We start from the raw sequence: 72,089 nt of genomic DNA, 5'->3' as shown, positions 1-72,089 counted from the left end.
AATGTAAATTTTAACCTGGTGCAAATAAAAAGGGTCTCTAGGCATCAGCAGGAGCAACAGTGATATCATCACACAGGGAAAGCAGCTTGGGCAATTACATTCAACTATTCCCACAGATAGAAAAGCAGAAAGTAAAACAAACTTTTTTACTCTTCATTGTTAATTAATTTTCTACAGGAGGGAACATGCAAAAGTTAAAACTGAAATATCATCAATTATGAAAAGAAATGTAGAAATACTTGAACTTTTATCAGAGTTATCATATTCACAAAATGAGTTTTTCAAGGCTAGTGAAGCTACTCTGCAGTAATTATGAATTTAGTACATTATTAATACATCATTCAACAAGCTGTAAGTTCTTTAAGGCAGGAATAATGGTGTAAAAGGCATGGTTTTGTCTGTTTAGTGATTTCTGATTGACGACAGACCTCAGGAACCTCAGTAGAGAATGGGGAAGATCAGAATCACTGAGATCAACTTCTGAATTTCCACTGTACGTATGCAGACTCCAGATGTTGCTTTCAGTTTCAAAAGGGTGATGATGGTGGATGCTGATAGTTTCACCATCATTACTATCATAAAATCCAGGCCATTGTTAATTTCAGAAATTAATATTCACTGTATTTAGGTATCATGATAACAGATGAAGCTCCCAATTCCCTTAACGTTAACAGTACAGTTCATCACTATTGCTAATCTAACATATTGTACATCTGAAATTCGTTATTCATAGTTTATGTATTGGTAGGTGGTGTTAATACCTGTTTACGTTTGGTGGTATGAAAAATAAAAAAATAGCCATGATAGATGTTCTTATTCTTCTGATGTTAGCTACATCTATTACTCTTTTATAGGTGTGTTTCAATCCTGTTGAGTATATCTCAACGGTGCCAGGTGTAATATTACTGCAGCATTTTGTATCTTGGTTAAAGCTAGTCTTGAAATTCTACCTCCAATATTCAAACACGAAAACAATCAGCCAAACTCTGGCAAAACACCAATCCTGCTACTCTTACAGAATTACTAGTGACAATGTGAGCAGCTAAGTTCCCTACATGTAGACTCCTCAAGGCCCAATGTCACAGCCTTCAACTCTTCAGCTAGGTTCAACTGAGTGTTTGGTATACCAAGGGCATGTGGAATCTGTCAGGATTTTGAAGGCTGTGGAAAACTCAATGGGCAGATGAAACATATGGATGTGATCATTCAAATCCTATTATGATTTTGTTTCGATAAATACTCGGAAGAAGTGTGCTTAAGGTTGTTAAGAAATTGTACAATCCCTTAGAATCCCTATAGTGCAGAAGGAGGTCATTCAGCCCATTGATCCTGCAGCGACAACAATTTCATCCAGGCCCTATCCCTGTAAACCCACGTATTTAACCTGCTAATCCTCCTGACCCTTAAGGAACAATTTAACATTTGACAATCAACCTGACCTGCACATCTTTGGAGTGTGGAAGGGAACCGGAGCACCCGGAGAAAACTCAGACAAACACGGGGAGAATGTGCAGACTTCATACAGTCACTCAAGGCTTAATATGAACCTGGGTCCCTTGTGCTGTGAGGCAGCAGTGTTAACCACTAAGCCACTGTGTTGCCCATGTCAAGGCAACCATGAATTGCTGCAAGAAAAGCAGCAAAATACAAACTGATCCAACATTCTAATTTTCTCACTGCTAGGAATTAGGAGGGAAATGAGAATTTTTTTTATAATGCAGGAAATTTTTCTAATCTGGGATGTATGGTCTCAAATAGGCATATTCAGTGGTGACTTTCAAAGAAAAAAATGAGTAGATACTTATAAGGGCTTTGTGCTTTGTGGGAAATTAAAAAGTTAATTGAATAGCTCTTTCAAAGAACCTGACACAGCATCATGAGCCAAATAACCTTCTGTGATGTTTGATAATTCTGAACTGGTGTATCATTCAAAGGCTGAAAGTGCTTTTACATAGGTATTTATAATTATTTTCTTGTTTTGCTAATTCCAAAGCAAAGACAGTTAACTAGCTGCATTATATTTTAATCACTTCACTCAATCCATTGTAAACCATGACATCATTTAGCAACAGAAGGCATCATCTAAATGTTGAGAAGTGGTACGCAAGTACATTTTCAGCACCAGCTTTTTCATTTACAATTGATTCTTTCATTAAATGATCCCATTTTACCATATTCTATTGATGATATTTTGATTGGCCCACTCAATTAATACATCTTGCTACCTGTTAGTTTGATTACCCGAGGGGCCAAAGACAGAGAATGAGAGTATTTCAGTTATGTGTTGTGGAATTGTTCAAAGTGGGTGTGCAATTGCAATTCCTCACATGTTTGAGTTCTGAATCCCAACTGTGGAACAAAAAGAAGCACCGAGGGTGGCACAGTGGTTACTACTGCTGCCTCACAGTGCCAGAGACTGGGTTCAATTCCTGGCTTATGTCATTGTCTATGCGGAGTTTGTATGCTCTCCCCTATGTCTGTAAAGGTTTCCTCCGGGTGCTCCAGTTTCCTCCCACAATCTGAAAGACATACTGATTAGGTGCATTGGCCATGCTAAATTCTCCCTCAGTGTACCCGAAGAGGTGCCAGATTGTGGCGACTAGTGGGATTTTCAAAGTAACTTCATTGTAGTGTTAACGTAAGCTGACTTGTGACACTGATAAATGAACTTAAACAGAACTTTAACATTTCCCCAGATCAGTGAAGGGGAATGAATGAATAAAGCACCTCACTTGACTCACACATAAATCTTCACAGACAGTTGTGAAGTGTTACCTACATACGAGTGGACATACATAGGTTTCCTACACATTTATTCACCATATCGTTCATAACCTGGAAACTATAAAAGTTAGATGATTAAGTAAAACTTGGAGGGGAAGAATTAATAACTTTGTAATGCTCAGTTGAATCAAAGGTTATATTTTCCATTTGTTGATTAAGGTGGGACTAACCCCATATTTGGATTGCACCAGGATTCAGCAGTGTGGCAATCATCAATGGGAAAAAAATTGAGAGGCTGTCAATTTAATATAATGAAAAGCATTAAGTACATCATCCTAATAGCCAGCCTACAAACGTAAATTTACTCATCAGTAATGACTTAAGTGTTTGATGCAAATGTAATAATTACTGATTAACTGTGTGAGATGAAAAATATTCATGAGCTAACCATTTGTTCTCTCGTGGACATCTTTAATTTATCAAAACAATTATCTTTCATTCCCTCAACATGTTCATCCAAGGTATTCTAAACAGTAGAAAATATGTCAATTAATTAAACTGTGCCTGACAATGAGAGGGAATTCATTCACAAATACATTGTTCTTTCATTACAGATGCCAATCCATTATAAACTAACTAAAATAATGCTGCTTAATTTTTAAGATAAAACTTTTGTAAATCATTAAAATTCTTCAGTTTTTTTGTAATCCTTGTAACATTACTCGAATAACAAACTGACCCTCATGATGTTCATTTCCTCATAAAATCCCTTCCATTTAGTTTTCCCATTCCTGGTCAACTGAAAGTAATTTTAAAGGGATTCTGCTGCAGCCAGATTACGTCTTTTTTCACTTTGTCGAAGTTTCCAAAACAAAATTGCAACCAGAATGTTTGATATATAGGGATTAGTCCTTCAATTTTTAACAATGAGAGTAGAAGTGGTTAATGGAATTTTTTCACATACCAATCATTCCTTGAACATCAGCTACAGAGCACCAAAAAAAGAAATTGAAAGATGAATACGTTCCAGCAAGATGAACCGTGAGTTGTCTATGTCCTTGCAGTTCTGAGGTTTGCCTAGATTTTGACCTTCATGCAGACATACCTAACAATGCAGTCATGTGCCACAACAGAGCTCTCCTCAAAGAAAGTTAATGGTTCATGTGGTCTAAGCTTCTCCATCTGATTTATTGTTGATACTGTTTGATTATGTAGTGCTATGTAAACGTGTAAGAATTTGAAAATAAAAACAGGAGAAGACATGCTGTTGGATCAATTCTAATCATTTAAACCAAAACATTTTTTGAAGTATTTAATCACTTCTTCTCTCTTCTGTACAAAGGTACTGGCATTCTCTGTAATATTCCCATATGACCGTCCATCGTCTGTGGGTCTGGTGGTGCAGACTTCAAAGATTTGGGGGGACAGTTCTCCAAAAAAAATTCTAAGTATGTAACAACTGGAATAAATCCTGCTGTTTTTTCCAGCGGAAGTTTCAAAAATAATCTCTCACACTCTGTGCACTGCAGAGTGCACTAGCATAAATCTCGCTAAAAACCCATGGATGGAGCCTATTCCTGCCGAAAAAGCCAGCAGCATTGCACTGAGCAGGCCATTGCGCATGCACCGATCTGTTGGCACCGAGATCGATGGTGTGCTGTAGACCCTTATTGCTGATCTCCCGCTCACTGGCCAGCACAGCAACCCCCACATCGCTGCCCCTCCAATCTCCCCCCCAACCCCCATGGCCTGATCACTGCACCCCCTCCCCTCGGATATGCCTGAACCAGCCTCGATCCTCACCCCAGCATCTCCGATCTTCTGATGACCCCCTCCCCCACCAGCAGCCCCGACCTCTCCCCACGCAGCGGGCTGGGAAAATCGCCCCCATGAAGAGACGATCACAGTCAAGCTTAATTCTGCCTTTCCTTAATAAAGAAAGTTAGACTGACATACCTATAAAGAAGCTTCCACAACTCAGGACCTCCCAAAGCACTTCACAGCCAAATTGTACTTATGAAGTGTAGTCACTGCTGCAATGCAGGAAACACAGTAGTCAATTTTCACACAGCAAGGTTCCGCAAACTGCATTGTTTTTAAAGTTCAATTATTAGTGCCACAAGTAGGCTTACATTAACACTGCATTGAAGTTACTGTGAAAATCCCCTAGTGGCCACACTCCAGTGCCTGTTCGAACTGAGGGAGAATTTAGCATCACCAATGCACCTAACCAGCATGTCTTTTGGGCTGTGGGAGGAAAACCAAGCAGACATGGGGAGAACATGCAAACTCCACACAGACAGTGACCCAAGCTGAGAATCGAACCCAAGTCTCTGGCACTGTGAGGCAGCAGTGCTAACCACTCTGCCACCGTGCCGCCCCATGTGATAGTGATCAGATAATCTGTTATACTGATGTAGATTGAGGTTTAAAGATTAACCAGGATAATTCTCTTTCTCTTCAAATAAAGCCCAGAGATCTTTCCTCTCTCCTGTGAAGACGGACAGAGCCTTATTTTAACCCTTTTAAGAAGTCCAGCATCCCATTAGTGCAGCATTCACTCAGTCAGCCCACAATCTGCTGACACAAATGTAAGATTCCTACCACTGAGCTACAGTTCCTGCTCTAATTCTCGAATCCTCAAGGCAACAAAAACATCTTTGTCAGCAGAAGTAACTACAGAGCAACCAGTGGCGAGAACACAGGCTGGCATTCTCCCTCCCTCGCTTAGGAGTATTTAAGTCCAATTTTAGCACATCTACAAGCTGCAATCAACGAACTTGGTGCATTTTTGGGATTAAACAGAAGGCCTTCCTGAAATGTATAGATCAGTTGCGTATTAGGCGATGCATGTATAAACTGAACAATAAAAGGTCATGCTTTAGTCTATTATTTTAGTGGAAGCATTAACCTATTTAAAATAAATCGGTTTATAACAGCATTAAAACATACAAATATATCAATAATATGGAATATATAGCACAGAAGAAGGCCAACTGCCCCAACTAGTTTGTACAGTTGCTTATACCTCACATTAGTCTCATCCTATTCTGTCTCGCTCATCTCAACCTCTTAGCCATACCTTTCTATTTCTTTTTTTCTCATTCAGTTCCTTTTTTCAAAGCAGCCCGCTTGATTGGCACAATATCTACAAACATCCTACCACTCCCTCCACCAACTCAGTAGCAGCAGAATGTATTATCTACAAGATGCACTGTTGCAATTCACCAAAGGTCTTTAGACAGCACCTTCCAAACCCACAACCACTTCCATCGAGAAGGACAAGGGCAGCAGAAAAATGGGAACACCACCCTCTGCAAGTTCCCCTCCAAGACACTCACCATCCTGCCTTGGAAATATATCGCCATTCCTTCGCTGTCGCTGGGTCAAAATCCTGAAATTCCCTCCCTAATAGCATTGTGGGTCAACCCATAGAACATGCACTGCAGCGATTCAAGAAGGCAGCTCATCACTACCTTCTCAAGAGCAACCCGGGATGGGCAATAAATGCTGGCCAGCCAGCGACACCCATGTCCCATAAATAAAAAAAGTAAAAAGAATTTTGAAAATAGTTTCCTCAGCCATTTCCTAATGTAGTGAGCCTTACATTCTGACCTCCCCGAGTAAATAAATTTCTTCTCGTATTGCAATTAGATTTATTTTATTATTTCTTTTGTTATTTATGACCTCTGTCCAACCCATTTATAAATCCAAAGATTCCCATCAAGTCACTTCTGGGTCAGTCTTTTACGAAGAAAAAGCCCTGATCTGCTCAATCTTTCTCGATATCTACAATCTCTCAGTTCGGACACACACCTTGCAAATCTTTTTTTTGCAAGATTGGTTTCTGATGAACTGAAGTGTGATCTAAACTATTACAGGGTGTTTAAAAAGAATTATGTCACATTTATGCCTTTCATGTCTTCAAAACATCCCAACAACACTACAACCAATTAACTGCCTTCAAAAGTTACCACTTTGTGGGCAAACATGGCAGCCAATGCGCACATAGCAAGATCCCACAAACAGTGAATAAGAAAATTACCCAATTCATCCATTTGAATATTATTGATTGCAGGATTAGTTCTGGCCTGGAAATCTTCCTGTGCTTCAGGCCAAAAAGATCTCAATTCATCCAAACATCATCCTGGAATGGCCAACATAAAATTTGAAATTTATGTTTTTAACTGCTAATGTTAAAGTTGATATTCCTTTCAGTTTGAAAAGATCCTGTTAATGCCCTTTCTTAATCACTCCCAGGGCACATTCTCCCAGCAACACTAGCATCCCACACAATTGCCCTTTTTAAACAGCAGCACAGTTGTAGTATTATTGAACAAGTAATCCAGAGAGATCTCCTGATTACTTTCTGTCCTTCCTCAGCTGATGGGATTGCAGGCAGTGTCTTGAGACGGTTAGAAAGCTGGTTAGGAAGCAATTAGTTGGTGTAACTGGATCTTTTTCTGATTGGCAGGCAATGATAATGGCATAACAGGGCGATCAGTGCTAGGACCCCGACTGTTCACACTATAAATGATTTGGAGGAGGGCACTAGGGTATTATCTACAAGTTTGCAGATGATACAAAGTTGGGTGGGAGGGTGAGCTGTGAGGAGGATGCAGGGATGCTTCAGCATGAATTGGACAAACTGAGTGAGTGGGCATGTGCATGGTAGTTGCAGCCTAATGTGGATGAATGTGAGGTAATCCACTTCGGTAGCAACAGTAGGAATGCAGATTATTATTTGAATGGGTGTAAATTGAGAGACGTGGATACTTAGTGAGACTTTGATATCCTTGTGTATCAGTCAGTGAAAGTAAGCGTGCAGGTACAGCAGGCAGTATGTTGGCTTTCATAGCAAGAGGATTTGATAAAGGAATAGGGACATTTTACTGCATTTGTATAGAGCATTGTTGAGGCTACACCTGGAGTATAGTGTGCATTTTTGGTGTCCTTATCTGAGGAAAGATGTCCATGTTATAGAGGGAGTGCAACTAAGGTTTTCCAGGCTGATTCCTGGTATGGCAGATCTGTTAATTGAGGAGAGACTAAGTCATTTAGGATTATATTCATTGGCATTTGGAAGACAAAGGGGACCTCATAGAAACATATAACATTCTAATAGGATTAGACAGGGTAGGTTCAGAAAGAATGTTCCCAAATGGTGGGGGAGTCCAGAATTGAAGTCATAGTTTCAGGATGAGGGTAAATCTTTTAGGACTGAGGTGAAGAGAAATGTCTTCACCCAGAGAGTGGTGAATCTGTGGAATTCACTAACATAGAATGTAGCTGACGCCAAAACATTATCTGATTTCAAAATTAAATTAGATACAGCTCTTAGGGCTGATGGATCAAGGGATATGGGGGTGGGGGGCTGATCAGAATATTGAATTTCATGATCAGCCATGATTAAAATGAATAGTGGAGCAGACTCAAAGGGCCAAATGGTTTACTACTGCTTCTATTTCCTATGTTTCTATGAATCAGTAGTCCTCCATTTTGAACACTGTTTGGAAGTACAGAGGTAGCAAGGACACAGAGTGTAACCTATGAGGACTTCAATACCCATCACCGAGAATTGCTCTGTAACATCGCTACTGACCAGACTCGGCCAGTGGCAGGTGGTGAGGGAACCAACAAGAGGGAGAAACCTACTGGGTCTCACCCTCACCAATCTATCTATTGCATATGTTCTGGTCCATGCTGTCTTCGTTCGATGGACCATTGCAATCCTTGTGGCAATGAAACCTCATCTTCATACTGAGCATACCCTCCATAATGTATGACACTAGCACTATGCAAAATGGGATTTATTCAGAACAGGCCAAACAGCTGAAAACTAAGCATCCATGAGGCTCTGTGGACCCTGTGAAGCAGCAGAATCACATCCAACCACAATCTGTAAATTCACAGCCCCAGCATACTCCTCACTTTACCACTACCATCAAGCCAGGAGATTAACTCTGGTATGAGGATTGTAGAATACCAGAATCAGCACCAAGCATACCTAAGAAAAAGGTCAATTCAGTGGAGCTACAACAAAGGACGACTTGCATTGCAAGTAGCAGAAGTGGCATGCGATAGGACAGAGCTAACCGATCAGGTAACCAATTAATCAGATCAGAGTCCTGGAGTAATGACACATCCAATTGTAAACCATTAAAGAACTAATTGGAGAAGGAGATTCCAAGAAATGAGCACAGGCTTCAGTTGTTAAGATAAATGAGCTAAGGGTCAAAATGTGAAGCTATCCAGTACTGAACATTGACCAGACTGGCTAAAAGGTAGACTGAGCTCTGCAAAACCAGATGTCGGACAGCCCGACTTCTCTTCACCTGCCACTATTCAACCAAACATGGGCTAATCCTGTATCATTATCCCTGCACCCAAATACCGGGCTAATTCAATTCTTAATCCTATAGTCAAATGTCTTTAATGGATCTATTTAGGTTTGTGGCTTATCATTTCTTATCATTTAATAACATTAACTTCCACCATTGCATGTGCTGTAATAATATATTACTGGCTTCATTTTAAATGTCAGAGCTGCCTATATCATATATCTTTAAATCTTTAAACATATACCAGCACTTTTAGAATGAACTGTCACCAAGGGACAGCTCCAAGTTAAAGATCAAAGAAAGAATACAATGAAATATTTAATTCTGATGGGCTTATTTTTGTTAAGTGCTACTGCTAGCACAGTTTGAGGGTATAGATGGCAAACCTTTCTACTCAATATCTCCCCTGAAAAGATGATTGTGCTATCCGTGAGTACTGCGCAGTTCCAACTTATTGCAAAATATAGGCTAAACTGTACAAATCATGCTCTCGGCTCAAAATGCATACTGGAAAATTGCATGGATTTTCTGCCCATTCATTACAATGGAAAAAAAATCATATATGCAGAGAGAACAGGGAAGCTGGTGGTGAAGTGAGCAAATTGCTGTTTATATGTTCCTGGTGGGCAGAATTCCACATCAGCAAAACGAATTTACAAAGTATACCAGTGTGAAAGTAGGGCATGTATCACTGAATATGATAAGGACACATGATTTTACTTCTAAACTCGAATCCCTTCAGGGTTACAAGTCCAATCCAAAATACAATTTTGTTTATTTCTGGTAAATTGATCTCTGTCATAATTCCCACCTAGAGATTTTTTTCTAATCTGGAAGTACAACAATTGGGGTGGCACAATGGCAGAGTGGTTAGCACTGCTGCCTCACAGCACCAGGAACCCGGGTTCGATTCCTAGCTTGGGTCACTGTCCGTGTGGACTTTGTACATTCTCCCTGTATCTGTGTGGGTTTCCTCTTGGTGCTGGCTTTCTCCCACAGTCCAAAGATGTGTGGATTAGGTTGATTGGCCATGCTAAATTAACCCTAATGTCAGGCAATTAACAGGGTAAATATGAGGGGTTATGGGAATAGGGCCTGGGTGGGATTGTAGTTGGTGCAAACTCAATGGGCTGAATGGCCTCCTTCTATAGGGATTCTATTCTATGAAGAACAACTTGCATTTATTTTACATATGGGCAGCACAGTGGCAAAATGGTTAACACTACTCACAGTGCCAAAGACCTGGGTTCGATTTGTTCTCACTGTGTCTGCATGAGTTTCCCCCGGGTGCTCTGGTTCCCCTCACAGTCTGAAAGACATGCTAGTTAGATGCATTGGCTGTGCTAAATTCTCCCTCAATCTACCCAAACAGGCGGAAGAGTGTGGCGACTAGGGGATTTTCATGGTAATTTCATTGCAATGTTAATGTAAACCTACTTGTGAAACTAATGAATAAAAAAAACCCAAAGGTGCCTCACAAGAATATCATTAAACAAAATTTGACACAGCCACAGGAAGAGGTGTTAGGGCAGATGACCAAAACTGGGTCGAGAAGTTGGTTTGAGTGAGAGCCTGAAAGGAGGGGAAAGATGTCAAGAGGAGGATCGATTTTGGGAGGAAGCTCCAAAGCTGAGAGTTTAGGCATCCAAATTCACAGCCAGCTTTGGTTGTGCAAGCAAAACAACAGAGGTGTCCAAAAGGCCAGAATTGGAGGATCGCTGGGATCTTGAAGGATTGTAGGGCTGGCAGACATTTTCAAGACAAGGAGAGACAAGGTTATTGAGGGATCGCAAAACAAGGATGCGTATTTTAAAACTGAGGTGTTCCCTGGCTGGGAACAAATGTAGGTCAGTGAACAAAGGGATGATGGATTAAACTGGACTTGGTACAAATAAAGACATGGGCACTTTAGCTAGGATGGACTGAAATTTATGGAGGGTGGATGACAGAGAAAATGGGAGGCCAACCAGGAATGTGTGGAAATATTCAAGTCTGGAGCTACGGATGAGGATTTCAACAGCAGACGGGCTGAGGGAGAAGCAGAGTCAGGAGATTTCACTGAGGTGAAAGTAGGTAGTCATGATAGTAATGCCATTAAAGGCTCAGAGTAAGATGATGTTTGATAAATCTGTTCAGCCCTATAAACTCCTGAAAACTTTACCTTCCTCCAATTCTGGCCATAAACTCTGGAATTCACACCAAAACCTTTCCAACTCTCTAACCTCATTTAAACCACTCCTTGACGTCTTCCTTGTTTCAAAGCGTTTATGACTTCATCCTAACATCCTCTGTGTCTATTATGCCCAATGGTAATAGATTGGGATATTTTACTATAATGCAGTGAGTTGAAGAAATAGAAACACTTGGACAGAAGGAAGATTAATATTTATATTGCAGCCCAGACTTTTAAGGATTCAGAACAACTACATGGTCATTCAAAAATGGTGAACATGATGTGATTCTGTATTTCCCATCCCCAATCTCAACACTGCTAATTTTCATTGGCATGGAATAATTTTGTGGATAATGAATCTGCACTCTGCTCTCAACATGTGGGGCTAAGCATCTCCCTGGCCCTGCAATTTTTATGGAGTTGGGCCACATTCTATATGACACATGAATCACAATCCCTCATAGGGTAAGGTATATTCCCCATGCCCTCTGGTCCTTCCATGCCCCAATGCCCCCTCCATGCTAAATCATGTCAATTCTTGCTGTGATTTCCCCCCACCCTCCTAGCCCTCCCCCCCCCCGCCCACCACCCCCCCCACCCCCCCCCCCCCCCCACACACACACACACACACACACACACACACACACCCTCCAGATTATCTCATGGTTCTTCTATGCTAATTCACTCAGAATATACTGTGCATGGAACCAATGGACCATCTGGTAACAAAAGCGTGTGTGGAACTTCTTGGAATACCCATTCGCAAATCTTTTGAAAAAAAATGATTGTCCTACAACCATCTAAAAGTGTTAATAAGACATAACATTAAAGTATCAATAATAGAGGCTTCAAACTCTTCACATCTTTTAATTTAATCGTGTGCAAATGAACATTGAGACATTAACAACAGAGATCACCAAAAGAACAATTCACTACAGCCACTTAAAGATGTCAATCAAGAACAGTCACCAGGCCTTTCCAGCTGTTAGAGCAGAAATTAGAAAATCATCTATGGGTCTGGGCTCTCAGCCAAGCATGCATAACGAGGCCATCTAGTTCTAGTGAAAGAGTTCATATATCTGTCCTCATGATGCATGCTTGGCTGAGAATCCAGACGCACAAAATTATTTTCTCACCGATGGGTTTGATTTTGCTAGCTGGAGAGAACTGTTGACTTTATTCAATATCTGTAAGTGATAATAATGAATTGTCATTTCTGTGTTCTCTTTTTGTCACAGTCTCAATGTTTATTTATACAATATTAAGAAATGTGTAATGTTTGAAGCCTCTGTTATTAACATTATAACTGTCTTTATGATTGATCTTCTATAGTGTTGTAAGAACAGTAGTTTATTTGAAGAAGATTTGAGAATGGGTGCTTTGTTTCTGAACAGTGCTACACAAGATGCTTTAATTAAATGGCTCATTGGTGCTATACACAGTATAGACCGGGTAAATGGGCATGGAAGGGCCATGTGTTGGCCTGCAGGGTGTGAGAGGCAATGGATGCAATGGGGGCATTAGTACAGAGGGTATTGAGGTGGTGTGGGAAGTGGAGGGGGGGCAATAAGGGTTAGAGGATGTAACAACCTTTAGCACAATAGGAATAAAGTCTCAGAGAACAAGGTCAATCTTTTAGCTACAGCACACAGCTACCCTCATGGCTGTCTGTGATCTGCTTCCAGGATCAACGGGCCTGACTCCCGCACCTGGCTGCCCAGAATGAAGACCTCAACATTCATGGACTTACCGTTAAGGCGGCCGGAGATACGGGAAATTGCCCAACTCAAGCTAAAACCTGGTACATTGTATGAGGAACATAGACTTAGGAGCAGGAGGAGACCATTTGGCCCATTGAGCCTGTTCCATTATTGAAATAAAAAACCATGGCTTATCTGCTTGCAATCTCAGCTTCACCTTCATTTCTGACCTGCAATAATGCTTGACTTCTCTTCCCCCCACTTCTGCCCCCTAGTTTATCAAAAATTTGCCTAAAGCTGCCTTGAATAATGTCAATGAACCAGCTTCCACTGCTTTCTGGAAAAGAGAACTCCACTGACTATTGTCCCTCTGAGGGAAAAAAATTCTCATCTCCATCTTAGAAGCGGGTCTGTCTATCTTGAACTGTGGCCCCTCGTTCTAGTCTCTCCCACAAATCACATCCTCCCAGTATCTACTCTATCAAGTCCCCTCAGGATCTTACATGTTTCAATCAGATCACCTCTCATTCTTCTAAATTCCAATGGATATCAGCCCAAAGTGTTCAACCTTTCTTTGTCAAATCAACCCTTCATTCCAGGAATGAGTTGAGTAAACCTTCTTTATACTATTGCTATCACAGAAAATATCTTCTTTCAACTAAGGAGATCAAATTGTACAAAGTGGCTGAAACTTTCTGGCTGTTCACGTTGGCTGGATCTTTTGGTCCCACCAATGGTGCACCCTGTGCCATGAGTTTCACAGTGGCATGGGGTGAAATCAAAGGAAAATCCTTTGAAAGCAGCGGAACCAGAGATCTCGCCATTGACCAATAGCCCCTGTCTCTCACTGTAAGAAACACGCCACTGGGAGGCCAGAGAGTCCTGGCCAATATTGCAGATGCGGTCTCACTAATACCCTGTACAGCTGCAGTAACACTTCCCTATTTTTACATTCCATTCCCCTTGAGATAAATGTTGACATCCATTTGCTTTTCTGATCATTTGCTGTACCTGCATGCTGACTTTTTGTGATTCACCAGGTCACTCAGATCCCTCTGTACCCCAAAGTTTTGCAACCTCTCTCCACTTAAACAATAAACTGTTTCTTTTCCTTTCAAAGTGGACAAGTTCACATTTTTGCCCACTCACTTATATCCTGTTGCAGACTCTTTTATCTCCTCTTCACAATTTACTTTCCTACCTATTTTATTCTCATCGGCAAACTTAGTAATCATATACTTGCTCCCTTCATCCAGGTCATTGATATAGATTTTAAATATACTGAGGCCCAGCACAGATTCCTGTGGCACTCCATTAGTTATAATTTGCCAACTCAAAAATAACCCACTTATTCCTACTCTCTGCCTCCTATTAACCGACAAATCCTTTATCCAAACTGATATGCTCACCCAACATCATGTTCTTCTATCCTGGCATCTTAACAAATGCATTTTGGATATCTATGTCCACCACATTTACAGGTTCCACTTTGTCCACCTTGCTTGATACTTCCTCAAAGAATGCTACTAAATTGGTTAAATACAACTTCCTCTTCACATAGTGTTGTTGGCTCTGCTTGATCACAGAGTCATAGAGGTTTATAGTATGGAAACAGGCCCTTCGGCCTAACTTGTCCATGCCACCCTTTTTTATTTTAAACCCCTAAACTAATTCCAATTACCCACATTTGGCCCATATCACATTATGATTTTCTAAGCACCTGATTTTACCATCAAGTTGTGCCCATTTGCGGGTGCGAAAACTTGGTAAAGTTGGGCGTGAGGCAAGTAGCGCAATTCGTGACTACCTCTGTGCCCATTACCCCTTTACCAAGCACCTAAAATTGCCGTGATCAGCTCTGCGCCCAAAATGGGTGCGATGTCAATTTAAAGGCATTTTCATATGTTCAAATTGACTTAACAGACTGGATGCCCAAACTTACTGGCATTTCCTCCTTTACCATCACATTCACTTGTCCAGATACGATGCAAAACAGAAATGGTCGGCAAAGGTCTGTTTCAAGCGTTCCAGCTTCTGAGGAGATAAGTTCAGAACTTCCAGTGGCTCTCTTACTCAGATCGGTGGTGGGGGGAGAGGGAGAGGGAGGCAGGTCTGATCGCTCTCTAGTGGTGGGGGGGAGCAGGGAGACGGGTCAGATCGTTCTCTGGTGGGGTGGCCACTCCGTGTGCGATTGGTTGGAGGGAAGGGGAGCAGGGGGCCGCGATCTGTCTGGGTAGTGGGGGGTAGGGGGATAAGAGGAACAGTAATGTTGTGGGGTAGGGCAATGTCTGTGGGGGCAGTGTGGCAGGGGAGTGTTTTTCAAGTTTTATTTTACTGTACATGTGTAGTTGAAGGCTCCGACCAGAGTAGCAGTGTTTTGGGTGTGATAAGCCCTGCTCACAGGCTTGTGCAGCAAGATTCAGAATCGCTGCTTTTTTCAGGCAGAGTGAGTATGGGGGTGCTGGAGAACAGGTTTACAAGTTGGATCTGGAACATTCCCAGATTCAGCACTTCGAATCAAAATGGTAAAATTGGGCCCTAAGTATTCTGCTATAACCTCCTTAATAATGGATTCTGTGAATTTCCCTGTGATTATCAAAAGGCTATCTGCCCTGTATTTTCTGCTTTCTGTCTCCCTCCTTTCTTGAATGAAGGTGTGACTTTAGCTATTTTCCAATCTACTGGGAACCATCCAGAATACCAAAAGGCAGGCCGTCTGGTCTTGGGAACTAGTCAACCTCTAGGGCTAATTGTTTTTCCAACATATTTTCCCTAAATTCCCCTCTCTTGTTCACCTCTTGATTTTCCAGTATCTTTGAGATATTTTTAAAGTCTTCTACAATGAAGACAGATGAAAAAAATCTGCACAACGCCTCCACTATTTTCTATTATCAATTCCCTAGATTTACTCTCTAAATGATCAATGCTAGCTTTAATTAATGTTTTCCTATTTAAATACCTGCATAAACTCTTACTTTTTTTTTATACTATTAGCTATTTTTCTCTCTCTACTTTCTTCCTCTTTTTTGCTTTTTTGTTGGTTCTTAAAATCTGAGCAATCTTTTTGGTCTACCACAAAGCTTTGCAGATTTGTATAATCTTTCTTTCTATTTGTTACAACTATTAACTTCCTTATTCTGATGCATCCTTCTTAAAGATGCTCCTTTCTTATCAGCGTAAATCTTTGCTGAGCGTTTTTAAATATCTCTTTAAAAGTCTGCCACAGCATCGCTCCTGTCCTACCTTTTAACCTAGTTTCCAAATTCATTTTAGCTGACTCTGCTCGTACCCTTATCATGATCTTTATTTAGGTTTGAAACACTAGTTTGGCACCTCATGTCTTTCTTTCAAATCGAACATGAAATTCTGTCCCGGCATGATTACAGGTACTGAATTAAAGATTGGGATAAGATACAAAAGCAGATTAACAGTTAGAACATTAGCTGTTTTTCTTTCAGGGTAATTTATTCCTAGATAAAGGATAATATGATAGATTAGCAGATACATTGGTTGATCATGTCCGTTCTCTGTCTAGCAGAAGAATTGTCACCCTCAGACTGGTATCAGGGTTGGAAAATTTACTCAAACATCCAGTTGATAAATCATTAAAATTGCCCAGGAGACAGAAGCTACATCAAGTTAACTGAAAACTGTAATCAGTCAGCGACCCAGCCCATCAATCAGATAGTATGAGGAGAGGATTGGAGAAATGCCGATTCACCACTTTCTGCTGTGAATATGTGGCACCGTCTCAAATGGTTGTAAAGTTAGACATACCTGGCTAGGAACAGGTTCAATCATTTCAAATACAAAAATCCATAAAATGATTTTAATATTTGAAAAGTATCAAAGCACAATATAATAATTTTATCAACGTTACAGCTTTCATTCATAATTTCACTTTTTTGTTTTGGTCGGTGTTTTTGATAATGGTGAAAGTTTTACAAAAGATCATGAGAATTAGGAGCAGGAGTCGGCCATCTGGCCCCTCGTGCCTGCTCCGCCATTCAATAAAATCATGGCTGATCTTTTCATGGACTCAGCTCCACTTACCCACCCGCTCACTATAACCCTTAATTCCGTTACTTTTCAAAAATGTATCTATCCTTGCCTTAAAAACATTCAATGAGGGTAGCCTCAACTTCTTCACTGGGCAGGGAATTCCACAGATACACAACCTTTGGGTGAAGAAGTTCCTCCTCAACTCAATCCTAAATCTGTTCCCCCTTATTTTGAGGCCATGCCCCCTAGTTCTAGTTTCTTCTGTCAGTGGAAACAATTTCTCTGCCTGTCTTATCTATTACCTTCATAATTTTAAATGTTTCAATAAGATTCCCCCTCATTCTTCTAAATTCCAATGAGTATGGCCCCAGTCTACTCAATCTCTCCTTATAAGGCAAACCTCTCAACTCTGGAATCAACCTGGTGAATCTCCTTTGCAATCCCTCCAGTGCTAATACATCCTTTCTCAAGCAAGTAGACCAAAACTGTACACAGTATCCAGGTGTGGCCTCAGCAGCACCCTATAAAGCTGCCATATAACCTCCCTGTTTTCAAACTCCATCCCTCTAGAAAATTCCATTTGCCTTCTTAATTACCTGCTGCACCTGCAAGCCAACTGTTTGCAATTTTATTTTATCTGTTGACCATGAGCATAGACTCATAGAATCCTACACTGCTGGAGGCCATTCAGTCTGTACCAACCACAATCTCACCCAGGCGCTGTCCCCATAACCCCCTGTACTTACACCCTTGCCAGTCCCCCTGACACTCAGGGGCGATTTAACATGGCCAATCAACCTAGCCCACACATCTTTGGACTAGAGGAGGAACCTGGAGTATCCGGACAAAACCCACACAGATGGGGAAAATGTGCAAACTCCGTACAGACAGTGACTCAAGCCGGGAATCGAACCCGGGTCCCTGGGGCTGTAAGGCAGCAGTGCTAACCATTGTGCCATTGTGCTACACTTCCATTAGTTTTCCTCCATTAGGAAGGATAAGTCAGGTTCCTGTTGGAACAGTTCCATTCTCTTCAGTCGACCAAGACATGGCTGAGTAACCCAGTTCCAGCTGTGATGCAGATTGGTCTCACATTTCCAGTTTCAGTTCCTCTCTACATTCTTTCTGACCTCCTCATTGATTTGCCTGTCTGTATAATTGGAACAATATCTGCTATTGAGGGAACTGGATACCCCGCATAGTTTCATTTCTGGGCAAATACTTCAGCACAACCATGTTGGACAATAACAAAGACTGTCCAAGTTGGAACATTCAAACAGTGGATGAAAAAAAATTGAACTGCAATTGAGTGTGGCGACTAGGGGATTTTCACAATAACTTCACTGCAGTATGAATGTAAGCCTACTTGTAACACTAATAGAAAAACTATTAACTTTAAACTATCTATTGGGCTGTTTTGTCTGGATGATGTTGAGCCTCTTGAATGTTGTTGAAGCCACACTCATTCAAACAAACAGTGAGTATTCCATCACATACCACTCTTGTGCCTTGCAGATGGTGGACAGGCTTCAGGGAGTCAGGGAGGTGAGTTATTCACTGCAGGATTCCAAGTTACGGACCTGCTCTTATAGTCACAGTATTTCTATGGCTAATCCAGTTCAAGTTCTGGTCAAAGGCAACTCACAAGATGTTGATAGTGGGGTATTCAGCAATGGTAATGCCATTGAACGTCAATGGGTGCTGGTTAGAGTGTCTCTTATTGGAGATGGTCATTGCTTGGCACTTGTGTGGCCCAAATGTACTTTGCCACCTGTCAACCTAAACCTGGATATTATTCATGTCTTGCTGGGAATACAAGCAAATGAGATCACAAGAGGCAGAAACAGAGGTTGATGATATTTCATGTTGAGCCTGCTCCATTGTTCAGTATGATCATGTCTGATCTTTGGCTTCAACTCCACTTTCCTGCCCGCTTACAGTATCCCCTGACTTCCCGAGAGACCAAACATCTATCCATCTCAATCTTAAATATAGGGAATGATTGAGTCTCCACAATCCTCCAGAGTACAGAATTCTAAAGGTTCACAACACTTTAAGTGAAGAACATTCTTTTCATCTCAGTCCTGAATAATTGATCTGTTACGGTTTGTGCCCCCAATTTCCAAATTCCCCAACCAACATAAAAACAATCTCTCCCACTAGTTTTTCTCCAATATCAGGGAAGGCTTTCCTCCCTCTGTGAGGCCCTTCTAAGAAGTCAATAGTCCAGCAGCAGGATACATCCTCAACTGCGATGCTTTTCACACTTGACTATGAACATTCCAGTCCACCCCCACCCGCCCCAGTCTCCTCTGACTTGGTCGTTATTCTCCCCCGTGTCAATGACCCTGGTGCCCCCAACTGGGCCCTGGTCTCTCCTGAGTCAATCCCTCTCTTCTTCTCCTGAGTCAACCACCTCAGTCTTCCCCAGCTTGGCTGTCAACTTCCCCTAAGTAAACACCACCGCCCCCTAGCCAACCCCACTCTCCCTTGAGTCAACCTGGTACCCACCAATTTTAACAGAGCTATCCTCAAGACTTAGCCCAGTCCCCTTAACTCTGACCCTGGCACCATTGAGTCAAACCCTATTCTCCCCAGCTCAAGCTAGTTGTCCCCTGAGTCAAACCTGCAAGGCCTGGCTCAAGCCTCATCTCTCCTGAGTCACACCCCGTACTCCCTCTCCCCAGTGAAGATGTGTGCGTTTCCCTCACCCATGAGCTTCCCTCAGGGATATGTATGCCAGGTACATGCCTTTTAAAGTCAGTTGTGCTTTGCACCTATCTTACATCATGCTGTTGCGGATGGGTTTTTTGTTGGGCGGATGTGATTCCAGTACATCAACCCAATATTCAGCTGCAGATGTATTCCAATTAGGTTCCTAACATTAAACAGCTAGAAATGCAGCCCACCACTGATGGGGAAGGGTCAATCACATCATGCTTTCGTGCAACTTTGGACTTCTCATGATATTTTCCCCTCCTGTTACCAACCTGTCTGATGCCAACAAGAGCAGTAAACCCCTGCCTCAGTGCTTACCCTGTCAAGTCCATCCAGAATCTTGCATGTTTCAATGAATTCATCTCTCATTCTTCAACTGCAGGGAGGGAAGGCCCAATTTACCCAGTCTCTATAGGACAACATTATCATCCTGGAGATCAATATAGTGAACCTACGCTGCACTGTCTCCAATACAAGTGCATTATTTAAATAGGGAGACAAAGCTGCTTGCTAACTTTTGCTGCTCTTTCTGTACACCTTAGTCTCCCTGAATATCAATATTTATAAGTTTCACAACTTTCAAAAAATATTCTGCTTTTCCATTCTTAGGATGGAAGTGTATAACATCGCACTTCCCCACATTGTAGTTTACCTACCATCTCATTGCCTACTCACTTAATGGTCTATATCCCCATGCAGCCTGTCTGTGTCCACCCCACAGCTCACCTTTCCACCTAACTTGGTATCATCAGAAAACTTCAATACATTAGTCTCTGTCTCTACATCGAGATCATTAATATTTATTGTAAATAATTGAGGCCCCAGAACAAACCTTGTGGCACCTCATTAGTCACAGTCTGTACAACTTGATTTTCTTTAAAATTTTCTTTGGTGGGATATGGAAAGGCCAACATTTGTTGCCTATCCCTAATTGCCATTGAACAAAGAGACTTGCTAGACTTTTAACTACCTTCTTCAATGGCCAACACACTGCTGTGGGTCTGGAGTCACATGTAAACCAGAACAGGTAGCGATGGCAGATTTTGTTCCATAAAGGACATTAGTGAAACAGATGGGTTTTTATTAACAGTACACACCCACAAGCAGCAATGTGATTATGGACAGATATGTTTTTGTGATGTTGATTGAGGAATCAATATATATTGGGATACTGGGGGTAACTCCTCTGCATTGGGCTGTCAACGTTGACTTTTGCGCTTAAACATTAGGAGTGGGACTTGAACTTGGAACCTTATAATTCAGCAGCGTGTGCTACCAACTGAACTACAACTGGACTTTAAAATTTATGAAATTGATGAAGTCCAAGTTTATGAAGGATGGAAGATGCGCTGCTAGTCAGGAGAATATTGCAATAGTCAAGACCATGAAGAGTCAAAATGAGTTGCCTCGTACAACAAGAAATCGGTTAAATGCCTATTAACATAAAATTCTGCTTTGTGGGTGGATTTCACCCAAGCCCCCTGCCGGGTAGGTTTAGTAACGAGAATGAGGGGGAAGGAGAATTTGGCGGGATGTCCAGAAACCAATTTTATGCCAGTGTGTATTTATAGCAGGGTCTTCCACTGGTGCTCACCATGGTGGGTCAGACAACTCACCAGAGGCTGATGTGAGCCTAATTTGCATTAATGGGAAACAGATGAAGGCTGAATCCCCCCATGCTAGTTCCTCCATGATGCAGGCAGAAATACACAGTGTGAAACATGTCTGAAACAATGTGATGTGCAACTATCAAGACTCACCTGAACAATGCCTGGGACTGTCTCTGGAGTTCAGGATGGAGGCCACCTGCAACTCTGGACCCCAGAACACCACAGCAGTGTTCCAGGGCAGCATCTACAAGTGGACCTCCCAAGTTAAGTGTCCTGGGGAGGGTCCTTCTTTTGACCTCAGAATGTTCCTGGAGATCCATCTTCATTCTCAGGAGGTCCACCTTCTTACTTCAACAGTATGTCAATCTTTTTAATATGGCACTCAGACACAACAGTGGACCATATACCATCCAGCCCTGCCATGGCACTGAAATTAGCATAAAGCACCCAAGTATGTCATTAATGCTGTTGAGGCTGTAAGACTTGGTGTGTTTATCTGCTGGCTGCCGCAGTGAGAAACTTTCCATATTCCCGTCTCTGCCACATCACTTGCTCTCAAATTGGGAGAATGTCCTCCCTGTTTACATTTCTAAGTCCCTGTGAAATATGGACCCATTTTGAAGCTATAACTATTACTTACACACAACCTGCATCAATATTTGAGAATGTCAGGTTATAACTGCCAGAAGTTCAAAGATAATAGCTGTTGTTACACTGACCTTCAGGCAGTTTGCAGATGACAATTCAGCTCTGGGCTCTGTCTTTTTATCTCCAAAATATATACGTCATCTGGTATTTTACAACCTTGCTTGGTACATAAAATTCCGCCTGAGGCCAACAGAGAATTCCGTTCTCCGAGCCGCACCTGCCCCAATTCCAAGGCAGGCATGCTGGTAAAATTCCGGCACTCGTGTTCCAAGGGTACTCTTGCAAACATTTCCACCAATGATTCCCAAAGCTTTTTCTTGAATTGCTCTATTTCCTCGCTCCACAAAAAACTTGAATCTTCTCACAGTGGTTAAAGACCAGCAAACGGGAGAATTACCCTCTGTGTGAGAGATGATACATCCCACTTCTCACTCCATGAATCAATGTTAAATATTTGCATCAGGATGTTCCTTAGATACTGGCTACTGTTACTTCAGTGGAAAATGTATAGTACCCCCAGATAAATGTGTGAACAGGTACCCCCTAGATCTTTCTCTTAAAGGGATGGTAATAATCGAGAAAACTCCCTATTAGCAAATAGTCAATGCTGATCAGGAAAGTGTGAGTTCTGTTGTCTCCTGTGTTCCATTTCCGCTTTGAACTCAATCAGGAAAGAGCTGTATTGTGGTGACAAGTTTCATGTCAAAGCCTGAGCAGCTGCTTCATGCTTTAAACTGGCGCTGAACATGATTACAGCTATTGCTTCATTAGCCGCCCAATCTTTACAACGCATGTCATCTCACACAAGACAAAATAAACTACAATCGTAGGCTAATGGGCATGCTGCATAAGGGTTCTCAGTTAATTCTTGATTACTATAAAGGAATCATTTCCAGCTTTGCTCTATTTATGATCAGAAAGAAGCAAAATGAGGAGTTGGTAGAAATTTGCATACGCCTTGCCAAGAACTTGCTATTGCCCAGAATCAGAAAAGTTTGTTTTTTAACCCCTTTTCATTGAGGCTTCAACCAAAGGAAATAGCCTAACCATAGTCATCATGCTGGCTTGGGTCACTGTCTGTGCTGAGTCTGCACGTTCTCCCCTTGTCTGCACAGGTTTTCTCTGGGTGCTCCGATTTCCTCCCACAGTCCAATAAACATGCTGGTTAGGTATTATTGGACATGCTAAATTCTCTGTCAATGTATCTGAACAGGTGCCGGAGTGTGGCGACTAGGATATTTTCACAGTAACTTCATTGCAGTGTTAATGAACTTGTAACACTAATAAATAAACTAAAAACTTTTCATAATATTTAAAATCTCTATCAAACCTCTTAGTGCGCTTTGGCCTGAAGAAATTGGAAAAGGAAAACAATTAATGCTATTTACGAGCTGAAATCCAGATTGAATTTATCACAGTGATTCATTCCCAAATCATTTGGATTTAATTTGAAACTCCCAAAGAATTAACAGAAAAGATCAGGAAAAAGGCATCAAGAAGAATTAACAGAAAGGCAGAATAACTTTGGAAAGTGTACAATTTATAACGTAATGTGCAATGTTAACATTGAACTTAGTGACAATTGTGGATAATCAGGAGATTCTCTGAGGTTGAATTTCTATTGATTAAACAACGGGGCTATGTTTAGTTTTAACCATGGAGAAAAGGTTTTCTCCATGAACAATTCATTATGATATAATTCTGTTTTGTACCAAGATATTGATGGCACCACATTGAGGGACATTTAATATTGGCACTGGACTCCGGAAGGGATTTAATTGCAACAGACCATCTGCTGACTGCCACAGGGGATTCCCAGGGAGAATTTTCCGTAGGCCACTGAGTGAAGGTCCCAAATGCAGTGGGACCTTGTGAAAAGATGGAGCCCAGGGATACAGGTAAATTGAGTGGAATCACTGGGGTCTGTCATGGAGATCGCAGTGAGGAGGACCAGGTGGTCAATGTAAAGAGGAGGGATTGTATCCCTGCAGGCCCTTCCCTGCTGCTGGTGGGTCCTCTGGGGACCACAGGGTACCTGAGAAGAGGGAATTTCCTCAACCCCAACCAAGTTGCAGGCATTCTTGCTTAGGTTTACCTGGAGATTTGTCCACTGCCAACAACAACTGGGCTTGGGCAGATAGGCAATTCTGGATCCTTCCCACCTTGGACTTGACTGGGGGAGTTGGAAAAGCGATGGACTCTACAAGTTGAGCCTTACTGTCCCATCAGAGAGTCATTCCCCCGAATTACTGCCTACTCCCAGAGCATCCAGTTCAATCTATTGTGCGCACAGAGAAAACCTTTCCCTCCATTTTAAAGTTATATAGGCTGAATTCTCCGCTGGCCCTGTCGGCAGGCTCAATGGTGGGTGAGGGGGAGAGTTTGACAGGGGGCTCAAAAATCGGTTTAATGCCTTCATGGATTTGCCACGGGATCTTCAACTGGTGCCCACATGGCTGATTGGGAAACTCGCTGATGTCTGGCATGAAACTGATTTGCATCCTGCTAAAGGGATGGAGATGAAGGGCCTACCAGAATCTTCTCCCCATTCCCAATTCTCCACCACACCAGCAAAATAAAACAGACAGTCCAGAATACATCTGGAACAACACTGCATGCAGAAGTTGGGACTTACAAGAATGCCTGGGGTTGCTTCTGGAGTTCAGGGGTGGAGTCAGCCTGCAACCTTGTACAACACAGCAGTGGGTAGGTGGATCTTCCAACTTCAGTATCATTGAGAAGGTCCATCATCTGGCCTCAGAATGTTTCTGTAGATCCATCTTTTTTCAAAAGTGGGTCAATGATATTGGGCACTTTTTCAACATGCTATATTGGTGGGGTGTATGCAATCAAGCCTGTCCCACACAGAATATGGCAGTAAAGCCCTAGCTGCATAATTAAATGCATTCGAGGCCAGAAGATATGGCATGGTTTCTTGTCAACCTCCACAGTGGGAAACACTCCACTTTCCCACTACAGGTTTAGTCCCAGGTGGGAGAATTCTGCCTTATCTGTTCTTCCATATTGCCAACTTCATTCCCGTTCCTTTGTATCCTTCCATCTAAATATCTCTTTATGTTAGATAGGTTCTTTGAACCACCTTGGACCTTTTTACTGCCTTTAAGACACTATATATAAATCATTGGTACTGTTGGGCTAATGTTTTATTCCACCCTCTATACATTAATCTTAGTATAATTGTCCTATTTGCTTCGGTGTGAAAGTCTTTTATTAAACACGTTAAAATGTTTGCTTGAAGTCACTTTAGCTTGATATTTACAATCTATCCGGACTTTATTATTACTTGAGAGATTTAAATAGTTTTTAACATTTTATTTTTAATAGATTTATTGGTAGAGATTAAGGTATTTTAATCGGGTTGGTGTTGGTTTTGGTGAGATTTGTAAAACTCCCAATGTTTGCTCACAAAGACACATTCATTTATCGTCTAAATGGGCACCCATGACCTGCGCAGACATTTCAGATTTTGCCCGTGTTGCTCTATTACATTATAAAACCTGATGGATTGTTCATGACAGCTTTATTGGAATTTGAGAAAAGCTTTAAATAACCTATCAAGAACTCTGGCTGCATTTCTGTTTTGCAGCGTGAAGGGGGTCACTACATCAGAAGTTATTTACGCAAGTTTTCTGAATGAATTACATAATTATATTGTAAACCAATAAAAAAATTGCCAAACAAGCTTGTATGAAGGTGGCTTCCCTTTCAGTTTGCCATGGTTCAGATCATTACAAGATTTCTGATGTGGATTTCAGCTGTGATCTCTGGATATAAAGAACGAAAGTACATGAGGTCAGTCCATACTGCAGGCAGCTCACCTTAGTTTTTATATGTTCCATCACAAAGTACAATGATTATTAATGTACCCCTGTGGCCAGGCCAAGAAACATAACTGGCCAAATCTTGACTGATTGAAATGCTCTAAATGTAAAAGCCACGAATCAATTCTTCTATTAATGGGTGACAACCTATAAAAAAGTGAGTTAGTTTACCAGATTGGGTCAGTGATCAATAGCTTAAATCAGAGATGAATGACAGGCTGCAGAAGGTTTCACTTTCATTCTTTGACATTGAATTGAAATGGTGGTTCAGGAAGAACGGTCAGCAAAAATTGTACCCTGTGCTCAAATACTTCATGGAATATTGGTTGTCTTGTTCTGTTCATTGCAGAGTGAACATATAACATTGCGCAAAGTCAATGCTGCTTATTTCCATGTGTTACAGGCAATCTGCTATCCTAGATTCATATTACATCGCGATTTGTGTTTCTCCAAGGAATAAAACAGTATGTAAAACCGTATTTACTCTTTCGTTCCCTTCTTGGAGCTAAAAAAAAGTTTGCAGTACAAACATTTAATTATAAAGGGGTTGGTTAGAAAACAGTTTTCTTAACCAGCCAAAGTTAAACATGAATGATCTCACTCCTGATTTTCTGTATGGTTTTGCATTTTGCTTTATTACCTTTATACGTATACTTACCATACATCTGCATATAGCAGCAAAGGCAGGGGAGACTTCCCCAAGCATTTTGCCCCTGCTTCTCTGTGTTTGGCAAGCAGAAAATTCAGTCAGCGTGAGGCCCACTGACATTGCCAGCTTTTCACCCTAGAAATTATACCATAACTCAGTGCTCCAGTTAGCAGCCTAGGAGAAAGACAGATGCGCTCATCGAGCTAACAGGGGAGCTCCAATGTGTGGCCATCTGTTAGTGAATTGAAGTGGGGGTTGGCGGGGGAGAAGGGGGAAGGTAGTGGATTCAATATCACCTTACCAAAGCAGAACACCTCAAGCTGAACATTGTAAATTTAACAAACAGGCTTCCACTTCTTGAGAAATTCTGTGTTTATCAGCTGACAGTTGTCAGTACACTCCAAAAATGTGGATTTAATGCAATGTTGAGAGAAGTTGTATGGGCGGCACAGTGGTTAGCACTGCTGCCTCACATTGGGGTCGATTTCAGCCTTGGGTGACTGTGTGGAGTTTGCATGTTCTCCTCGTGTCTGGGTGGGTTTCCTCCAGGTGCTCCGGTTTCCTCCACACTCCAAAGATGTGCAGCTTAAGTTGATTGGCCATGTTAAATTGCCCCTTAGTGTCAGGGAGATTAACAGGCTAAATATGTGGGATTATGGGTGTAGAGCCTGAGTAAGGTTGTTGTCAGTGCAGACTCAATAGGCAAATGGCCTTCTTCTGCACTGTAGGGCTTCTATGATCATTTAAGGTATCACATGAACACAATGCTTTCTGAGATTTTAAAGCTCCCCCTGGCTCACTTTAGTTGATGTGTCTCATAATATTCCAGGCTTTTTCTTGTAAAGTTTTACGACATGCATCCTGCTTCAGATAAAAGTTATGATGCCCAAAATATATTTCTCAGCAACTTGTTTGGTTGCATAGTAAAAATAATTTGAGAAAATTATCCAGCCAATCTGAGATCTGTACACACGAGTGATATCTCCCTTGCTCCACAATGTGGGGACATATGAGAGGTTCTATGGGAGAAGTATGTTCAAATTAATGCAGACAGTAAAACCAACTTGACAAAGTATTAGCCACAAGAGATGGCTACAAAATAATCCAAAATTTCAGTTGAAGCAATTGTTTACACACTGAATATATTTCCAAAGGAAGTAAATTGTTATTGTCTCAAAATTATGCTTAATGGTCATCTATGAATGTAAGTGTAAAGGGAAGGAACAGAGAGTGTAGTCAGTCAGCCAAACACCAGTACTATGCCACCAAACACCCTTTACTGTGTGCCAGACAGAAGGGCTATGCCTGCAGCTAACAATTAAACAGCCTACACCTTGGAACCTATAATACTGATCAAGGGTTGAGAAGCAGATTTAAAAGTCCTTGCTGTCCGCTTCTCATTGTGATCCGCCACTCACTCAATTAGGAAGCTCGTACTCAACTAAGCCTACAGGGAAATCTATTGATGAACCCCATAGCATTTATGGCCACCATAACACCCCTCCCCCCTTTGGTACATGTCTCTCCCAGGACTGTAAGGAGTCTGACAACACCAGGTTTAAGAAAAACTCGATGTCTGTGTCGACATGCGCAATCGTCTTGGAGATCCTCTCCATTTGGATCCGGCGGTTTGTGATGTCGATAGTAGTCATGATGTGGAGATGCCGGCATTGGACTGGGGTAAACACAATAAGAAACCTGGTGTTGTCAGTCTTCTTACTGTGTTTACCCCAGTCCAACGCCAGCATCTCCACATCATGTCTCCCAGGACCCCCACGAAGAGAAGGTCTTTTCCACCACTTGGTGTTGTCAGCCTGAGGTCCTCGAAGACAGGGCTGGGTCAGGCAGTGTGGACCGAACAGGGATCCTTCTTTCCTGAAGAGAACATCGCAGGATTACCAATGTGGGTTCCCATCAGATTCTGTTTCCGTGAAGAAGCCCAGGTCTTCGGCTTCCACTTCCAAGTCTGTACCTTCAGTACCCGGAGGGACTAACGTTGAGTCAGGTTTGAGCTGAGGGCTGACAGTGTTAGCATCCATCTTTTTGGCCGACAGTGATATCTGCTCAGTCATGGACTCTCTGTCTCTGAGATGGTCCAAATATATCTTTAAGGTTTTACCCTGAATTTTGACCTTGTAAGGTACTGGTCCTGTTCTCTCCATAACAATCCCAGGGACCCAACTGAGACTAAAGTTTTTCATGTGAATCGGATCACTCATGGTGAAATTCTTTCTGTCCTTGCAGAATTGTAACTTCTTTTTTGTTATTCATGTTGGGACTTCACACTTCCTGCTGTGTTTGGGAATAGTAGGTGTAATCTGGTACAAAGATGTCACCCATTAACAACACTGTTGGGGCAAAAGCTCTGCGGCGTGGTCCTAGAATCAAACCGAAATTGTGCCAGTTTGGTCTCCATTGGATGCTTTGGATGGTTGTTATTGCATTTTTAAAGCTTTGAACTGCCTATTCTGCCAGTCCATTTGATGACACGTGTCAGGTACATTGGAGAGCGCAAACGTCTGAAAATCACTGCTAGAAGGCTGTGCTGTTATCGCAAACCAGGACTTCTGGCATTCTGTGTGTACTGAAGCTTTGGCATAATTTCTCAATTGTAGCCTGAGACATCATGAGGTGCATTTCCAGCCACTTGGAGTGCGCATCCAAGACTGAAAAAATGGAATCTATACAGGGGTCTGCAAAGTCCACACCAATGGCCTGCCAGGCCACCCCCATGGGTGCAGGGAGGCTGAGGGAGGGAATTTTGATTTTCCTGGCATTATTTCACCAAGTCTGTGATGCCAGAGTCAAGACCAGGCTACCAGTATCTTTCTGGTACTCCAGGGTGGCCATTGTATAGTTCCATTATTACTGGACATCAGCCTGGGGACAGAACAATTACTTGAGACCCCAAAGAATGATCCCAGGGGCTACTGATGTTCCTGAGTGAGGGGTCAGGGGGCCAGTTCAGGAATTGTTCACTGAGGGGGTCAAAGGATCAGTTCAGATGTTTCTCAGTGAGAGGCCAAGGGGCCATTTCAGAGGTTGCTCAGTGAGGGGTAAAGGGGCCATTTCAGATGTTGCTCAGTGAGGGGTAAAGGGGCCATTTCAGATGTTGCTCAGTGAAGGTCAAGGTCAGTTCAGAAGTTGCTCAATGAGGGGTCAAGGCATCAGTTCAAAGGTTACTCAGAGAGGTGTCAAGGGCACAGTTCAGAGGTTGTTCATTAAGGGGTCAAGGGGACAGTTCAGATGTTGCGCAGTGAGGTGTCAAGGGGGCAGTTCAGAAGTTACTCAGTGAAGGGTCAAAGTGTAGTTCAGAGGTTACTCAGTGAAGAGTCAAGCATCATTTCAGAGGTTGCTCAGTGAGAGGTGAACATTGAATTGAGAAGATTTCTAACTGTTAGAAAACGTGAAAAGTGATCTTGATTTGAGACTTCTCTAAAATTGTAGAGTCTCTTCCTGATGAAGCCCAGTGTTTTCCTCAAACTATTCTGCTTCTTCACAGTGCCTACATCTCCACTCCGATATTTCCATTGTTCTATGCTAGTTCTGTCTTTGTTTTCAATATTATTTTACATTTGCTTATTTCTCACTTTGAACTCTGAAGTGAGTGAATTTTACTTTTTATTTACTTGCCTTTACTGTTTAAATGTAAATGAAGTGCATGCCACCAAGTAGCTATATGTATTTATTGCTTTGTGCTTAAACATAAACAACGTACATCAAATTGATTGATGGCCATGTAATGTCAGGCTGCACAACATTCTGCTCACAATGTCATTCGTAGGCGCCATTCCATTACAATGTTGCAAAAACACATCACTTTAGTGACAATTCTATACATACTGCTTTACCTACAAATGAGACTGTAGTGCATTATTCCTCCTCACAGTTCTTGACCTGTCTTCAACTTTTGACAGTGTTGACCCTTCAATCCTACTTCAACACCATTTTTACTGTACAGATGAGCGGAACTTGCCTTGCAAGATTCTACTCTTACCCATCTAGAGGGATCCAGAAAATTCTCTCCAAGGGGCTTACTTCCCACTTCATCGCCATTACCTCTGGGATTCTCCAGGATCTATTCTTGGTCCCCTCATATTCCTTATGCACCACAGATGCATCATAGAAAACATTCTTTCTGGTTGTACCATAGCTTGGTATGGCTTGAATTTTGCCCAAGACAGCAAAAAACTACAGAAGGTTGTGAATGTAGCCCAATCCATCATCCGAACCAGCCTCCCAACCACTGAGTTTGTCCACACTTCTCCCTGCCTAGACAAAGCAGCCAGTATAATTAAGGACCCAATGCACCCCGGACACTCTCTCTTCCACCTTCTTCCATCGGGAAAAAGATACAAAAGTCTGAGGTCATGTATTAACTGAGGCAAGAACAGCTTCTTCCCTACTGCCATCAGGCATTTGAATGGCCTACTTTGCGTTAAGTTGATCTTTCTCGATACCCTAGCTATGACTGTAACACTACATTCTGCACTGTCTTGTTTCCTTCTATATGAATGGTATGCTTTGTTGTGTAGCATGCAAGAAACAATCCTTTTCACTGTATACTAATACATGTGAATAATAAATCAAATCAAATCTACATGCCACTCCTCAGATCCATCAACCCAAGACTTGGCATTAGATTCTGTGAGTACAATGATGACAACCAGCACCACGGCAGCACAGCCTATCTGGACCAACCTTTGTGCTCTCATTCTACTTGTCCGATATCTTGTCCTGGAGCAGCTAGAATTTCCTTGACTTAGACATCTGGAAGAGTGAGTGGGTTTGGGTGTAGGTGGAGAGGATTTCAAACTGGGAAAATGCTTTAGGAAGCTGGTTCTAATCTGCTGACTTCCACATTTAACTCGTGTGCATGAGACTGCAGGAATCCAACCCCCCTTGAGTGAGGTGTGTTGCCAATTGCCATGTTAATTGCTCATTTAGAATCGTATTAACATACACTTTTGATTCCAATGTTGATTTGCTGGATTTCTACCAGTGAAAGGAAGATGAGTGTACAACAGCAATCGAGGGGGAGGTTCAACAAGTTCAGAGAAATATGCTAATAATTACTCAGCATTCAACAGTTTTCTAACCAGGTTGTGCAAATGGGTTTATTCAAAGTGCTTTTGCTAAATTGTTTTATTTGCACTTGGGAGATTACATACTGCATGTTAGAATTTGTTTGCTCATTATGGGTGCCACTTAGACTGCCATGATTGGATCTCAAATGGGGGCCAAGATGACCAACAACAGCAGGCCAAACAACCTACACGCACAGACATGACAAAGGAGATAGGGCAGCAATGGAGAGGGAAGGGGAGCGGTGGAGAGGACTGTGGTGGGGAGGGAAGGGGCAGAAAGGGGAGTAGTCAGGCGGGGACGAGCCAGAATATGCAGGTTGTCAGAGCTTCAGGAGAATTAGGATGCCGCATCCATATTTGACAAACAAGTGCAGCCTCCTAAAAGAAGGCCTCTGTCTCTCAGCCCTAGCAGTCATGCATTGCCAAAGACTGCCAAAGTCCAAATTATCCATTCAATGTTTTTGCATCCAGATCTTTCCATTCTTTATCACAAATTCCAAATCTCCTAGCTTGATGCCTACAAATGCAAAAGTCTGATTGCTTCTTTGACCAGGTTGGCAATTCTGATTTTTTTTATTGTTTTCATTTGATTTATTATTGCCATAATGTATTAGTGTACAGTGAAAAGTATTGTATCTTGCACACGATACAGATAAAGCATACTATACATAGAGAAGGAAAAGAGATCAGTTTGATACAAGGTAGGTCCATTCAAAAGCCTAATGGTAGCAGGGAAGAAGCTGTTCTTGAGTTGGTTGGTACGAGACCTCAGGCTTTTGTATCTTTTTCCTGACAGAAGAAGATGGAAGCAGGTAAATCCAGGGTGCATGGGGTCCTCGATTATGCTGGCTGCTTTTCTGAGGCAGCAAGAAGTGCAGACAAAGTCTATCAATGGGAGATTGGTTTTTGTGATGGACTGGACTACATTTACAATCCTCTGTAATTTCTTGTGGTCTTGGACAGAACAGGCGCCACACCAAGTTGTGATACCAGAAAGCATGCTTTCTAAGGCGCTTTCTGTTAAGTCTTCCAATGATTATGCCAGTCAGAATGAGTGGGCATTTGGCTTTGTGATACTGGTTGGCTTCCCACAGATGCAGAGAGCCATCAACTACATAGAACAAATGCGGCAATTTGGACACCTCCAGAAAAATGTTGAGTATTCAAGAAACATGTTGCCAAAGGTTTTCATCTTACAAAGGCAAGTGCAGGAATGCCAAATTTCAAATGATCGCAGCAATTTATACCATAGGCTGCTGACTGGTTGGCAAGTTCACTTTGATTGGCCAAGGTATTCTCCAAAGTAGATGGAATGATATCCTAGGTTATTCAAGAAAGCCAAAAGCTTGAACATATTCTTTTTATTTGCAGAGAATGGGTAGTTGTGCATGAATGAGTATGAGAAAGCATCAGTTAGCTATTTTATGGGTTCAACTGATTATTTTAAATTGGTTGTTATTGTAGCTATTAGTGCACTCATGATTATTCAGAGAGTGCTGCCCAATCATTGAATCAAATTTAACAGCAGATGTTTTGTTTTTGTGTTTGTGAGCATGCTGGTTCGGTGATTTCAGTCCGTACTCTGTGTATTACAAACAACCAAAAGAGCATGCTGTTTGATTTGAACAGCCAATTATTAGCATGTACCAGAATGTTGGGGAACACAGGGAGGAGATGAACGGAAATAAATCAATAGTCGCAGAAAAACGGTGTTGGGAAAATTGATCGAATTGAAGGTCAATAAATCCCCAGGGCCTGATAATCTGTATCGCAGATAATTTAACAAAGTGGCCTTCTAAATAATGAATGAATTGATGGTCATCTTCCTAGATTGCATAGACTCTGGAACAGTTTCTACAGATTGGAGGGTAGCTAATGTAACATCATTATTTAAAGAGGGAGGTGGGGGAAAGTAGGGAATAGAACTAAAGGATCCCTATTCTGCAGAAGTGGCCAGTTAGCCCATCAAGTCTGCACTGACTCTGAAAGATCATCTTACCTGGGCCCACTTCCAACCTTTCCTGTAATCCTGTACATTTACCATGACTAATCCACATAACCGACTCACCTCTAGACACTAGGGGACAATATAGCATGTCCAATTCACCTAACCTGCATGCCTTTGGACTGTGAAATATTTAAACATGACAAGATGCAATTCTTAACTGCTAACTTATCTCTATTATTTCCCTTTTTTCAGACTTAAACTCCTCTTCAAAATCAGTTCACAAACAATTCAGGATTAATGTGTTTTACTTGTCAACAGTTCTAAAGCCTTTGAGAGAAAGATACCTTTTACTTCTTGCAGACCCAAGCAGAAACTGCTTGTTATTTTCAGTGTAAACTTTGCTTCTCCCCATTACATGACTCTGCCTCTGATAATCAATCTAATCAAACCCTACTCGGAAATCCCAGGGGAGAAACCAGAAATAAACAAAAATGCATTAGCTCCGATTAAAACAAACACTCCATTATCTAGGATCAATTATTCTCCTGCATTCTCAGCATGTCGGCTGCCTAATGCAGATGAATCAGCACCGAGCAAACACAGCTGAATTCTAAATATACCCCTCACATGAAACATGAAAAAAAATGCATTTCTTAAAGGCACGCTATTGTCACAAGAGAAATATTGTTGTAATATGCTGTGCTGGGCTGACACCAAGCCCCTGCCAGGAGTCCAAATTCTCATTAGGTTAGTAAGAAAGCTGGGGCACATCTGCTCTCAGGAGGTTCACGTGGATGCAACTCATCCAGAAAGATACCATACTCTGAAATTTGTTTCTCTGCACTAGTGAGAACACATCCATTGAAAACAACACTTTGAATACTTCTGTTCTTACTGACAGTGTCTGATGGACATTTATCTGAAGTTGCATTGTCCCCTTTCGCAATGTCCTAACTATGTTAGGGATTGTATGTTCTAAACAAAAAGAAAAGATGTGGTTTGCGCACATAAGATGGGATTTTCCAGCTTGTCCTGTAACCTCAAAATCCTGCTTGAGGTCAACAGACATTTCCATGCTCCACTCGTCGCCTGCTGTGATTCCCGAGTTGGGCAGAACGGGCTACTTCATCCCATTGAGTCAAATTAACAATAGATTTATTATAGGATTTGTTACCTGCTGGAGAGGTTGTAAAGATATTGGATTCTGTTGATGAAGGGGACAGGGTGCTCTCATCCCCGAATGAAAACACGTCCAAACTTCAACTGTATTGCTGAAGGTCAGCTCTGCAGAAACCTCTGCTGCCAGGAACACATTCTCATCATCTCCAGGGCCGGACATGCCAACGGCATGGCAACATCGGCAGAACGTTCAGATGCCATGGAACCCAAAGGCCCAGCACCCAGTGCAGACACATTCACATCAATGTGTCCTTGTATTGTCATTAGAACGGATGTCACTAGGTGACACTAGTGGGCAGGGGGAGGTGAGAGGGATGGAAGCAGTTGTGGACTGTCTCTCACGAATAGAAATAGCCAAGTTTAGCTGATTAGGGATGCACAGGAAAGGAGGATATGGTTTGACAAGCATTGTGAGATATGTACCCTGAGGCAGTGTGGAGTCATGGTCTAAGAATGGAGAAATTCTTTCTGTTCATGGACACCAGCACAGCTCAGTGCTTTAAAAGCATGATCTCCTCCATTGAAACAGTGACAAGCCTCATGGAAGGCCATACACGGCCTGTGTGTTGTAGCCTTGGTCTGTCAGTGACACTGATGGCGCAAAGATATTTGCAGAGGATATTATATGTGTCCCACAGAATGGATCTGCAAATATATAGGCTGGAATGTTTACCACCATTCATGCTGGCTGGATTTTCCCATCCCACCACAGTGAACGGAGATTTGGTTGGGCGCGAATGATTGGTAAGATTGTGCATTCTGTCCATGCTTTCTCTTGAACTTCAATTTCTACTTCTATTAATTGTTTTATTCATTCTTATATGGTTTCTAAAACATTCCCAACTATCTGGTCTAGCACTTTGCAGCATTTTGGTTAAGAGGCATTGCACATTTCACTACGTTAGATAGGTACAGATGGTATATCTTTCTGGAAGAGTATTTAATCATAGACTCACAGAATCCCTACAGTGCAGAAGGAGGCCATTTGACTCATCGAGTCTTCACTGACTACAATCCTACCCAGGCCCTATTCCCATAACCCCACATATTTACCTTGCTAATCCCCCTAAGGGCCAATTTAGCATGGCCAATCAACCTAACCTGCACATCTTTAGACTGTGGGAAGAAACCAGAGCGTCTGGAGGAATCCCACACAGACACGGGGAGAATGTGCAAACTCCACACAGACAGTGACCCGAGGCTGGATTTGAACCCGGGTCCCTGGAGCTGTGAGGCAGCAGTGCTAACCACCGTGCCACCGCACCACCCATTTTTTCTTCACTTCTTTGTTGAGTTATGAAGTGTCTCCTGAAATGTTTCCCTCTGATGCTGTACGATTGGGAGTGCAGGGTGAAGAGCTGGGATCGTACACACATCACGACACAGGCGGATACGTCACTGTACTCACCTGTCCTGATCTGCTTATATTATTAACATCATATATATAAGAATCCAGGATTGTGGCACCATACACCATCCTCAGCAGCTGCCAACTACATTTGCTTTGCCTCAGCAGCAGATTCCATCCACCTTTTGTAAGAAAAATGTATTTCCCTTTGCCTGTTTTGAGGCCACTTTCTGTTCTCTGATAGCTAACTCTGACTACTTAAGTCAGTGAGACATCATCATTTTCACCATGATAACTCACAACAGATCCATACCTTGCCAGGAGTAATTGATGTTTCTATCTCCCGTGAGTCTTTCATATGTACAGCAGAATTTGATTGCCACAGCAGATGTTGACTCCTCAGAGGAGTTGAGCCCTTCTTGTATTTGGAAGTTGGCAGGAAAAGGCCTCCCAGCAAAACCAAACATTCCTAGCTGAAAATGGCAACGTATGTTAGCAGCTGCTGTGTCAACAGGAGGGCCCGGGTGGAATGCTGCAAGAGGTTTAATGACCTTCTTTGTTCCGACAAGGTGAATGCAATGTGGGACCACGAGGATAGGCCTCTAGATATGGGCCACCAGCAGATACACTGGGTGGCTGGGCAGCCTGGGAGCACACAGTGCTCAAACTGGGGAAATGTGTACCCAGGAGAATTACTGACTCCATCAGCAAAGCTCTAGTGCTGCTGAGAACCTGGCCCACTGATAAAAGCAGCACTGAATTTACAGGAATTGGTGAAAGAGGCCAGCATTGCCTTATTCCTCTCTCTCTCTCTCTGTTTGGTGCTCACAGGAGAAGAGGCTACACAATGTCAGGGAGAGAGATCGCATAGAAGGCAGAACAGGTTGCCATCCTGAGGAGGCCACACTAGACATGATGGCGATGGCACCGCACGATGGAGAAATTGAAGTTCAAGAGAAAGCATGGACAGAATGCACAATCTTACCAATCATTCGCGCCCAACCAAATCTCTGTTCACTGTGGTGGGATGGGAAAATCCAGCCAGCATGAATGGTGGTAAACATTCCAGCCTATATATTTGTTTTCTTATTGTCTGTAATCAGAATATTTAAGATGGAAAGAGGTATATCTTTTCTCAGCCTTGGAGTATGTTTTCCCATTAAATAATTCAGCAGCAATCCTTTGTGAATTCGAAAACAAAATGACCATAAATTAACATCTCACACATTGGGGAAAATCTTCCCATTCCACCCACTATGGGAATTGCAGCAGGTGAAGAGCGGACCATGGGAAGGTCCATCGACCTTGGACGTGATTTCTCAGTTTCAAGACGAGCACAACTGGAAATTCCTGGCCATTGAGTCACATGCACATGCTGAAACATGCATGCTCACAGATTGACTACAGATCAAAGTAATGCACTTTTATAAATTACACATGATTCAGTCTCTGATTTATGATTTTTGGTCTCTTGTGGCAGGTCTATGGTTTCTTGAATGATATTGATGATTTCAGCTTGAAGCAGAATCCTTGAAAGCAAAGTGTTCACAACAGGTTGCAAGATCCCTGGTAGTCAAAGGTCGAGGAGGTTTCTTCCCAGGTGAACTGTGAAATAGGAACAGGTTAGGTACTTTGGCTTTTTGATGACTTGTAGGTAGTTTCAAGGTGGTTCTGACTGATCTGCTGGATCTGATCAACAATCTTCTCTTAGGTGAACTTTTAAACAGACAAATAAAACATTGCTATTGGACAAGTTCAAGGCAAAGATCCCAAGAAAATCTAGAGGCAAAAGGGAGAGAGGGGGCTTAAAACAACTACAATCACTCAAGAAAAGGAATTAGGAACGCTAATCAAACTTAAGGCTAACATATCCCCTGGCCTGTGTCCTAATGTCTTAAAATAAATGGCTGCAGTGTTAGTGGATGCACTGGGTGTCATCTTCTAAAATTCCCTAGACTCTGGAAAGGTCCCAGGAATTGGAAATCTGCAAATGTAACATTTCTGTTCCAATAAGGATGAAGATATAAGGCAGAAAATTATAGGCAAGTTAACCCGTCATTGGGAAAATATTATTTATCTATTAATAAAGAGGTAGGAACAGGACATTATAATACTATCAGGCAGAGTTGTTGATTTGATTTGGTTTCTTATTGTCACATGTATTCGTATATAGTGAAAAGTATTGTTTCTTGCACGCTGTACAGACAAAGCATACCGTTCATTGAGAAGAAAAGGCGAGTATGCAGAATGTAATGTTACATTCGTAGCTAGGGTTTAGAGAAAGATCAACTTAATATAAGGTAGGTTCATTCAAAAGTCTGATGGGAACAGGGAAGAAGCTGTTCTTGAGTCGGTTGGTACTGACCCTAGACTTATGTATCTTTTTCCCGATGGAAGAAGGTGGAAGAGAGAATGTCTAGGGTGTGTGGGGTCCTTAATTATGCTGGCTGCTTTTCTGGGAAGTGTAGACAGAGTCAATGGATGGGAGGCTGGTTTGTGTGATGGACTGGGATTTGTTCACGACCCTTTGTAGCTTCTTCCGGTCTTGGACAGGACAGGAGCCATACCAAGCTGTGATACAATCAGAAAGAATGCTTACTATAGTGCGTCTATAAAAATTGGTGAGAGTCATTGCAAACACATGAAATTTCCTTAGCCTGCCGAAAAAGTGGTGAGCCTTCTTACATGGCTCTGTAAAAGGGAAATTGTGCTTGACGATATTACTGGAATTCTTTAATGATGTAAAAGCATGATTGATAAAGGCTAACCAATAGATATAGAGGGTGATCTTGAACCTGCACTCTTCATCCAAGTGATCAGCAACAGGGGCTCAAGATCTAGCAAAACCTGGAAGTCATGAATCTTGGCGGCAAGATTGCAGTTTCCGATTTTTGTCATTTCCCCCTGCTGGCAACATAATCAGGTTAACATCCATAATTGCCAAGAACCTGATTTACATCCATTTAATTAAATTTGAATGTCATTAAACTGCCTCCTCGCCAGACCTTCTCCCTCACTAAATCTTCGGCACATCGGCAAGGTTTGCAACAGGTGCACCCAGATGTGCATCTGTCGTTGGGATCACTCTGGGGGTACAAAGGCAAGTATAGCCCCTGGGGGAGCAGGACATGGGCAGGCAATGCCCACCTGTGCCAGGATCAGCGTCAGGGTGGATCCTTGTCATCCAGGGGCATGCATGTGTAGCGGGGAGAGAGAGTGTGTTGAATGAAGGAGGAGGAAATGTTGGTGATTATTGTTGAGAGAGTAAGAGAGATGCTGACATTGATGGGGGTGGGGTGGTGTAAGAGAGATGCAAGTGTTGATCGAGAGGGATAGAGCTCCTGAGACCTCCATTGTAGGGTGGAGAAGAGATTATTTCTTGGTCTGGTTTTTAGGGGGCACTCAAATCTCAGTGCAACAGGCTTTACCAGTATGTGTAGGCACCACCCCTGGAAACGTGCCACTGTTTTTTTAACAAAGTGTCTTAAGATCTGGTGGGAAAACTTGCCCATGCTGGTTTTCAGTCAGACCCTGACACTTTGCCATTTAAAATTCACCCGTAGCATACTTGGATTTTCAAAGGGATTTGATAAAGTGTCACATAAGGGGCTACTGCACAAGTTAAGGAGTTATGATGATGGGTGATAAATGGATAAAGGACTGGCTAACTCACAGGTAACAGAGTCAGGATAAATATGTCAATTTCTGGATGGCAAACTGTAACTAATGGAGTGCCACAGGGCAGCAACTATTTAAAATTTATGTTACTGACCTGGATGAAGGGCTTAAGTGGCTTATAGCCAAATTTGCTGATAATACAACGATAGATAGGAAAGCAAGTTGTGAGGAGGATACAAAGAGTTTGCAAATGGATATGGATAGGTTAAGTGAGTCAGCAAAAGCCTGGCAGGTAGAGTATAATTTGGAAACATAAGGTTTTTCACTTTGGCAGAAGGAGTAGAAAAGCAGAAAATTATTTAAATGGAGAATGACAAAAAGTTAGCAGCTACAGTAAGTAATTAGGAAGCCAAGTGGAATATTGGCCTTTATTGCAATGTGTTGGAGTATAAAATTCAGGGAGTCTTGCTACAACTGTACAGGGAACTGATGCAACAACACTGACAGAACTGCGTTCAGTTCTGGTCACTTTTCTTAAGAAGGCACATATTTGCACTGGGACAATACAGAGAAGGTTCAAAGGGCTGATTTCTAGGATGAGGCATTTTTCTTATAAAGGTTGATTAGATTGGGTCTATACTCAAGAGAGTTTAGAAAAATTGAAGGGGATCTTATTAAAACGTGAAGGATTCTGCGGGGATTAGAATGCTGAGGAGATGCTGAGAGGGTCATTCCTTTCATGGAAGAATCTAGAAGTGATGGCATGGTTTAAACATTTACAATGGAGATGAGGAGGAACTTATGTTCTCAGAACTTGGGGTTGTGTTTCGAATACTGTTCCTCAGTGAGATATGGATGCTGCTGGATCATCAAATATGTTCAATATTGAACGAGAGAGATTTTTGATTGTTGAGGTAATCGAGTATTTGGGGTAGGCAGGAAAGTGGAGTAAAAGCCACAAGCTATGGTGCAGCAGGTTTGAGGGGCCAAATGGTCTCTTTCTACTCCTATTGTTATATTGTGTTCCTTGTCAAGTCCAAAATGCTTTCCCTATTTATCCATTATTATCCCCATCTTGATGTGCACCTTACAGTCATCCTCATCAAATGTGCTTCATCCATCAGAAGTACACGTTCCAATGCATTCACCCATATGTCTCTTCTTTCCCTCCTTGCAGGAAACCATGTTAACATAATATACAGTGGTTTTAATTGACTTGTCACCCTAGGTAGCTGAGAGCTCTCCATCTTCCTATCTCCAACACTCTGGGATACTAACTCCACTGACCTCTAGAGTCTCCTATTCTGCAATTGTAAGCTGAAACATCTATGGTATGTTGCCTCCAGTTTTCGTTCTGTGAGGAGCTGTAACCAATCCCCTCGGTGGAGACATGTTAGTCATTGAAATATTTTAAAGGTTGCCTGCTTTTATTTTAACAGTTTTCAGCCACCTTGATTGAGGTTCCAAGACCTCGGGAAAATTTGCAGCTGAAAGAATCATAGAATCCCTGTAGTGCAGAAGGAGACCATTCTGCCCATCAAGTCTACACCAACCACAATTCCACCCAGACCCTGTTCCCATAAACCCACATATTTATCCTGCTAATCCTCGACACTAGGGTCAATTTAGCATGGCCAATTGACCACACGGACATGGGGAGAATGTGCAAACTCCACACAGAAAGTCATCCAAGGCTGGAATTGAACCCAGGTTCCTGGCACAGTGAGGCAACAGTGCTAACCACTGTGCCGCCGCAGAGGAAGTGAGAAGGGGTGCATCCACGTGGTTAATGTCTTTACAAATACAAATGTGGACCGGGGGGCGCAGGTGTGTTTGTTCCAGGCCCCAACAACTATCCCCACCCTCACCCATCTACAATGCCCCTTCCGCACCGTTTACATTGCACCCCACCAGCAAACCCTCAAAAGCCCTTTGCTTCCTTCCACCACAACCTGAAGAGCATTTGAACCTACACTTCCCCATCATAATCGGGAATCCCTTCAACCATGACCTTCCCCTACCCCAATCATCACTGCTCCCCATCATCCCATCCCCACAATCCAAGTGCCACCAACTTCATCGTACTGGGAGCCCCCACGCATTGTCAGACCCCGCATTCCTCTTCCCTTGTGACCAGTAGGTAGCACCACATGCCTACCTCAATCTCCTCCACCTCAATCTCCTCCACTGCACCTACCTGATTTGCACGGCTCATATTACAGTCTTCCTTGCCTGACAGGTCTCTTGGCAATCTGGACAGTTTTTTTTTAAGGAACCCTGTAGTTAATTGCAAGCTATTCATGAAACCTCTTCTTGATAGATTCCTACAGTACAGAAGTACAGAAGGAGGCCAATTGGCCCAACAAGTCTGCACCGACCAGAATCCCACCCAGGTGCTATCCCCATAACTCAACTTATTAACCCTGCTAGTCCCCCTGACACTAAGGGGCAATTTACCATGGCCAACCAACCTAAGCCACACATCTTTGGACTGTGGGAGGAAACTGGAACACCCAGAGGACACCCACACAGACATGGGAGACTTCTGGCTCTCCTTATCCTGAAACATCCGCCCTCCGCCCTCCCATCCTTCACCAACATCAGTTTTCAACTCACATCCAGGCCATTATAACAGAATACTCCGGCTGTCATCATGCAATTGCCCACAATTGGGTACTTAGATGAATGAATATTTACTCGATGCTAGTTTTTCCTGTCCTTAATTTGAGGTTTTTGGAACCACTTGTAGGCTCTGTCTCTTAGGGCCCAACTTTACTATTGCATCGTTCCCATTTTCAGGCGTGAAAACATGGTAAAGTTGGGTGTGAGGCCATTAACGTGATCCGTGCCCATGTCAGCACAGATGCCCACTTTACCAAAGCCCAAAAATGGCTGCAATCCGATTCGTGCATTTACATGCATTTAAATTGAGTTAATGAATTGCCTGCCGAACTTTATCAGTATTTCCCCCTTTACCATCGCGCGTCCAGATTCAGTGTGAAACGGACATGCTCGGGAGAAGGTCTGTTTCGGGCGCTCCAGCTGCTGTAGAGGTAATTTCAGAGCTTCCAATGGCTCTCTGACTCTGATCAGTGGTGGGAGAGGGGGAAGGGAGGAGGGAGGCGGGTCAGATCATTTCCTGGGGGAGGTGGTAGAAGAGAGGCCCAATCATTTTCTGGTGTGGGGCGGGGGGGGGGAGGAGGAGGCGGGTCAGATGTATCTCTGGTGGATGGGGGTGGGCAGGGGGAAAGGAGGCCAGATCGTTGTCTGGTGGGGCGGAAAGGCAGAGGGAGGCCAGATTGTTGTCTGGTGGAGTTGGGGGGGAGGTGAGTTAGAGAGGCTAGATCGTTGTCTGGTGGAGAGGGGGGAGGGAGGCCAGATCATTGTTTGGTGGGGGGAGGGCAGAGGGAGGCCAGGTTGTTGTCTGGTGGGGAGGGGGAGAGGGCAAAGGGAGGCCAGATCATTGTCTAGTGGGGGGCATGGGGGTGGTGAGAGAAGCCAGGTCGTTGAATGGTTGTTGGGGGGGGGGAGGCCAGATCATTGTCTGGTGGTGGGGTGGAAGGCCCAAACTTCCTGTTGGGGAGGGGGGGAGGAGACAGTGGGGTGGGGGAGGTTCGATCATTCTCTGGTGGGGAGGGGATGTTAATTCTATCCCATCATATTTCTAATTCTGATCATTCCTGTTACAAATGCTACTTACTTCACTTGCCATGAATGTTGACTCACAATTCAGGCTAAGTAAGTATGGAAGCGCCGGAGAACAGGTTTTCAAGTTGGATCTGAATTGCACCCAGATTCAGAATTTGAATAAAAATGGTAAAATCAGGTCCTTAGAGTTTAGAAATACTCAGCACAGACCAAACACACAGTACATACATTTCACATATTGTTGTTACTAAATTAACCTGGAACATTTAAGTTCATCTGATCTTGCCTTTTGAGATTCCTGGAACAATTACTTTTGAGTTGTTGCAGTCTTGCATAAATGCTGTCAAATGTAAGCACTAATATTCATAGAGAATTTAATATTAGATGTTTTGTCATAATCTCAGTGATGAATGCGAAAATGATTGTCCTCATGTTTTTTATTGATGGGAATAGTGTTCAGGCCATCTGCTGCCTCAAAGGCTCCTGGGATAGTTGCCAGTCTGAATGTGCTTAAAGACCAGAAACAAAAACGTAATTATGTTTTACTCCATGTCCCCTATATTGTGTGATGTATTCATTCGGTAGCTTAAGTATAATGATTAAATCAATATATTAGGAGATATTTTAGAAAGCTAATAAAGGAATACTTCTGCAATCTAGTCGGTATAAAATAATTAACAGTAATACTGTAGTATTTCACACTTTGACTGTAGCTAATGATCCAGTACAAACAGAAAAGGAATGTGAAATTTTTTAATAACATTTTAATTCTCACAGTTTCAAATACTAGATTGATAGAATACTTTTTTATGCCTCCAATATTCCAACTTCAAATCAACACTTGACAAAAAGATTCTGGCCTTTCCTATTACAGACTTCAGCAATTTAAATTTAAAATTAGCAGATCCTCTTGCAACTGAAAAAAATAAGTTTGCCTTATAACCACTCCATTTTAGAAATCTCTTTGTCAGGAGATTCACGCCACATTCTGTATTCTAAACCCTGATGGTGTCACTCTTCCTTTAAGCTCTCCTAATCACAAATCGAATTGCATTACCTTCATTATTATTCTAAGTTTGAAGATAACAGAGACAGTAAACACTATGTTGAGATATCTACATTTCCCAATAATGAGTCAAACATCAGCGCCTCATTATAATCAAATGAAGGCTTTGTAGTTTTAAAGAAATCCTCAGTTAAATGTGTCTGAGCCTCAGTCCCAGAAGACGCCTTTTCACGTAACATTTCTTTCTTATTTTCAGTGCTTTTAGACAGCAACTAAGTAATTTTTAATGTCTCAGTTGGCAGCCTGTTTGAAAATGTTATGATATAACAGCATAATGGTCCTAACCTAGTCTTATCACCCCCCATTTGTGACATTTTATGGATGCCCTTTTAATAAATCAACTCACCCCTACCAAAATCTAATAAAATGTTCCCCAACAAGCCACGGCTTCTGCCTTAACACACAAAGCACACTCAATCCCCTGTCAATCTTCAAGCAGAGATAGCAACGGATTATAGAAGTCTAAGCACTTTGAGGTAAGGTACAGGTTTTGAAAAGTGCTTCTATTATCTTAGATTGAATTACTGAATGAATGATTAAAGGAGGCATGGTAGAAAAAGCAACCAGTTGGCTACTTTATTAGCAATTTATCAAAATCCTGATGCAAGATGCCTTGATGTCCACATATTAGTCTAACAATAAACTACTTGGAGCAGTAGCGTAGAGTTACAATGTAATTACAGTCCGCAATTACAAGACTCAGTGAGTTTCCATTCTTTGCCAGAACATCTGGGAGGTAAATTGTGGAGGTTTATAGCTCCCCTGAAGGCAGCAAATGACAGATAAGTCACCCCTATTTGTTTTCACACACATACATCTTCTGCCAGCTTCTGAGTTGCATTGGCAAACACAAGAGAACAGATTGCTCACCTATTCTCAATGTGAAAATCATGCCAGAAGTGAGAAGACCCCAAGAGGTGAAAAAATAACACCGACTACTTCATTACAGAGAGAAAAAAAACACAGCATTTCAGGGAACAGATGTTTGCCAGCATCAAATTTATATTTTCTCTTTGGCAACAAGGAGCAGTTTGTGTTTGTCCTTCCTATTAGGTAAAGATAAGCATGACTTAAGCACTCATAAAAAGGAAAACATGTCTGATTTTTCGAGGAAGTTCAACCAGAGTGGATAGAGGGGAACGAATAGAGGTGTTGTATTCGTATTTCCACTTCCAGAAGACTTTCAGCTAGGTACCTAACAAAAGGTTCAGACATAAGAGTCCATGGTGTTGGAGGTCGTATATTGGCATGGATAGAGAATTAGCAAATGGGCAGGAAAGAGCGAGTGGGGTTAAGGAGTTAATGTTTTTTGTTTGGAGACCTGTAACCAGTGGGGTTCCACAGGGATCAGTGCTGGGACCACAACTGTTTACAATAAATTAATATCTTGGAACAAGGAAATGAATGTACCGCAGCCAAATTTGCACGTGACACAAAAATAGATGGATAGGCAAGTTGCGAGAGTGATACAATTTCCAAAGAGACATTGATAGGTTACGAAAATGAGAAAATGGCATATAATGTGGAAAAATGCAAGGTTGTTCATTTCGGAAGGGAGTATTATTTAAATGGAGAGAAACTGCAGAAAGCTGCAACACAAAGGGACTAGGGGGTTATTTGTACAGAGGACACAGAAAGCTAGTACACAGGTACAGCAGTTAATCAGGAAAATGGAATGTTGGTCCTTATTTCAAAAGGATTGGAGTGTAAGAGTAGGGAAATCTTGCTGCAACTGTACATGATACTGGTGAGACCAGGAATACTGTCAGCAGTTTTGGTGCCCTTATTTAAGGAAAGATACTGGAGAGGATTCTCCAGGTCTGCTAACTCCTGTTGAGTATCGCAATGGGCGGAAGAATTGAGAGTCAGTGGAAACATGTGTTCTGTGCCGGTCACCATCACATTGCGACCCTCCCAGGCCATGATCCCAGCCCCAATTGGGTTCCCACCCACCCCGATGCATATTGAAATTCACAACTTTAAATATAATTAGCGGAGTTAATGCCCGATTCAAGTAACTCTTGCAATTGACCTGCCTCTTCAGCGGGATCTATACTGGCCGAGCTTTCATACAGGTCCTCACAAGCGAACAAGCATGCACTGGGGCTGAGTCCACAGCTAGGCAGAATGGAACCCCCTCCCCGCTCCAGGTGAAATTGACATCTCCCCTTTGTCAGGGGACTTCAAAGGGGTCTGCTCTCACTTGGGAGACTGGAGACTGCAGTTCTGCAGTGATTTAAAAGGTGACTAGAGGAAGAGAGTGTTGAGGTGGGGGGAAGGAGCATGGAGGTTAAAGTGACCTGGCCACATCTAAATATTCACAGTTGACAGGCAGGAATGCAAAAATTGATCACAGGGTTGTCTGAAATCTATGCCAGAAAAGGGACAGCCCAGCCACAACACCCCTATTCAGGTAGAGAATTGTGTGGTCAAACCCTTACCCCCAGCCTGAGCCCACCCAATCCCCAAAACCTTTAATGGGCCATGCTAGTGCAGCCTGGCAGGGGCAGAGGGGTAAATGGCCACTGGAACCGCCTCCTCGAGCACACACAGGGTCCAAGGCACCAGGCCAGAGTGCCAGTGCCAGGGTGCCAGGAGGTGGTGTACTGTTGGCCCTGAAGGGGGCTGAGTTGGTGGGGGGTGGGTGTTTCTGATGGGGAAAGGATGCCTGAGCAGGGGATCTGAGGGGAACGGGGCTTGCTTGGGAGGGTTCTGAGAGGGGGTTTCTGGTTGAGTCATCCTCATGCCTGTGTGGCGTGGGGATGGGGGTTGGGGTTACCCATATTTTTGAGTGGGAGGGAGGATACCCACCTTTGTTGAGGGGTTGGTGGTGCTCCCTTGGTCAGTGTGGGGACCACCATTTTTTTTGTTGAAGGTGTGTTGTCTCCAAGCATGGAACAGCGGGGCTGGCCAGCATCTATCAGGTGGGAGAATCCCTCCAGGTTTCCTGCTGGCATGGGCACATAGTTCCAGTTCAGGAGAACCGTGTTGGAGGCAGTTCAGACAAGGTTCACTGGGATGATCCCTGGTGTGGAGGGATCACGTTTTGAGGACAGGATAAAGAGATTGGGATTCTACTCAATGGAATTTAGAAGAATGAGAGGTTGTTTCATTGAAACATATCATAAATTCCCTGTTATAAATTTTCCTATTTCTGATTGTAAGGTGCCTACATTCGTTTTTGTCATACCTATAGAAACTTTTACAGTCAGTTTTTATCTTCCTCACCAGTTTACTTTCATACTCTATTTTTCCCTTCTTAATCAATCCCTTTGTCCGACTTTGCTGAATTTTAATCTGCTCTCAGTCTTCAGGCCTATTGTTTCATCTTGCCAATAGATATGCTTGAATCGGCTGCTGTCTCTAATTTCTCTTGAAAGCCATGGTTTAGCCACAATTCCCTCACCATTCTTGTGCCAAACAGGAATAAACAACGTCTGGAGTTCACCTATCTTCTTTTTATCTTCTTGTTGCTTCTTTGACTTTGGAAATTCCACACAGCCACTATTTATCATTTTTTTTAACTGAATTACAAATGCTTCCACTGTAAGATCAAAGCTTGATGCTTCAAAGAAGAATTAGTGTTTCCCTTCTTTTTACAAATCCCATGATTTGGAACAAAGTCACTTTTTCAGAGGTCTCAGAAGGTTCAATAGCATGAAACAAAATGAAGTCTCATTCCTTTTTGTTTTCTGTGCGTTTACAATTGGAGATCATTTGGTAGTAGACATCGAGATAGTAATCACGCAGACAAATGACAGGGTTAAATGAGGTTCATGCTTCGAAAGGCAAGTCAGCAGAAATGAGCCAACATGAAGACAGATACACAAAGAGAAAGATAACGAGAGAAATAGGTAGAAATATGCCAGTACGTGAGAGTATTTCAGAGAAAGACAATGCAAGAAAGATACACTACACTGAACTGTATGAAGTAAGTATATCAGACAGTATGAAAAAAGTAAAAGAAAACAAGAGACCCACAAATACATGGAGACAGATAATGAGAGAAACTTAGACAGTCACACAACATGAGACAGAAGTTTTTTTATTAGCGTCACAAGTAGGCTTAACACTGCAATGAACTTATTGTGAAAATCCCCTAGTCACCACACTCCGATGCCCGTTCAGGTAAACTGAGGGAAAATTTAAGTGCATGGCACTGCACTTAACCGATATATCTTTCAGACTATGGGAGGAAACCGGAGCCATTTGAGGAAACCCACACAGACACGGGGAAAATGTACAGACTCCGCACAGACAGTGGCCCAAGCTGGGAATCAAACCCAGGTCTCTGGCACTGTGAAGCAGCAGTGCTAACCACTGTACCATCATTCACCCACAGAGGCAGACAGAGTAAAAAGATAATGTGAGAGAGCACACAGAAAGTAAATGTGAAGAAAATATCAATTAACAGGAAGAATACAGGGAAACCGACAATAGAATATAGAACATAGAACAGTACAGCACAGTAAAGGCCTTTCGGCCCTCGATGTCGTGCTGAGCTATGTCCAAACCCAAGATCAAGCTATCCCACTCCCTATCATTCTGGTGTGCTCCATGTGCCTATTTAATACTGGCCATATTTTTATCAGAACAGAAAGCCTATCCATCATGGCAAAAATAGCAGACATGACTGAAAATCCTAAGTCCTGCCCCTGAAGACAGCAATTCCCATTTCCACAGGGTGGGAATGGAAGCGTGTGTTTTAAAGTTTTAAAGTGTGTTTTAAAGTTTAAAGTTAATTTATTAGTCACAAGTAGATTTACATTAACACCACGATGAAGTTACTGTGAAAATCCCTTAGTTGGCACACTCTGGCGTCTGTTCGGGTTCACTGACGGAACATTTAGCATGGCCTATGCACCTAACGTTTTTTGGATTTTGGGAGGAAACTGGAGCACCAGGAGGAAATGCAGACATGGGGAGAACATGCAGACAGTGACCCAAGCTGGGAATCGAACCTAGGTCCCTGGCGCTGTGAGGCAGCAGTGCTAACCACTGTGCCACCGTGCCGCCTCAAACAGAGGCAGCTGGCCATTTCAATCGAGCAGCTATTTCCACCCTGGTTGAATTTAGCTTGGAGTGTGAAACCCAAAGTGTGCAAAATAGACCTGGCAAAAACAGATCTGAACTTGGCATATTTCTTTGGTTATTCTTTTGGAGAGATGAGTTCCTCCTGTTGAATCTGCTTCAAACATGTAATCACAGTCCCAAAAGTGGCACAAAGCAAATCCCAGCTGTCTTCCCTTAACCTTAGGAGGGTGGGACTCCTGGTATTGCAGGACAAGGAAAGAGGAGGATGAGGAGGAGGAGAGGCAGGACAAGCAGGTATTACCCTGTGGCAAGAGTGTGCAGACCTCGGACATTCTACATTGACATGACGGACACCTAATGTTGAAGGCAATTAAAGCTAAGTCATGAGATGGTGACAGACATATATCACATGGTTTGGCCACTCGATCCACACTCCATTGACCCCTCCAAGCCCTCCCAGTAGCTTGTGTGCCTCAGGATCTTTTCCAGGGCTCAGCCGTAGTCCTGTCTGGTATATCCCAGAACACAGCACACAATTGCATTAAAACTGTAACCAATGTCCCGTTTGCTTGTGTGGGGATCCATTAATTTTTCTATAGATTTGACATCTCAGACACAGAGAGCTGCAGTTTTTGCCCAGTTAGCAGGCTTCGTAAAGGTACAGAGGATTCTTCACTGCACCCATGTCACTAAAATGACTCCAACTCAACATGTGGATACCCAATTTATCAACCAGAGGTCTTTCTGCTCAAGGCACAAATACTTTGTGTCCACAACAAAGTCTTCCTTCATTGGTGTGTACGTTTCCCTGCCATTCCAACTCCTTCACACTGAGGAGTTCCCAACTCCCTTAGTTATTTCTGCATGCCCATGGTTGACTTCTAGGGGACAGGGGCTACTCCTTTATAAACTTAAATAATGACCCTCCCACCCCCTTTGGGATCTTACAAAGGGAGGCAGAGCACAATGACAATATGTCATCACCACAAGATACCATTGAGCAAGTCGTTAGCATTTTACAGATGCCTCGATCCCTCGATGGAGCTCTGCAATATCCCCCAGCATGGGTGGCAAGAATAATAATGGGGTATTCTGTGCATTGCACAGTGGATGGGCCTACAATTCAATGATGATGATGATGATGCCATGGCACAGCTCCTACTTCTGAGGAGGAGGGAGATGAGCAGGACGGAGTGCCTGTACATTTGGAAGGTTTCAAAATGGATAAGGATGACGAGGCTGTCAATCTCGAGTGACTGGGAGGCATGGTGATGCAGTCAGGACTTCCTCTGTGCAGGAAGGGTCAGTGCCAGATAAATCCTTGTGGATTCTCCTAAGGTCCTCTGATATCAGAATTGTAATCAGATACCCTGATGACACACTACCGGTTAAAGAACCTTGTACATTGACTCCACAATTCATCACAAAATTGCCCATCCTCTACAAGGGAGAGAATAACCATCAATGAGTTTGACTTGGTCACATTAATATGGCTGAAACCCTCACCAGCATTGCCATGGGACGAACCACTTTGCCACCGTGCCACCCATGGTTGGGCTGGGTTCTCAGGACAGGGCCTTTTCCCATCTCTGCACACCAGACTCAGAAGTGAAAATATGAGCTTAGGTGGTTGGCATATAATATGGATGATCATTTGAGAATAGAAGACAATTTTGAAGAGTGTCATCGGAATAAGAATGAGTGTAAATAATGCCAGAGGAATAAGCAAATAAACCCAAAAGAAAACTGGGGAAAAGACTGGAGTATGATAACGTAGATAAGAAGAAAAAGGGCAATATTAATGAGAACATATTTATTGTTAAAATAATTATAAGAAATCATTTACAAAAGACCACTGCCACATTGCCCACCCCTTTGAAAGTCTCATCAATAACTACTTACACAAAAATTATTGAGAGATAAGACATAGGGTGCTATATATGGGAAATATTAAGCAATTAATATTGGTAAACTACCATATTTAAGTTAGTGTAGTTTAAACATAACAAATGATGGAAATATTTGAATGTTCCATTTAATATTTCCCTGTCATAACTCATTCATGACTTTCCAACTCGTGTGTTTTTCACTTTGGAATAATGAATGTTTTCTCATACACCGTTCTATATCTCAAGTCAATAGCACGTTGTGTCTTTATCCCTCATAGGAAATTAAGAATACATTCAGGAAAGCTTGCCAGTTTATTTTAGACAAGCTGGCTGAGGTTTAGTGGCCTTATAATTATACCTTCTGCTACGCTGAACTATGAAGGTGACATGTTGGCAATTTAAGTTGGAAACTGCTTGTCCTGGGAAATTACAAGAGATTAGTTTCCTCCAGTGAACCTGCTGTGTTCAGTGTCATGTGATGCACTGTTTAACAAGGAAAGTGCTGACTTTCAGAATTCATTTTATGGTTGACTGTGGGTAGCAGCCAGCACTGTTTCACAGTCCAGAGCATACATCCAATCCTGAGGGTGAGGTAAGAGTTCAGGGACTTCACACAAGAAAAAAACTGTTGAATACATAGAGAGAGCGTTAATGAAAGAAAAAGAGATTAGAGACGAATTTGGTCCACCATGTCTGGGAAAGAGCTATCCAATTACTGAGAGCTGTCCTATCATTTCTTTGTTACCGAGATAACCACTTACCAATGCTGTTAAAATGGAATGGTTGGGATTTCAGGCACCCTTTCAACTTGAAATGATGATCTCAATTCCCCCTGTACTCTGATCAGACTTATTCCTGTGCTACACATAGGTTGCCAACAATAACTTACTTTTAAGTATTGTTTTTAAGAGATCAAAACTTACATTGTGTGCAGATAAAAATTGGCATCAAGCCAAGAAAAGGAGAGATCGGGACAAGTGGCTTAAAGCTTGGTCCGTGAGGTGAGTTTAAGGAGTGTCTTCGAGGAGGGGAGAAAGAGAGATGGAAGGATGGAGAGTTTGAGGGAGGGAATTTCAGAGCTGAAAGCAAAGCTCGCAATGATGAGCAAAGAGAGCAGGGGAAGAATGAATGCAAGGTTGGAGGAATGCCAAGTTTTTAAGATGGATTGAGGTCATGGAGGGATATGAATATATCTTTGAAAAACTCTTTGCAGCAAATGTAAGTGAACAAGCACAGAGTAATGAACACGAGTTGCTGCCACTTAGAATGCGGACAACAAAATGTGCTCAAGATTATGGCCCGTGGAAGGTGGCAGGTCAGCTAAAACGAGCATCAGAATAGTCTATACCAAGGGTAACAAAAACATTGATAGAGTTAAGCAGTGATTAAGTTGAGACAGGCAATGTTACAGAGATGGAAGCAGTTTGCCTTCATGATAGAAAGGTTCTGGGGTCAGAAAGGCAGTATTAATTGGGATGTCAAGGCAGTAGTTCAGTCTAAGGTAGTGATTAGGAAAGTGGATGGAGTCAGAATCTGGGTCAAAAATAGTGGCTTTGGTATTTCCAATGTTAATTTAGGTGAAGTTTTCAGAATTAGGTGTCAGACAAACAGTCTAACTGTACTGAATGTGATGAGAGAAGCCTATATTTATATTTTTGTGAATATGTTTTCTGTGTAGCTAAAGAAAACTTTGTGTGTGGGGCCAGGATTAATTGAACAAGGGGAAGTTTGCCAGACATGGGTTGTTAGTGAAGCATAAGTGATGAAAAGTTAAGGATGTTCTGTTTGTAATGGGAGATTATGGTGAGTCTGAGTTGCAAGTGAATAAATTGATGTAAAATTTACATTGTGAGATAAGTGGGGAAATTACTTTTTCAGCTGTTGAATTTCAAAAGAGAGTTCAGCAGTGACAAGAAATATTTGCATCTGACAGGGATTCCGTGGGTAAACAGGGGAAGATGTATTCGTTTTTTTTACCCAAAAGAAATGGCAAAATAGAAAACTTGAATTTTTTTATGTTTGGAGAAATTGAGTTCAAAGAGGTGTTTAAGAGCAATGGAACTTGAGGAGAAAGAGGAAAAAGATATTTAAGGACAGGGATTTTTAACTGAGTTGAGTTGTGGTGAGGAAATGCCCTGGAGACCAGCTCCTTTGTGTGGAGCGCTGAGAAGCTGTGAAAGCTTTGAACTGGAGACAGCCAACCAATGTTAGATCAAGAGCGTCATTGGATGGCATTCTCCCATCTTGCCAATGATGGGTTTGGTGGCTGGTGAGAGTACAGAATCCATCAGGAGACAAAAAAAATCAGAAACCCGCCAGTGTAAAAACAGTTTGACATTCTCCCAATGGTGGGTTAATAGTGGGCTGATTTTCCTGCAGCCTGGTGGTGTGAATTCTATTTCTATTTATTTGCATCTTATGAATGCTCATTAAAACAACTGTTTGCTGAAATCTCACCAGACCTTTCAATCTTGTGTCATTCCAGCAGGAAACCACGTTAACATCAAACCTGCTTGAAAAAGGGTGACGAGCACAAAGGCGGACCTCGTTTGCTTGAGACTTTGAGGAGAGCGCGACATACATGGTGCTGTGCTATTCCTGTTGCGCTTAATGAAAATCTGCTGGGCAGATTAGGTCATGCCCTGCAGCTCCGTTCTGTGCTGTGAGACTCGTGGATGCTCCACTCCAACAGACAAAATTTCAACTTGGTGGGGTATGAGGTAAAGTGGGGGGAGGGCTGATGAGAACAAGAGAGGTAATATGGAGGGTGCGCTGTGCAAGGGCGAGGCAGGGAACCATAGAACCCTACAGTGCAGAAAGAGGCCCTTCGAGTCTGCACCAACAACAATCCCACCCAGGCGCTATCCCCATATACTATACCCACTAATCCCTCTAACCTATGCATCCCTGGACACTAAGGGACAATTTCTTAGCATGGCCAATCAACCTAACCTGCACGTCTTTGGACTGTGGGAGGAAACCGGAGTACCTGGAGGAAACCCACACAGACACGAGGAGAATGTGCAAACTCCGCACAGACAGTGACCCGAGCCAGGAATCAAACCCAGGACCCTGGAGCTGTGAAGCAGCAGTGCTAACCACTGTGCTACCGTGCTGCCCATAAAGTAGGAGAAAAGCAAGGGTGCATAATCACAGGCAGAGGTGCCAGGAGAAGGATAAGGATGATGAACAGTGGAAAGCAGAGTGAAGAGTGAGGGGAGGGAAGCTGGACTGTGACAGACTGTTTGAAATGCTCACAAGCAAGTGGGCCAAAGGGATAGCACATCATTAACTGGAAGGGGTAGGTATCCATGCGGGGCTTAGGGGCCTATGTAGGTAATGGGCCCAGGGGAATTGTGGGAATGTCTTCCACAACTACTACTGGATCCAAAATGTCTGCAGGGATAGTTGCTGTGGGATAAGACTACTGACTTAAACAATGCTTGCTTTGCTGCACGATGCTTCTAGCGTTGGTCCCAGTTGTGCTGATCTTCTGGCTAACAACCTCCCAAGCCAAGGAGGTGAGGTTAGTGTGTTTCCTGGAGCCTTCCTTTCAGTAGAGGACATGGCTGTATACTCTAACTCCCTGAATTGAGACCTTAGGGCATGGTTCTTTTCCTTTTTAATAAATCTTTATAATTTTTAAAATTCCAGTGTTATTTCTGGGTCTCTATGCTTTTGAGGTCAGTAGATCTTACTCCTCGTTTCACAATTTTAAAAGGTTTATTATTAGCGAGACAGACTTTGTTTGGGGTTTGGTTTGCTCAGCATGAGCTGTGGTTGTAACAAGAGGCAGTGGAGGTATTGCAGCAGATGGTGATTCGAAATAAGACTAAAATAGGGAGATTCTTGATTGACAAGAGAGTCAACAAGAATAGGAGGTAGGAAGGAAAAGGGAGTTGAGGTCACAATCAGATCAGCCATGCTCCTGTTGAATGGTAGAGTAAGCTCGAGGGGCCAAATGGCCTACCGCTTCCAATTCACACACTCGCATGAAGCTGGGTGCTATCTGCATAAATGTGAAAATAAATCATGTCTTTGCAGATGGCTGAGGAATAGAAGGGACAAAGGATTGTACCATAGTTTCTCTGTTGATTGGGCTGGCTTGGAGAAGCATCTGCAATTGTACTCATTTTCATAGGCATACGGGATATCTAAACATAAAAAGCAAATATTTAACTTACTAATAACTAAGTCACATTAAGGATTAAATGGTTCAGGATTTTTTAAAATACCTTTTCAATGATTTGAAATGTACTTTACTCACTGTGGAGGACAAGACAATAATGTCCCCTTTGTTTTTTATTTGTTCAGTATATGAGTACTGAAATTTTTCACCCAGTCTTGCCACTTTAAAGGGTTGATGTGTGCTTTGCCTGTGACAGGAACTTCAAGGTTGCACAGCTTCAAGGAAACATTGCTGGACTCTCTTATAGAGCAACTAATTTTACTGATCAATTCATTCTCAGCTGTAATAACAAAACAACAGGTTACCTTGCTTAATTATAGCAAAGGAAACATTTTAATGAAAAGAAACAATTATGTTCTATTATGCTGCCTGATTGCATTGGCTCGTGAAAGTTTCTGATCATGCAAATAAATTTTATCAGAAAAATGAACTGTAACCTAACCAGCATAATTTCATACACATTTTGGGTGCTGATTATAAAGCTGTAACCTTACCCCAATGATTCATTTATTGATTTAAATGTTAAGTGCTCTAACAACATGGTATACAGACACAAATGTAGCAGGGGTAGAATTCTCGCCAAAAATAAAGATGATCATTACTGGGAGCAGGGCAAAATTTGAAAAAAGACTTATGCCAATGAAGGAGGAAATTATTAACCAGCTAATAAGGTTTTAGACAGAATATATAAGGCACTGACAACACTATCAGCAAAGTGTTAAATGATTTTTTAAACAGAGATAATAAGCTAATAAAACAAATAGTTTACACATATGTGGATGCAATAAGAGAATTAAATAAGTAATTATGATTTTAAAACACTTATGCTGATACTTTGAATGTATTTTAAGTATTGAATAATTGTTATTCATTTCAGCCAAAAGTAAGTTACTGCAAGGTATGATGGTAAAGGTGAAGATTTCCAAGCCAGAGGCCTGGGAACCTCAATAGTTAGCAGAAATTATATCAGAATGTTTCTGGTGATGGAACGCATTTTGCAACTGAATGAATAGAGACGTTCATTGTCTAGATACAAAATAGATACACATCCAGACACAGGATCAAGTGTCTATCCAGTTTTGGCAATGAGCTGGTGGGAATGTTTACTTTGATCTCTATGTTGAGCATCCATAGTTGCATAGAAAGGGAAGCGAGTTCACTCAAGATTGGAGTTTGTGTCTGGGTTAAATGAACGAATGGGATATCATTACACCGGACGGTGAAATGTGATTGGCTGAGTTACTTGTCACGAATTATTATTGATGTATGTTTACGGAATGTAATTGATTTTAAACTAATATGAGGCAGGAATGATTGATAAGAAAAGCTACAGTTAATCTGTTTTTGATTTTACGTCTTGGACTCATCGAAGAGGTTCTGCCGCTCTATTCCAGAGCTGCTTTACCCTTTTGGTGATCTTTGAGCTCAGCAGCTCCATGTTGTGCTTTTGTTTTAAACAAATGCTACATCTTTGTACAGAGATATCTGCCTCTTGAGTTTTGTATTGTCTGTAGTTAAAGACAATACTGGCCATCTCAAATTACCCCACAACTAACTTGTGGATTCGCAGGCCTCAGTAAATCTGCTTCAGCAAGCACTGCATACGTGTTTTGATATTATTGAATGTAAGGGATGTAAAAACATTTCAGATACTCCCACTGCCTCAAGGGTAAACAAAGTGGTGTGTGTAACTTCACCAGTGGCACTCCCTATGAATTTGTTTGACCAGATTTATTTATTACAGAAATATATTTGTGCTTAATTTCATTTCCCTGAACTTGTTCAACCCAGAGAAATAGAATCTGTCGCACCTAAAATCTATTTGAATCTGTATCTAGGGATGCAAAGACCTTGTGTATATTGGATATATTTTGCTTGCCTTCAAACCTATGTAAATATGATCTTTTATCAAGGCTTTGCTTCAACAGCATAGATGGGCTGTCATCAATCAGCTTGCTAGGTTGGACTTTATATTAAGAAGATTAATTTATATTTCTCTAACTCAACATTAGAACAAAGGCAAATATACTAATACCAGTAATTTTCCATGGGGCATAGATCCTCTGTATTGAGGATATGTAGCATTGAGCAAATCTTCACTGAATTAAATCATTTTCTGCCATGATAAGGGATTCAATTCACAACATGTGTCGGCAATTTCTTACGCCAGGAATATTGTCACACCTGTCAGATAATCTCTTAGGTCCTATTCAAGACACATTCATCTAATCTCAATTTTCTTTTCAAAGAAGATTGGAAACAGCCCAGAATTAACAATGATATTTGGGATTACTGTGTAAGAATGTCTTAATGCCAGGAACTTAATTTAAACTTCAAGCGCTTATATGTTTAAAAAAAAATTGGAAAATATACATCTGCGTATTTGATCATTACAGGAAATAGGCCATCTGGCCTGAGGTTATTGTTATGTTTTTAGTTCTTTCCATAATCTTCTTTACTGTGGATTTTTCCCACTCTTGCATCTGAATCAGTCTCCAAAGCTACTCCCAACTCCCTTGCCATATCAACCATATAAAACTGGCGCTCATGCATCCGTGACAAACCTATTAATTCTTTGTTTTACAACTCATAGCATCAGTGCCCAGGCTCTTGATCCAAGTTCAAAATATTAAATTAGTAAGTTATATGGGTATACTAATTGAAACATTAAATAGCCAATAATATAACACAAATTGTATACGCATAAACATTTACAGTGGAATTATCCATTAAAATTATAAAATAATGAAAGAAGGAAAAACAAAATGATATCTTGTCTCTCCACAGTAATTGGTTGCAATGGGCATGGTGGAAAGTTAAAACACTTTTTAAAATCCTTCAGTCAGCACTGCCAATTAGGTTATGTTGAGGCAAGTGTCAAATCCATTCCCCTTAATGCCTATTGTCTGAGGCAAGCAGCTCAGTGATGGCTGGAATATTGCCATGAACTTCTCTACATCCAGAATCACTGGTCACTAGGATGGTTGGGTGCAAATTCTGCTCCACTATCAGTTTAGACTTGTTAAAATCCAATCCTCAGGCATCTTCTATCACATTCTAATTCCATACCCACAATATTCTCTTTGCCAGCCATCCACATATTATGCCACACAAATTCTGAATGATCCAGAAGTCAGCTGCTCGTATTCCAGCCCATAATTTGCTCTGCTCACCTATCATCCATTTTCAGTAGCTCCCTGTCCCCAGCTATGTTGATTTCAAACTCCTTTCTCTATTTCCATTAACTCCTCTAGTCTGCCATCCCATTCCACTGGCTGAACCTGGCTGATTGTGAGTGCCCCATCTCCATTCAATAGTCATTGATAGTCCTTTCAGCTGCACTCTCACACATTCTGCCTAACCGATCGATCCTACAATGCCTCATCTCACCTTCAAAAGGCTGCTCCTTTGATCAGCCTTCCTCACACTTTTAATTCTCTCTCAGTATCCAGTACCGTCTTCTGAAATGCTTTGAGAAATTTAGCTACGTTAAAGATACCAAAGCAGGTAGACTCTGAAGATACCTCGACCAAGATAAAGATTGCAGAGACTTCTAACGCAGGGACTTGCTACCCTCAGATTTTCAACCAGACCACAAGCTCTTCCCATGTCACTAGACTTGTTTGAAACGGGTGTGATCTTACCAACTGTTCATGCCACGCTCCCGCTACAGCGAATTCAGAGAATTTAGCACCCAGCCAAATTTCCGTTCACTGTAACGGGATGGGAAAATCCCGCCAGCGTGAGCGGTGGTAACATTAAGGTCAAAGTCTTTGCCCCTTTAAATGCCCAGTTATGGATACTCAACATGGGCTGGGAGCCATATATCCCGGCCATGCCTTTTCCACAATTGTATTTCACTTACTTTTAAGAGCTTGTCACTTACCAGATTAGTGACATGGTAAAGATGCTCATTTCAAAAGCAGTTATGCTGTTACTGAGCATTGTGGCCAGAAAAATTCCTCCCAATTGCTGTTACTGGATCATTCTTCAAGTGGAAGCATGTATGTTGGCATATGAGAGAACATCAGCTGTAACCAATTCTGCTCTCAATAGGTGACCAGATATAATATATCCTTTACCGGAGTTATCAAGAGTCGAAGATATTGCACACATTGTCATCACCAGGCCACGGATTAGCTGTTTTGCTCCTCCTTCTAGTCCATTTGCATTTGGTTTAGTTAATATCATTTCTAATTACAAAAGAAGCAATATGTGGGAGTACTGAAATGAAGACAGGACAACAGTTAGTGAGCATATTCAGGCTTGAACAGGAACAACATTGGTGATTGGAATCACGACAAGATTAGATACATTGGTAACTAAAACTTTCTCTTTCCTTGGCAAAAATGCTGTGATCCCAGCAGATTGCTAGCTTGTGAACTAAAAATAAACTGAAGGTACACCCTAGTTATTCATACAAAAGGCCAAATTGCTTCCTTCTCCCTTTCAAAGGCTCATAAGCTATCAGCAATTTTTCATGAGAAGTTGCTTTTTTCTGAGCTCCAACCTAATCAGTGTGAAAGCATAAAATGAAGTGCCTCACTGCATGAATAGCAGTCCCTCAATCTCCCTACTTTGATACAGACAGCTTGGGAAGGCATCAAAGGAATTACATCAGGAAAGGATCCAAATGCAAAGCTTTCTCAGCTGAATTTTTATATGCAATGTTTCTTATTCCTATATGTGAAGAATGTTTGAAGAGTTTCAATCATGCTTCCATGTGAAGGCTGCTTTGGGCATATATCATTGGAGCTTATGTTCCAGGGCACTAAACTCCTCTGGAACTTCATCCAAATGGGATTGTTTCTGTGCGTTTCTTAAAAGGAAGTCGGCCAAGCCATCTATTCATCGCAGTGCCACAGACCACCACCCAATATTTCAAGAGATTGATACAGAGAATAAACCCTTCTCTACTCATCTTCCTCTCCAAAGGTGTTTTATGTACTGTGGTAGTACCCCTATTATCACCCTGGTTGATATCTGCTCATGTAGAACAGAGTAGGGGTGAGCCCTATTGAATGGTGGAGCAGACTCAATGGGCCGAAAGGCCTGATTCTGCTTTGATATCTTATGGTCTTAACCCCGTCAACATCATATTCTATTTAAACAGCAATTCATCAGGGGAGCATGAAAAACACTCGACACACTGCTGCAGCCTTTCATAAATTTGCTTTCTGGAATCAATTCTTGTCTGCTGCAATGTGACTTTGAAAAAATTCAGACTGCAAGGAAAATTTGGTAGTCACGTCCCTTTTCTCTTTTACTTTGTTCCACTTAATAAACAGTGAAAGGGGGAAGGACACACCTTTGAGCATAATGGGGAAGTGGTTCAAAACTGGGAACAAAACAGTCTTAAATAATGCAAAAAGGAGAGGAGTTATAAAACGATGTACCACTGGTGGTCCAAAAATTGTGAAGATCAGAATGGAAAACATAATTGGGAAAGGGCTTTGAAACTTTATGAGGGAACTTTCCCGTCCCACCATGGAAATTGTAGTGGGTGGTTGGGGTTGCGGGGGGAGCGCAAAGATCTGTTGGCCTTTGGTTAATATATTTGATTAATCTTGATTAATAAGGGGATCAGGGATTCTGGGGAAAAGGCAGGAGAATGAAGATGAGAAAAAAATCAGCCATGATTGAATGGCAGAGAAAATTCAATGGACTGAGTGGCCTAATTCTGCTCCTATGTCTTTTGGTCCTACGGACTTTGGTCAGGGTTTTCCAGTTTTGGGGCGAGCGCGGCTAGAAAATCCCACTCTACGAGTAGAATTAAGAAATGGAAACAGAATTCAGGTTGTTAGCCAGAGTTCTATATAGATCATCAAGGAATTGTCTGTGAAGTGGGAGTTAGTATAAATGCAGAGGTTAGACAAGCAAGTAGCAAAGCATAGTCAGTTTAATGGGGGTACTTTATCTTTTATATAGACTGGGTTAAGCAGACTTGCTGAGGCCGAAAATATAGTGAATTTCTTCAGTCTTAGAATGGATTTAGAACTGTGAGTGGTGCTACATAGACTTCCTTCCTTTGTCCCTTTTCTTTTTTGCTTTCCTTTTAGTTTTCTTTCTTTTACTTTTCCATCTTTTTCACCTGTTATTCATTTAACAAGCAAGTTTATTGTGTTAACTTTGATTCTTCATAATGACCTGATCTGAACATTTGAGAAATAGGCGCCATAACCTAAATATGTCCATATTAAATAGAAAGATAGGAAAAGGAGTTCAGAAAAATTTATTGGACTGCAAGTTAGTTAGTTTTAGTGAGAGCCAAATCAGATCTAGGGCAGATCAATTAGTTTGAAAAATAACAGATTGAACAGCAGATAAACAGTGTCGGGTATTTAAATATGAAATGATTAAGGCACAGGTTAAATAGATTCTGATTAGGGGGTGAAAGGTTATTGCAAATGAACAAATGAAAATGTTCTATGGAAAAATAACAAGGTGAATTTTCTTTTAAAAAATGTGATGCTTATTGTGATAAAAATAATAATGCCAGACAATTGCCTGTTAATGGCCGTCTCTATAAAGGGAAAGTATATCCACCTTCCTTTTACGACACCATTACCATTGCTAAAATCCACACTATCAATATCCTGGGGGTCATCATTGTCCAGAATGTAACTAGACCAGCTAATTAGATACTAGGTGTACAACAGCACGTAAGAGGCTGAATATTTTGCAGTGAATAATTCATCTTCTGACTCCCAAAGTCTGCCCACCATCTACAAGACTGAAGGTGTAATGGAATATCCCACTCACCCTGTTGTCAATGGTTCCCATAACTGCCATGTGGAAGATGGTTGACACAGCCTGGTGCAGGGAATGGAGGGAGAGCACTCCTTCACCATCCCCTCACCGGGTAGGACTGGTTTGTGCTGCAGTTCTCAATCCTGAGTGCTCTTCATTGTCAGACAACTCAATCCTGTGCTTTCATCCTTTCATCTTCCACAGCTCCCTGCTCTTGGTCCTTTCATTCCCAATAATCCAAATTCCTCTGTTTGTTCATCAGATCTGCTGGTGTGCTCTGTTAACAACTGACATCATAACACATCTCTGTTGGATTTTAGGATCAATCTCTGTTGATCCAACTCCAAATCTGGACATTGATCACTGGAAGCTCCAAATAAACTCCACTCTGTGTGAAAGTTGTTTTTATTTCTTTAGCCACTGAGAAATTTCTCCTATATAAGTAACCTGGGTTCACTTTATGTCAATTTGAGTCTGCATTTCTTGTTTTTGGCCCAAGGACTTTTACATCCTCCTTCCTTTTTTTTAGCCTCAGCCTCTTTTCTTCTCTTTCTTCTTGCTGTCACCCAATCATCCAACATTTCATATGTGTGCCTAATCCAATGCTGATACATTACTATTCTGCCTTTCCACTCTCCTGCTGCCTTGAGTAAGTTACTGCTACAGTCTGAGCCTCTCTCAGAAGTCGCCACATGACATGCCAAGGTACCTGTCATGGACCCCTTCTGACCAGCAAACCAAATTGCCTCAACCTTTTCTTCATTAGCCCTCATGTCTCATGTGCCCAAAGTGATTAGCACTGCTGACTCACCATGCCAAGGACCCCAGTTAGATTCCAGCTTTGGTCACCGTATGTGCAGAGTGCACATTCTCCCCATGTCTGCATGGGTTTCCTTCAAGTGCTCCGGTTTCTTCCCACAGTCTGAAAGACATTAGGTGCATTGGCCATGCTAAATTCTCCCTCAGTGTACCTGAACAGGGACCGGAGTGTGGCGACTAGGAGATTTTCACAGAAACTTCACCGCAGTGTTGATGAAAGCTTACTTGTGACACGAATGAATAAATAAACTTTAAAACTCTTTCCTGTCCACATTCACCTTACCTGCCACCACCTCCTTGGGCTTTGTCAGCAGTTGAGCGATAATTGCATCTTGCTACATTTCTCTCCTGAAATCCATTCAGTACTGGGCCCTTACTTCCCATAACCTTATTGTGGACATTCATGTTCAACAAAAAATTGGATATATTTCTACCTGGAGGATAATTTCTTGTTAAACTGACCTTATCGCACACACAGGTATAAAAGTATGTGAATATGCAGGAATGACATAGCGGTGGGAACTGTGCCTCTATTGTATCGTACATGACATAATACAATGTGAGACTGCCTTCAGAAGATATTTTTAAGTTGGATACTAATTGGCCCTCTATAGTTCCACTGGGGAAAACTTGTGCCATTCCCTGGTTTCCTTAATGCTGCTAATTGTAAACTTCATGCTCCTTTTAAATTAGAAATGCTAAATTTATTTCCGCAGCATTACCTAGTTTACAGCTTTGGCTGCAAGTCTTTTATTCCTTTACAGATTAGATATTTTATGGTCCCATCAGCTGTGTTTTCAGCAGGGGTCAGGTGGATAACCTTCAACCTTCCTGCCCATCCCCCAACTTTGATCAAAGAACAAAGAAAATTACAGCACAGGAACAGGCCCTTCGGCCTTCCAAGCCTATGCCAACCATGTTGCCCAACTTAACTAAAACCCCATACCCATCTGGGGACCATATCCCTCTATTCCCATCCCATTCATGTATTTGTCAAGATGCCCCTTAAAAGTCACTACTGTATCCGCTTCCAATACCCCCTCGGCAATGAGTTCCAGGCACCCACTACTCTCTGTGTAAAAAATCTGCCTTGTACATCTCATTTAAATCTTGCCCCTTGCATCTTAAACTTATGCCCCCTAGTAATTGACTCTTCCACCCTGGGAAAAAGCTTCTGACTATCCACTCTGTCCATGCCTCTCATAATCTTGTAGACTTCTATCAGGTCTCCCCTCAACCTCCGTTGCGCCAGTGAGAACAAACCAAATTTCTCCAACTTCTCCGCATAGCTAATGCCCTCCATACCAGGCAACATCCTGGTGAATCTTTTCTGTTCCCTCTCCAAAGCTTCCACTTCCTTCTGTTAGTGTGGCGACCAGAATTGAGCTCTATATTCCAAGTGCGGCCTAACTAAGGTTCTATTAAGCTGCAACATGACTTGCCAATTTTTAAAATCAATACTCTGGCCGATGAAGGCAAGCATGCCGTATGTCTTCTTAACTACCTTCTCCGCCTGCACTGCCACTTTCAGAAACCTGTACACCTAGATTTGTTTGCCTACAATATTCTTAAGGGTTCTGCCATTTACTGCATATTTCCTATCTGCATTAGATCTTCCAAAACGCATTACCTCATATTTGTCGGGATTAAGCTCCATCTGCCATCTCTCCATCCAGGTCTCCAACTGATCTGTATCCTGCTGTATTCTCTGATGGTCCTCATTGCTATCCGCAAATCTACCAACATTTGTATCTTCCACACACTTACTAATCAATCCAGTTACATTTTCCTCCAAATCATTTATATATATTACAAGCAGCAAAGGTCCCAGCACTGATCCCAGAGGAACATCACTTGCCACAGCCCTCCATTCAGAAATGTACCCTTACACTGCTACCCTCTGTCTTCTTTGACTGAGCCAGTTTTGTATCCACCTGATCCACCTGATCTCATGCGACTTCATGTTCTCCAACAGTCTGCCATGAGGGACCTTGTCAAAGGCCTCACTGAAGTCCATATAGACAACATTCATTGCCCTACCTTTATCAATCATCTTCTTCACTTCCTCGAAAAACTCAATCAAGTTCGTGAGACATGACCTCCCCTTCACAAAACCATGTTCCCTCTCACTAATACATCCACTTATTTCCAAGTGGGACTAAATCCTGTCTCGAAGAATTCTCTCCAATAATTTCCCTACCACTGATGTAAAGGCTCACCGGCCTGTAATTACCTGGATTATTCTTGCTACCCTTCTTAAACAAAGGGACAACATTGGCTATTCTCCAAACCTCTGAGACCTCCCCTATAGCCAGTGAGGATACAAAGATTTGTCTCAAGACCCCAGCAATTTCCTCCCTTGTCTCACTCTGTATTCTGGGATATATCCCATCAGGCCCTGGGGACTTGTCTACCTTAATGTTTCTCAAAAATCTCCTCCTTTTTAATCTCAACATGCCTCAAACTATCTACACGTATTTTCCCAGGTTTATCATCCACCAAGTCTTCTTTGGAGAATACTGTTGCAAACTACTCATTTAATACCTAACCCATTTCCTCTGGCTCCACGCATAGATTCCCTTCCTTGTCCTTAAGTGGGCCAACCCTCTCCCTGGCTACCCTCTTGCTCTTTATATATGTATAAAAAGCCTTAGGATTCTCCTTAATCCTGCTGGCCAATCCTTTTTCATAACCCCTTTTAGCCCTTCTTATTCCTTGCTTAAGTTTCATTCTATTTTCCTTGTATTCCACACTTGCTTTGTGTGTTTCCAGCCTTCTAGCTTTGACAATTGCTTCCTTTTTCTCTTTGACTAGGCTCACAATATTATTATCTCATTACCCAAAGTTCCCAAAACTTGCCATTCTTATCCTTCATCCTTACAGGAATGTGCTGGTCCTGAATCCCTATCAAGTTACACTTGAAGCCTCCCACATGTCAAATGTTGATTTGCTTTCAAACTTCTGTCCCCAGTCTACGTTCTTCAGCTCCTGCCTAATATTAGCCATCCCCCAATTTAGCACCTTAACTCGATGACTACAGTTATCTTTATCCATCAGTATCTTAAAGCTTACCGAATTGTGGTCACTGCTCCTGAACTGCTCCCCTACTGAAACATTGATCATCTGGCCAGGCTCATTCCCCCATACCAGATCCAGTATGGCCCCTTCCCAAGTTGGACTATCTACATACTGTTTCAGGAAGCCCTCCTGGATGCTCCTTACAAACTCTGTCCTATCCATGCCCCTAGCGCTAAGTGAGTTCCAGCCCAGTCAGATATGTTAGGTGGGCAGGTGCCAACATTGGCAGTATGTTGTTTGGCTTTGTTCAGTGGAAGGTTCAGTCTGGGCCTATTCCCAGCTATTTGTTTCCTCTGGGGAATGGTGGGGGAGGGCGGAGAGAGAGAGAGAGAGAGAAAGATGGGTGGGGGGGTGTGGTGAGCAGGCAACCTTCCCGTCCATCCCATAAAATGTAGCCCAAGCTTGCGCTGATTGACTGAGAATGCTTTCAAATCTTTGAATCCCTTTGAAGAAAGAGTCTGACAGTGAATTGATAATAAGAACTGGCACATTCTTATGAAAGCAAAATCAATGACTTTCTCAGAAGAGAAAAGACACTCATTGTTAATAAGGGCCAGATTTTTATCTTACAGGAGGGTAGCTCATGACAGGAAATTTCCTGGCTTGACTACCCACCTCGAGGGGGGGAAGTTTCCATTCCAGGAGGGATTGGGGTGAGGGTGGATGCAGGGTAGAATTGTTCCTGCTGCACCCGCATGGGCAGCATGATGGCACAGTGGTTAGCACTGCTGCCTCACGGTGCCAGGGACCCGGGTTCCATTCCAGGCTTGGGTCACTGTTTGTGTGGAGTTTGTACATTTTCCCCGTGTCTGCATTCATTTCCTCCAGCTGTATCGGTTTCCTCCCAAAGTCTGAAAGGCATGCTGGTTAGGTGCATTGACCTAAACAGATGCCAGAGCATGGCAACTACGTGAATTTCACAGTAACTTCATTGCAGTATTAATATAAGCTTTGTTGTGATGAATCAATGAATAAACTTTAGATCAGCAGCAGCCAGTCCTAGGTGGACTATTTAAAAGTCCCATAGTTCTCTGTTAAATGTTAAACCCTCTAACCTTCATTGTCCCACTCCTTCCATGCCCCACCTATGCCAATTCATGCCCCTCTGCCCATCCCCCTGGTCCCTGATAATCTCTTTTCCAGCTTAGTGCCAAATCATGACAATTGCTAACACCACACACACTGCCAAGGGACCATATAACCCCTTTTCCAACTTAGTGTCTACTCATGCAAATTCATGTGCCCCCATCCATTACCATTTGCCTGGCATGGTGGCACAAAAGTTACCACTGCCATTTCACAGCACCAGGGACTCAGGTAGATTCCAACCTTGGGTGACTGTGTGAAGTTTGCACATTCTCCCTGTGTCTCCGTGTGTTTCCTTAGTGTGCTCTAGTTCCTTCCACACTCCAAAGATAGGTTAGGTGGATTAGCCAGGGTAAATGCAAGGGGTTATGTCGTAGGGCAAAAGGGAAGGCCTGGGTAGGATGCTCTTTCAGAGATTTGGTGCAGACCTAATGGTACGAATGACCTCTTCTGCACTGTAGGAATGCTTTGATACCCTCTATGCCAACTCACAATATTCACCACGGTCAGCCCTCAGGAGCCAAGTTGAGATGAAATAAATTAAAGTTTTAAGTATCTATTACAAACTTCACTGTATGAATATCACTCACATTCATGAAAACTCAACAATTTATTTTAAACCCCTCAAGTACTTAAACCCTTAGAAAAACAAATATTTGTATTTATAATTCCACATCAAGGATATCTAATCCCTTAATAACCTCTTGAAGCTGTTAGTCAAACTATAAACCTACATCCCTCTGTGGCAATGAGGGATTGTGGAGTCAGTCATGCAGCAATAATGCCTTAATGATACTTTGGGTTATATATATAAAAGACACATGAAACTTCTAGAACAGATTTTTTATTTACTCTCATAAAGACAGGCAGGCAGTTTTCCCCAAAACGTAAAGGACAGTGGATTCAACTAACCTGACAGCTTGACACTTCTGCATTCCTTACCCATCCTTCATGAACGTATGTGGTCAGGAGTGTGGAGAAAACTCTGCATTCCTCCAAAAAAACCTAAGCATGGCCAATCGCACACCTAAGTACACTTCCAAACCCTGACAGGAATTTCAGCCCGTGCTAATCAGGCATATCCCAGCCATGCCATATGTAAAAAGTACCTTACTTTTTTATAATGTTCGTCCTGACCTCCGGAAGTCCACAACTCTTTCACAACCAATTACACAATTTTGAAGTGTGGCCCTTTTTGTTTATTGGGAAACATGGCAGTCAATCTGCCCACAGCACAAACAACAATGTGGGTTGACCAGATAATCTTATTTTGATGGTACTGCTTGAAGGGTAAATATTCAACAGTATATCGAGAGCACACTCCTGCTCTACTTTCAAAAGTGCTATGGCTCTGTTACATCCACCCAATAGAGCAGACTTATATCATCTCATTTGGAAGAGGACTTCTCCAATGGTGCAGCACTTAATACTACATTTAAGTGTCACCCTACATTACATATACACATCTCTGAAGTAAGGCTTGAACTCAAGGTCTTCAGACTCAAGCAAAAATGATCCCAGCTTGACACCAAATATAAATAGAAAGAAAGTGTTTCCCTTATGTGCATTTGATGTGTCAACCTTGATTTAAAACTGTATGTTAATGCTCAGGAGCTCCTGTGATTCATACATTCATGTGCCAGTCAAAGTTTCCTGAGCTTTTCCAGGAAATATTCACAGGATCATTCCTCACAGATAATGTCCCAGACACCACCATCACTATCCCTGGATACACCCTGTCCCACTGACGGGACAGACCGAATAGCGAAAGTAGCACAGTGATTTACAGACAGGAGGGAGTTGGCTTGTGAATCCTTAACATGGGTTCCAAATTCTCCAAAGTCCTATGGCACCAGATTAACCATAGGCATGGAAATTTCCTGCTGAGGACCATGTACCAGCCCCCTCAGCTCAAGAAATCAGTCCTCCTCTACGGAGGAAGCACTGACAGTGGCAAGGGCACAGAATATTCTATAGATGGGGGACTTCATTATCTGTCACCAAGAGTGGCTCAGTAGTACCGAGGTGAGGTCAAACTGACACAGGTTATGTACATAAGAATATAAGAACACAAGAAATAGGAGCAGGAGTAGGCCATCTAGCCCTTCGAGCCTGCCCCGCCATTCAATAAGATCATGGCTGATCTGTTATGGCTCAGTTCCACATTCCCGCCCTCTCCCCATAACCCTTAATCCCCTCGCTTATCAAAAACCCATCAACCCGCGTCTTAAAAATATTTAGCGAGGCAGCCTCCACCACTTCAACGGGCAGAGAATTCCAGAGATTCACCACCCTTTGAGTGAAGAAGTTCCTCCTCAACTCCGTTCTAAACCGCCTCCCCCTTATCTTGAGGCTGTGCCCCCTAGTCCTACTATCCTTTCTGAGCGGGAAGAGCCTCTCCACCTCTATCCTATCCATCCCATTCATCATCTTATACGTCTCAATGAGATCTCCCCTCATTCTTCTAAACTCTAACGAGTACAAGCCCAGTTTATTCAGCCTCTCCTCATAGCTCAACCCCCTCAACTCCGGTATCAGCCTAGTAAACCTCCTCTGCACTCCCTTCAAGGCCAAAATATCCTTGTGTAAGTGCGATGACCAAAACTGCACACAGTACTCCAGCTGTGGCCTCACCAATGCCCTATACAGCTGTAGCAAGACCTCCCTACTTTTATATTCAATCCCCCTCGCTATGAAGGCCAGCATCCCATTCGCCTTCCTGACCACCTGCTGCACCTGCAGGTTGGGTTTTTGCGACTCATGCACAAGGACCCCGAGGTCCCTCTGCACCATCGCCTGCTGCAGTTTTTCCCCACGTAAGTAATAGTACCTCATTAGAGGTAGATAGTTAGGTCGAAGAATTAATTGCACACTTGAGAGCAAATTGGGGAGTTTATTGGGATCTTCCCAACATTGGACTGGTCTCCCCAGTAGCAAGGTGAGGGAGTACGAAGGAGTTGGGGCCTGAAGGGGGCTGAAGAGGCAAGTCCTGTAGGAGGCAGAGCCCAAGAGTGCCTTGGAAGGGTGGAGCACAGAGGGGGTAGGGCAAGGCTGGGTGGCCTCATCAGGGATGGAGGGAGGAGAGCCCACTGCCACCCTGCGGTGATTGGTGGGAGGAGGGGGGTGAGCCCCGCTGCCGCTCTGCAGTTGTGATCGGTGGAGGGATGCAATTGGTCTGGATGGTGGGGGGGGTTGCAGAGGGGGCTACATATTCAGCCATGTGGGTGTCACGAATGCTGCAGGCCCCATGATTTCAGGGGGTCTTGGTTGAGGCAGCCTGTACCAGCAGGGACCTGACAGCTCTCTCTCTCTTTGTGTCAAGCCTTTGCTGTTGGAATTGCACAAGTGACGATACAGAGGGCTGCACAGTGCAAAAGCTCCCTCTGCTCTTGTCTGGAGAATTAAACACCCCCCCCCTCCCCCACACACCCCCCAACTGCCTGTAGCACCCAGAAACAGTCTAGACAACTTTTTCATGCATGATGTGCGCAATATTGGAAGTAAAAACTTGCCCAGAAATCGGATCTGCAACTCTCCAATTTTCACACTAGCTGGATGCATTTTTCTCGTAAAATTCCAGCCATTCTATCTGGAGAAATTAAACCAGGAAATATAAATTAAAATACTTATTGCAAAGCGAAATCAAGATCAGAAAATAAAACAAAGTGAGGGAAAGAAAAATGGGATTAAGAAAGAGAGAGAGATCTAAGGAAAATGGAAAAGAAAAGTTAACCTTTTTAAAAATCACCAACAATAAGTAAGTTCCAGAGGAATGAAGTTACACATTTGTCAAATTAAGGGAGGAATTTTATGGCCCTTTCCACTGGCAAGGCTTCCAATCCCACTGAAAGTGGTCTTTGTATTGAGTTCCCCTGCAGTGGGATGGTGGGTCACGCAAAACGCTGTAGACTTTGGTGGGATCAGATTATCCTGCTGGCAGCTAATGGCAAGCTTCCTCCACTGCCACAAAGCACGCTGTGAAGGAAGGTCAGAAAATTCTATACTAAGTGTTCAGGACCAGAGAAGTTGTTTGGAAGCAATTAAGATTTACTCTACAATTCCTCTGCTGCTGAGGCCCTGACCGGCTTTATACTCTTCTAATGCTCTTCTGGTTGGCCTCCCATTTTATACTCTCCAGAACCTTGAGCTCATCCAAAATAATACTGCTGCCTACACCCTAATTTGCACCAAGTCCCAATCATCCCTATGTTAGCTAACATAAAATTATTGAGTATTGGCTCATTATACAATTCTCATCCTTGTTCTCTCACTCCTCCACACACCCCGGCCATCTCTGCAACCTCCCCTAGCTTGCATGACCCTCTTCTTCTGACTTCCTGAAAATTCCCTGCCTTAATTGCTCCAGCATTGGTGAATACGTTTTCGATTGCTTAGGCCCTAATCTCTAGAATTCTCTCCCTAAATAACTGTGCCTTCCTCCCTCTCTTTCCTCCTTCAAGATGTTCCTTAGAACTACCTTTCTGAGAAACTTTAGGTCATCTGCCCTAACATTCCCTTACATGGCTAGATGTCAAAATGTGTTCGATATTCCTCCTGTAAAGCACCTACAAATGTCTTGCACTGTTAACGGTTTTATCAAAATGCAAATTCTACCTGAACGCACCAGCCTCAATTTTTTTCAGGCATGTTTGGCCATTACCTAGTGGGTAAGTACTGGAACTGCAGGATTTTATTCATTTTAATGCCAAATATAAATAGTATGGAGTAAAGCATATGGAGTAGCATGAAAAATGAGGCAACAACTTGCTAATTTCCACATTCAGTAGTGCATGTGCAGACTCCAGAAGATGCTATCTGGTTTACTCCTTAATAACAGTGGCTGGTCCAGCCTCATCATTACTCCTATCTTAAAATAACTCAGAATCCCAAGAGTGTGCACTTGTGATTTGTCCCTCTAATCATTACCACCAGTTTTAGCCTTA

This window comes from Carcharhinus amblyrhynchos, chromosome 11, assembly GCF_965287045.1.
Source record: "Carcharhinus amblyrhynchos chromosome 11, sCarAmb.v2.hapA, whole genome shotgun sequence".
Taxonomy (NCBI): domain Eukaryota; kingdom Metazoa; phylum Chordata; class Chondrichthyes; order Carcharhiniformes; family Carcharhinidae; genus Carcharhinus; species Carcharhinus amblyrhynchos.
This window is presented reverse-complemented; position numbering follows the sequence as displayed.